The sequence below is a fragment of the Lepidothrix coronata genome, unplaced genomic scaffold (genome assembly GCF_001604755.1).
Source record: "Lepidothrix coronata isolate B3197 unplaced genomic scaffold, Lepidothrix_coronata-1.0 Scaffold4, whole genome shotgun sequence".
Lineage (NCBI taxonomy): Eukaryota > Metazoa > Chordata > Aves > Passeriformes > Pipridae > Lepidothrix > Lepidothrix coronata.
This window is the reverse complement of record NW_016690184.1, coordinates 8,883,242-8,955,330: the sequence shown is the minus strand read 5'-3', so window position 1 is coordinate 8,955,330 and position 72,089 is coordinate 8,883,242. Positions and strand designations below refer to the sequence as shown.

At 39.4% G+C, this 72,089-nt stretch overlaps 2 protein-coding genes across 6 annotated transcripts; both read right to left on the bottom strand.

Moving 5' to 3' along the window:
- Positions 1–12,949: 12,949 nt before the first annotated feature.
- LOC108503063 (cytochrome b5 reductase 4) lies at positions 12,950–49,113 on the bottom strand. Of its 5 annotated transcripts, none has more exons than XM_017826639.1 (16): positions 49,012–49,113; positions 47,746–47,899; positions 44,831–44,931; positions 42,708–42,792; positions 38,622–38,663; positions 36,223–36,277; positions 34,808–34,865; positions 34,611–34,704; positions 34,003–34,035; positions 33,122–33,244; positions 23,035–23,175; positions 21,716–21,868; positions 20,955–21,105; positions 16,015–16,101; positions 14,474–14,638; positions 12,950–13,544 (listed from the first exon to the last, which is right to left on the bottom strand). In XM_017826639.1, exons 1-16 carry the CDS (start codon positions 49,084–49,086, stop codon positions 13,490–13,492), a joined length of 1,572 nt encoding a protein of 523 aa, XP_017682128.1. In that variant the 5' UTR covers positions 49,087–49,113; the 3' UTR covers positions 12,950–13,489. The 5 variants fall into 5 exon arrangements, with proteins under 5 accessions (XP_017682128.1, XP_017682150.1, XP_017682160.1 ...); XM_017826661.1 differs by lacking the exon at positions 49,012–49,113 and adding an exon at positions 48,810–48,922; XM_017826671.1 differs by lacking the exon at positions 49,012–49,113 and adding an exon at positions 48,771–48,835.
- Positions 49,114–49,605: 492 nt separating this feature from the next.
- On the bottom strand, positions 49,606–52,668 carry RIPPLY2 (ripply transcriptional repressor 2). The gene is made up of 3 exons (XM_017824013.1): positions 52,450–52,668; positions 52,246–52,310; positions 49,606–50,522 (listed from the first exon to the last, which is right to left on the bottom strand). The coding sequence occupies exons 1-3, from the start codon at positions 52,666–52,668 to the stop codon at positions 50,357–50,359; spliced, it is 450 nt and encodes a 149-aa protein (XP_017679502.1). The 3' UTR covers positions 49,606–50,356.
- Positions 52,669–72,089: the final 19,421 nt, after the last annotated feature.

Sequence of the window (72,089 nt, the reverse complement as noted above, 5' to 3'; positions counted from 1 at the left end):
TTACTTTCAGAACACTAGCAGAGACTCTGCTTTAGAAGACGATGTGCACAGAGACTGTTTTCTGCAGATAGTGAAGGAATCACAGAATCAGAATCACAGAATATGCCTGGTTGGAAGGATCACACAAGGATCATCAAGTCCAACTCCTGGCCCTGCACAGGACTATTCCCAAATGTCACACCATGTGCCTGAAAATATCATCCAAATGCTTCTTGAACTCTGTCAGGCTTGGTGCTGTGACCACTTCCCTCAGGAGCCTGTTCCAGTGCCCAACCACCCTCTGGGTAAAGAACTTTTTCCTAATATCCAACCTAAACCTCCCCTGATTCAACTTCAGGCCATTCCCTGGTCACCACAGAGAAGAGATCAGTGCCTGCCCCTCCTCTTCCCCTCACAAGAAGTTTTAGACTGCAATGAGGTGTCCTCTCAGTCTTCTCTTCTCCAGGCCTTGCCTGCTTGACTTCCAACATTTGGGAATTGCCTACTCCTGTGCCCTTAGGAGGTGATGTTTGAGAATTGACCAGCACTGTTGGACCCCAGCACCTGCAAAAACATTTTCCCAGGGGACCTTACTTACTAATTCCCTGAGCAGCCTGAAGTTTGCTCTCCTCACTTGAGGTTTGCTCTCCAGAGTTGAGGTTTTGCTGGCACTTTTCCTCCTGTCAGCAGAGATTTTAAACTTGATCCCTTCATGGTCACTGTGGCCAAGACAGACACCAATCTCCACTTCACTCATGAGATCTGCTCTGTTGACAAGCAGCAGATCAAGGAGGGCATCTTTATGAGTCAGCTCCCTTAGGACCTGTTCCATAAAGTTGTAATCCAGGTTTTTTAGGAATCTTCTGGCCCAGGTCATACCAGCTGTGTAATGCTCCCAGTTAATTTCTGGCAAGTGGAAATCCCCCATAAAGACAAGGACAGGTGACTTGGAAGTGTCCTTTAGTTCCTCAAAGAATAATTCATCAGCGTCATCATCCTGGCTGGGAGGTCTATAGCAGACTCTCATGATGACATCTGCATTATTTGTTTACTCTTTGACTCTTATCAACTGTGAGCTCCATATTCTAACCATCCTTTTACATGCAGTGTCACCCCTCCACCGCTTCTTCCCTGCTTATCCCTCCTGAACAGCCTGTAACCATCCAACAGGGAACTTCAATCACAGGTCTCATTCCACCAGGTTTCACTTATGCTAATGATGTCAAAACTCTGAGACTGACCCAAAACTTCAAGCTTCTCTTGTTTGTTCCTCATGCTGTGTGCATTGGTGTAGAAGCACTTCAGGTGTGGTACATTGTAGTCAATACCTCTTGAGGCAGATTGAGGGATCCCATGAGTTTTCTCAAGTTTTGGCACACTATCCCATCACTCACCACTGGCAAGCCTGGTTTTGCCCCTTTCCGCCTTCCAAGTTAGTTTAAAGCTCTGTCAAAGCCACACTAGCTCCTGTGCTAGAACTCTTTTCTCCCTCTGAAGTAGATGCATCCTGTCAGGTGTCAGTAGACCAGGTGTTGAGTAGATCATCCCATGGTCAAAAAATCCCAAATTTTTCCTATTACGCCAACCCCAGAGCCAGTCATTGACCTGATGGATCTGCCTATTCTTATCAATATTATTCCTTACTGGAAGGATCAAGGAGATTACTACCTGTGCTCCTGATCCCTCCACCAATTATCCCCGGGCTCTGAAGTCTCTTTAGATTGCCCTCAGACTTCTCTTTGCTATTTTGTTAGTGCCAGTTTGAATAATCAATAGTGGATTCTAATCAAAGGGCCTTACTAGACTGAAGAGTTTTTCAGTAATGTCCTTTACCCAAGCACCTGGGAGACAGCAGACTTCCCTGTGAATTGGATCTGTTCTGGATATTGGGCCCTCCATTCCCCTTAGAAGGGAGTCTCCTATTATAACTACCATTCTCTTCCTGCTGTCAGAGGAGATCTTGATGTGGGGTACAGGTGGTATTGTTTTAGGAGGCCCCACTACCCCAGAAGGACCTTCGGCCACCTAATCAATTGTCTGACCTTCTAGTTCGAGAGCCTCATACTGGTTGTAGAAGGTACCAGTCCTACCTCTCAAAGTCTGAGATGGAGGAAGAACCTTCCTCCTTGTACATGCAGTGACCTGCTTCCAGCCTTCTGGGACAATATGTCTTCAAGGCCTGACCTTGGGCTCATTGAAACGAAAGGAAAAAAGAAGGTAACACTTTGCACCTTGGGATCACCCCTGGATTTCTGCAGGCACATTACAGAATTTCATGCTGGTTTCATTTTCTTTTTCAAACCCTTCTTAAGACATCACATTCTCATCTCTAAATACTCTTGTGAACATGTCAGTAAAATAACACCTGCCAGTCAAAACATTTACAAGCACAATTGTTTTCTCTGGTTATTTAGCTTGGCATTTTTCAAGCTATGCTCTGAGGCACTCTGAAATTTCGGGTTGTGTCAAGTTCATGTCCTCCTTAACACCTGTGTTTCTCTATTATGCTGCCATTTCTTCTCTTCAGCAATTGTTGAGGTGAGGAAGAGAGAAGGAATAAAGTGTTTGCTGCCCTCCACCTCCACCAACATATGAAATTATCTCAAGCTAGTAATAAGACAGTGGGCCCTATTTTCAAGTCCACATTTTTGTAAGTGACAGATACTGAAGAGCCCAAGTCAACTTCCAATAAAGCATTGCAACTCTCATTGTTGTTTCATTCCAGTTTTAAGTACCACCCAGGCTAGGCAGTACATTCACTCCCAGCACAGACATCTATACAGACAATTATGTTTCTCCAAAAAATGATCGCCCAAAATCAGCGTGCTCAGCAGGAAATGAGGTAGCTGATGATCCCACAGGTGCACATAAAGCCAACCCCTCTCAAAAAGGCATTAAATGATGGAATACCATGTCCGCCAAGGTGTCATTGCCAAGGTGCCTCACCTGAATGTGGTTCTCCACATGTAAGCCAGCACAGTCTCAGGGCAGAAGCCACACTTGGACTGTTTTAAGGTCACTGTTGCCCCACAGCTCAGTGGCCAGGACTGCTATGAGAAGTAGGGCATGTTAATCCTGTTCCTGCACGAGAAGAAGGGACTGAAAGTCTCCGACATTTATGGATGCTGCCCTGCTCAATAGTGGCTAATAGGTTTCTTATCCCAAAGGATAAGCATTTTTCAAACTAAGCAGTTTAACAAGTATTAGGATAGACACTATCACAGCGTCAGCCAGCAGTGGGGGTTTTTTCAGTGCCTAGGAGTACACATTCTAGTTGCTGGTGCCACCATTGCTAAAACTGTTTTCAGCACTTTGCAACACGCAAATCTGTGTTGGAAAGAAGAGTTCACTCACTAAACCTTATGACCAGGAGAATCTTTTAGTTCCAAAGGGATAGATGATTAGTGGATGTAGAAGTAGGCTAAGCCAGTTGTACCCTGCATGTTTTTACATTCTTGGCATCCTGGCAAAGCTCCTCAGCAATTGCTGGGCAAGAGATGGCCAGCAGTTTTCTATTTTGTGAGGAACAAATAGCCAATTTGATGAGAGAAATATAAGAAGACTGAAGCGTCTTTATTAAACCAAGTTCTCAATATAGTTGAGTCTCTTAAATCTGAGGTAAGAGCAGAAGGTCAGGACTGAGAATGAAAGAGGACCGTCCTGCTGATGCTGTGGCCTCAAAAAGGACCAGCAAGGTCAGAAAACCCCATCAGAGTGGGGATGAGCCCTGCTTCCTAGACTTGACATTCATTGAACTGAACGTGCATAGAGCCTAAACAACAAGGGGTCTTTCTGCAGTTGCAGGATCAGTTATCTCCAATGTATAATGGAAAGGAAGTAACCCCTGTGCCTGAGTGATGGATTTATCCTGCTCACCTGTCAAGCAGCACACATTAATAGATACTCCCAGATAACCCCACTTCTCTGGGTCTTGATCAGGCAGTTACTTTTTCAAGTGTTCAAGGTTGTGTGAGGATCCCAATACACAATTCACAAGCATTGTTGCCGTGCTTAGAATTAGATTAAGAGCTTTACCAAAAAGAGATTCCACTGCACTAAAAAATTTATATAATCATTATTTATTGAGTAAATATTTTAAAAATTTATATAATCATCATTTACTGAGTAAAACTTCACTGTCTCTGGTTTTCACTGTACATAGCCTAAAAGGATATAAATTCTGAATTTGCCTCATACTCTCTTGAGCACATAAAATTTATTTGCAAACACTGTGATACCAGTCTGTTTGAAAGGGGAAATAAAAGTAAACATGCTTTCACTTAGGAAGCCGCCTCGACTGCCAAAAGCACTGTATGCCATTAGCGATACAACTCTGTGTGGAATACAGACAAAAACTGTATTCTGTACCTCTTTCTGTAGGATTTTACCCACCTGAGACATACTCTGGTCTTGTTATTGTCCTGTTTTATTAAGCATGACATTGTTCTGTTGGCTTTATTCCCAGGGAGTGGAATCTGAACTAAGTGTTGTAGCAAACCACCCGTGGCAGGGTCCAACAGTCCAGCTATTTTTTCTCTCGTGCTCAGCAACAGTTTCATTACTATGGTAACTATCCAGTTGTTGCAGGATTACGGTACCAAATCACTTTAGGTAATTATTTTTTAATTCCTCAAATCCAAGGGAACTCCTGCTTATTCTGCTATATCTATATCTGTTTTGGGGAGCATAGATATTCACTGATGACTGAATCTCTATATAGCCATGTCTGTAAATGGAAAAAAGCCCCCCTGCAACTGGCAAGATGCCCACACCCTATGCTGTCAAAGGGATCTCTGCTATATGCAGAGAAGAAAGACTACACGCATTTTTCAGGTTCATGGCATAAGCTGGTTTTCAGAGCTGGACTACAGAAACTAATATAGAGAATCAAAGCCAGGCACCTCAAAGAAAAAAAAGGTTCTGATGCATTCCGCTTGCATGTCAGATCAGGATACCTCACTGCCTTGTTCTAATACATTGTTTGGCTTTTTAATAGATTAAACTGTTTTAGCAAAATCTAAGCCATCCATCAGTCTTAGTTTACGGCTTTTGGTATAACAACTATGGTTCAATGACACCACAGAACCAACCACTATGACGCAGCACAGACAAAACCAGAAGCATTAAAGCTGCTGCACGATTTTGCCGGGGGACATGTTGGGATATCGAAGTAGAGTTCACTGTAAGTTCTCTTAATAGCAACTGATGGGCTGAGGAAGCTGAAAACGGTGTCTTTAGTACTAGTAGTCGACAAAAGGTTAATAATTGATGAAAACGTATTTCAAGCAGTTATTTTTAATCATCCTTAGCTTGCAGTATAAAAATTTAATTAACTTTTCTGCTAACTTGAAGAATATACAAAACTAGAATTTCTAGTTGAAAATATAAGCAGTTATGCACAGGATTCATGGGTTTTCTTGATTTCTGGCAAAGGATAAAAAAGGAAAGGAGCCACACTCAATTTTTCTTTACAGTCACTTCAAAGTAGTCATAGTAATAATAAACAGGAAGAGACTATATAAAAGTTTGGCCTCTAGTTACAAGCTTTGTTGCCAGATCTTTATTAGTTATGAATGTTTAAGAAATTATTTTCCAAAGCAATTATTTGCTGGGCTGGGAGAAGTTCTCTAGTAGCTATAGATACACTGAGACATTTTATTACTAAATTATTCTTATTTTACTAAAAGAATGCCAGGGAATGCTACACAGATTTAAGTGCTCACCAAGATAAGTTACACCTTCATTACAAGGCCTTATCAAGAGAGATTGGCAAATCTCTCCCTTACATAGGAAAGACACCATGTTCTTATGTCCTCAACATGTGCTAAAGGGTTGTGTTTTTTTTAATCTTAACAAGATGTGGTTTGCTGGGAGATGCTGTTTCTTGTCTTAGACAAACTTAAACAGGGAAAAAAAAGGAGGGCACACCAGCTTTATGTCTGAAACAGAAAGAAGAGACTTACAGCTGAAATTTGTGATGGTTGATCTGAGTTTAATTTGATTCTGTTTGATTTTGTTTGATTCTGTTTATCAGTTTCTCAGCTTAAGGGGAGAGGAAAGAGAGCAGCATGGAGCAGAGGAGCATGATGCCAAGGAGAATGGTGAGCATAGTGTTAGGCACAGGGGGCAGATACACACACATAAGTCATAATTGCTGTGGAGTATATAAGCTATGTTCATGCATATGAGGTGGTTTGAGACCTTAAATTGAAGGGAGTAACGTAGAGAGACATTTTGAGGCAACAGCACTGATGAGGCAACCTAAACTAGAGATTAGTCTCACTGGACAAAGAGACGTATAAACAAGTCTGAAAAACAATTCACCAAACATCCTATATAAGCAGAAACTGGTATGTTATCGATACAGAATTCCCTTCCTTGCCCTTGTTCAATGACCATCTGCAGTTCTGCATAGTGCTGCTGTCCTACAAAAAGAGGAGAAGAAAGGTAAACAAATTTCTTCCAAAACTGGACTGATACGACTCAGAAACCATGGTGCACTGCCCAGACAGTCCAGTCTGCCTCCTCTCCTGCACAGCACGTAAAACACTTTCAGCAATTCTGGCCTACCCCAACAGGACTCAGCCAGAGAAATCCTACTACTGAAATTCCCTAGATTTTGTTACTTAATATTAGGTAAACAGTATAAAGTTTGCAAAAACATTTTTGCAGGGTCCATCTTTACTATATTCACAAAGTCCAAAGCTAGTAGAGCACCAGTCCTATAGTGCCAGTATCCCTCACATTAAGTGCCTGAACAGAGACAAAGCAGCCTACACCAAGCTTCGTGGTTTCCAGGATGCAAGCTTGGGAGGGCTGGTCAAGTCCCTGGTTGTTTCTCAAGAAGAGGACATGGGAATAATTCAGCATGTAAACTCTGAAGCTTTGCTGGTAAGTTTTCTATAGTTTGTTAAAAAACAACAGGGAAGATATTAAATTATTAAAATTGTTTCTCTGGTTTCAATATATGCAGAGGAATCTCTGCATATTAGTATGACTTACCCAGGAAATTTGTTATTTAAGATTTCACTATTCAGTATTCTTTACAGGAAAATAATTTCACAGGAATCTCTGCACCAAAAAAGAACATTGTTCATTTGACTAATGCACCAAAGTCCTGTTATTAAACTTATTTTTCCTGGAAGGAATGATGTAGAATCTTGAGGGGATAGTAGATGGATTTAAGATGGTTATTTAAACACTTTTTGGACTTAAAACATGCCTGCCACAACGAATCTACTCTGCTTTTATTCACGCATCTTATTGAATGGCTAAGGGGAGGTGACAGATGAAGACTACCTTACCTAAAACTCGTGGTGACTGTGGTATTTAGGAGCACAAACAGTCTGAGCTATCAGAGGCTTTGGATGCAATTTTCAGCAGTGGTTCATCCTGCTGTGAATGTAGAAGATGGCTCTTCCTTAAGACACACATGACAATGACACATGCTCACACTGGTGGGCACCGAGGCACTCAGCTGCTCTTTCTGCCTCTAAGACTTAGTTTTCATGCCCCTGTATTTAGGTACCTACCTTCAGGTTCCTAATTTTTAGAAGTCTGCCGCCAAAAATTTAACACAGTTACATTGTATATACACACTCCTTTCTCTCCCCTCCCTGTAGTCTAGGAGCATTTAGATCTGAATGGATCATTCAAAACATAAAGGCTTTTTTTCATTTTATAGTTAACAGAAGCAACTAGATTATTACCTTCCTGGACACAATTTCTTTCTTTTCATCACCCAAACAGCCTACATTTAGAGCTGTCACTCAGATCTCCTGTATTGCCACTTTGGAGCATGCATCAGAGCAGAACCTCCCTGGAACACTTTTCTTGCAATGATCACCATTCAGGGTGTAGTTTTCACAATTTTAACTGAAATAGATGACTCTTCTCTAAAATGGTTTGTCTTCTCTTCATCTCTTTTGGAGATGATTCTCAAAGTTTGACTTTGTATTCCGCACTGACCCTTGTTTGATCAAGAGGGACACAGTTCAGAGCAGAGATCAACAAGACCAAAGGAGAAGCAAGATGACTCCCTTCTCCCCATCCTAATCTGGTCAATTGGTTTAGCAACCTTTCTTTCTCCTTTTTGGAAATGAGCCAGACACCACTTTTGACTTAGTGAGGAGAAAGATCCTATCATACTGTGCTTTAGCTAACACACCTGTCTTTAAATATACATTGCTAAAAGTTTCTCTTGCATGACTAACAGTTTAGTCAATTTGAGCAGCATGCAGTTAGTTATCCCTCTATCACATTATCTCTTCTTCCCGCACCCCATTTTCTGCCATGTGAATATGTACCTATCTTTGTATCTTCTGTAAGTGTCCTAGTTAGAACAGCTGGGACCAGTTCATCACTGGATGGGTGTAACCCAAAACTGTGTATTCTATAGCCCTCCATGCCATTTCCAAGAAACTGTTATCAATAGACCATTTACACCCTCTGCCCAGAGCAGCCTGACTCCTCAGGCTATAAACTGGGTGTTAAGAGGCCTTCGAGACGCTCCTCACACCCACTGTGGAACTCCCCGCCCTGAGGGAGTGTCATAGTTCCTGCTTGAACTGGAGGATATATAACCTTGGGGTCTTGGGACTTTTTTAACCACTCGTGGGATCCAGAGGAAGACTGCAGACCACCACTCTCGACTGGACTGCAACCACTACTCTCGACTGGATTGCAGTCACCACTCTTGACCAGACTGCAACAGCACTCTCACCAACAGGTTTTCCCCTCTCCTTTTACTTTGAACTCAGGGGGCCCAATGAACACCACTCTGTTCATGCCCCAGGGTGCCGGGTTATACATTTGGGTTTTGTGGGTTAAAACCAATTGTTTGTCTGTATAATCGTACTTATTGTATTATTTTATTAAATTGTTATTCTGACTTAAAATCTCTCTTTTGAGTTGGGTTCATTTCCCCTGCTGGTTTACCTTTAAACCAGCACAGTAAGTGATTCAAACTTCTTTTTTAAATCTACAATGACTAGATCTTCCTTGCCTCTTCTCACTGCATTTGAAATGCATTCCGTATTTCAAATAGGAGAAAATATTTCCAACAGGACCCTGTTTTCTACCTCCAGATGCAAATACAGGTAGGATTGCCAGACCGTACATTTCAATTAGAAACATTTGCAAGTTGGTGACAAAAACCAGACATTCCTGTTTGACCTCTACAAGCCCAATCATCAATAACAGAATCTATAAATCCCCTGGGAAGCTACAAAACACACAATACAAGTGCATTTCTCATGGTTAAATGCAGAAAGATATGCAAGCTGGGAGGAAGATTCTGCCATTTTAAAGGCTTAAGGCCATCATCTGCATCCTAGAGTCCTCTCCACTCCCTTCTGGGGCATCCAGCACCTGCTACTGGCAGATGCCAGATGCTCAGACTTAGCAGTCAACACAGACTCAACATTTTCTACACCTACTAGAATTTCTTACCTGTGTTGCCACAGCAACTCAGCATGTCCAGTTTGTGTGAAGACATTAGTCTGTTTCCATAGGAACTAAGCACCCAGGCCTGCCCTGAAACTTCTGCTGGCAAAACATGAAATTTGTCCAATAACAGGAAAATCAAAGAATGAAAGGCAGGTAGTTAACTGAGAGAATCTGTATTGCATACGATTATGTGGCAAAACAGCCAGGGAATATTTACTCTGGCCCATGACTAAATTTGGATTCTGACTAGAGTGTTAATCCACTGATCACACACTCCAAGACAGATCTGTAAAAACATGAATTGAGGTTTTTTTCCTTCGGTGATTGGCAATTTTAATATTTATATCTGCTCAAGAATTTGAAAGGGTGGAGATACAGAGAATTTGGAGTTTTTTTCAATCTAAATTTCTCCAGACTAGCCTAGAAAATGACATAACCCCTCCTACAAGTAGATTTAAATGTCTGTAGAAAGGAATAAAATGAAGCAGGATTATTCTTGCTGATGATTGTGTGAAAACAGTTATTTTAATAAGACCACTTAAAGTAATATCAGGAAAATCACAAAACTATTAATCCTTTAGGAATATGTATATATTTAATAAAAATATACAGGAAAAACCTGAAGACAGTTAAAAAAAATTAAAACCTACACCTGCTTTCACAGCACTTTATTACTATTGTCACAGAAAGACTCCAAAGGATACAGTCAAAGGATGTAAAATGCAAAGGATTTTTCCAGACACTTGGAAAAACCTCTACTTCAGTTCCAGTCAGATATTGTTGCGTTACATCACCAGTGATCAAAGACCTAAAATAGCGAGATAGGAGATTTAGGCAGTGAACTGGGCTTCAGATGTATAGCAAACATCTCAGCAGAAAGTCCACTTTGGAACTTGGAAAAGGGTGTCCCTCCACTTAACTCCACTACAGATATCAAATTATTGCTGCTCGCAATTACTGTCTTGGATGTGATCTGGATTTCAATTGTTGCAAAAAGATACTTAAACAGGTATTTTCTCAATTGAAAAAATAGAATTCCACGCTAAAGGAGGTTGTCCTGAAGCAGTCTAGAAGGAATCCCCATAGAGATATCATCCTTGACAAAGTCAGAGCAATGAGGACTGTGTGTAGGATCAAAAATATTCTCCTTTTCCCACACCATGCAGCTGGAAGAACCATCTTACGGATCTATCTGCAAGAGAAGAATGAGACATTGTAATTTAATGTGCAGATTTTGTGGGTATAACTTCCACACATCTGTGACAAGGTGGGTGTTGCACAGGTCTGTAACGCAGGAATTTTCCTAAAAAAAGGTTAGTATGATAAAAGATACACCTACATGGTGGTTTCCGTGGCTTCTCCCAAATATCAATTTTGCTTAGGAAAAAAATGCATGCGAGGAGACAATGAACACTGTTCTGTTCTTGTCCCAGGGGACTGGGTTATACATCTGTCTTTGTGGATTAAAATCAGTTTTTCTCTGTATCATTGCATCTATCGTAATTTACTCAGGATCATCAGCCTTTTTCTCACCCCCTGTGTAATTGTGTCCTCGCAGCACACTGGTCCAAGTGACAACTTCATGTTTATTCATGGATGATATCGTGCAGGAATCTCCAGCCTGTTCCCTTAACCAGGCCAGATTTAGATATTCCATTTCTATTACAAACAGAAACACTTCTGAATTCAGTGCTTGTTAGTGACTGACAGTGAACGAATCAGAAGCTAACTAGGAGCAGCAGTCATTCAAAAGTTTTCAAAGGTAAAACATTTGCATATTGAGACCTCCAAGGATGTATCTTTTGCATGTCAGTCATCTTTTGCTCTTCATCAGTAACATCATCATCTCAGTATCATTCAGGTTTTGAGTAGGAATATTTTTAGGAAAAAATAATAAAAGTCAAAAGTGTTTTCTTTTTCCAGCATATCACTGATGCTTCTGCTCTGAGGAAGAGAAACCTGTTCAGAACTTTATAGTAGAAATATCCACAAATATGGCATTGCAAAATTATAACTGAAAACATTCAGATCCTTCTAGATGACTAAATTATGACAATACCACCATCTCTTCTGAAATAACGTTGGTGTTTTCTGTCACTGAGACCCCATGAAACCCCCACAACATGTAAATCAGGTTTAACCCCTTAAAAACAGTCCAGTTCAGCTGCAGCCATCAGCATCTTGCCACGGCTTTTTAATCTTCCCTTGGTCACAAAACTGGTAACTTGATCACAATCCAGTCACCAGAGACCCCAGTGGCGCTTCCTCAGCCCCTTCTGTGGGCACTGGGATTTGGGGAGTCTCTAATGCCATTTCAGTGCTGGGTTGCTGAGGTACCACCTCAAATGCTGTGTCCAGTTCTGAGCCCTCACTGCAAGAGAGACGTTGAGGGGTTGCAGAGCATCCAGAGAAGGGAACAGAGCTGGGAAAGGGGCTGGGGCAGCTGAGTGAGCTGGGAGGGCTCAGCTCGGAGAAAAGGAGGCTCAGGGGGGACCTCGTTCTCTGCAACTCTCTGACGGGAAAGGGGGAGGCAGGTGGGGCTCAGGCTCTGCTCCCAGGGAACAAGGGACAGGATGAGAGGAAAACTGCTTCAAGTTGTCAGGTTGGATATCGGGAAAATATCTTCACTGAAAGGGCTGTCAGGCATTAGAAGGGGCTGCCCAGGGAGGTGGTGGAGTCCTTATCCCTGGAGGTGTCCAAGGAACGACTGGACGTGGCACTCAGTGCTCTGGGTTGGCTGACAAGGTGGGCACTGGTCACAGGTTGGACTCGAAGATCTTGGAGGTCTTTTCCAACCTTAATGATTCTGTGAACTTGTTACCTATAGGCAACGACTGACAAGATCCTTTTCTAACTTCAAGTCCAATAAACATGGGGCACTGAAGCGATGACAGTTCAGTTTAGCATAGCCAGTCACTGTCAGATAGCTATTTAACCTTTTTAAAGGGTTTCATTAAAACATTTTTCTTGAATGCTGAAGTATTAATGCCACAGCTACAAGTCTGGCTGCTTAGGAGGAAGAAATACCCATTCAACACAACAGGAAGACAAAGAGTACTGGATGTCATACAAAACAATGCCCACAGATATTACTGACAACATCTAGAAGGGGAAGAGCTGCTTTACTGCTTTTTTCTCCAAACTGCAATTAGACAGCGGATTATTTTCTCACAATAATACACTTTTAATAATGGAGTAAAAACCACACTGATTTAAATAAAATAACCTCATGTAATACTAGTGCAACCTGTCAAATATTTTTATATATTTCTATGGTCCTGACTCTGGTACCTGTGGGCTATAAGCTGTTTTTACCCTCAGAATGTCTGATGACGAGGGTTGCCCAATAGCAGTGAGGTTACATGGGAAGTTTTGTGGGAGACCAAGACTCTGTGTCTCTGTTTTGAGTTCTCAGATGGTGTACCAAGCTTGTGGAAATCCTTCTGTATGACATTGTAAACTGAAAATACAAAAAAAGTTACAGAAATGCATAAAGTAATGTAAAATTATTATTTTTTTATTATTTGATGTAAATTTTATATTTTACCAAAGGTACTTTTATTCTTTGTTTACAAAGCCAAAAATGTATCTGGATCACTTGCAAGTCAAATAGAGACATCAGATGAAAAAGAACATTTTTCAATGACCAGTTACCTGAGTTACAGTGCAATATTTAATTTCAGACAGTATTGCTCTTAAGACATTTTACAGTAAGAAATAATAAGCTTTATCAAGTCAAAACCTAAATCAGCGCTTTTCATAAATTCAAGAATTCTCATAAACCAACAACATGAAATATCTTATGTAATGTATAGTATAATTTTTTGCTTGCCTCTATAATAAATTAATACCCTGGATGACTTAAGTATTGAAAAAATATTTACAAAAAGAAGATAAAACACAGTATAAATTTTTTTTCAAAGGTATAATTCTTCCGAGAAACAGTTTGGTACCAAGAATGAAATTTCAAGTCTTACAAAATTGCTTCTCACTTTTTTAAATTCATGAAGGTAAATAAATAACACTGAATTATACAAACAAACATTGATATCCTCATATGGGTTTATGCAGTAAAAGCATGTATCTCTTCTTGGGAGTATCCAAGATTCTTCAGATACCTGAAAGTCACAAATCAAGTTGGCAATATTAATATTTGGAACCTAAAACCCACTGCAGACATAGATCAGTCAGCACCATCTTGTTTTTATCCAAACATGCACCATGACATTTACCCCCGCAAATATATTTAAGAAACAATGCCCAGGAGCTGAGATATACTACATTAACTTTTTGCATCCTGAAAACAATTTCTAAAAATAAATACAGACATAATTTGAATTATCTCAGATTTCTCAAGAGGTAGCATTATTATTGGCCCATTCCACCCTCCATTAAATCCACCTTAACTTCACTAGGACTTCAGAAATGCAAGTGATGCAACCATATTGGTTCAATATTTTGAAGGTGGGCAAGAGAAAGTTAGTGGATAAATTTATCTCTAAATATGCATATAGAATAAGAAAAGTATTAGGTACAGCCATAAACAAATGCATTAATTAAAAAAAATAAGCAAGAGAAATGTTTGTATAGAACAATTGTTTTGAACTTTACTTCCCTAACTTAATTTGGCAAGCTAACACCAACACAGAAAGCTTATTTCCTATTACTGCAACTTTTCTATGAACATCAAATTAAAAGCAGCATTTAAAACCTTGGGGAAAACCAGTCACTGTGAAAGAGATGTTCTTACAAAGTTTTGGACGACTTACTAGAACTCATGAAAATTACATATTTCTGATACTTACTTAGCTACACACTAAATATAAACACATTCCTCAAGTATGATATCAGGTGATTTTTTTAAATTCCTTTTTTTTATAATTTCTTTCTTTTTGTTTACATCTTAAAACATTTTTAAAGTTTCCTTGCAAAGCAGAAAATGTAAGGCCATTTTTGAAAGTCTACCAAATCAGAAACACTATACCTAACTAGGTGATCAAATTTTTTAAAATTCTTTGCTTTCTAGTTCATCATTCAAAATACTCACTGTACTCCTTGTTCTGTAAAAGGTGTTGGACCACAGATGCAGATAAGCACTTTGGAGTCTTTTCTGCTTCTTTTCACAAACTCAGAGAGAAGAGATGAAGAAATCTTCCCCTGTTTACCCACCCAGTCCTTTGTTGGTTGTGAAAGAATGAACTGAACCTCAAACCTGGTAAGCAGAAGAATATTTCATAAATATTGCCTCTGATTAGAAATCTGCTACACAAAATGCTATTGATAAGATACTGATGACTTTACATAGTGTCATTACGTGACACTATGATTACTTTCCTGTTCTGCTCAGCTCCCCACTGCAGTATCAGATCTGAGCGATATTTAAGTTGTTCCTATCGATCAAGTCAGTCAAATCGCCTCTAATATTGCATATTTAATTATTTAACCAAATCTTTCAGTGTTAAAAATTCCAGCTGCATATTTCACCTTTCAAAAAAAAAGCTGAAAACCAACCAACCAACCAAAAAACCCCCAAAACAACAACAATGAAACCAGCTGGGACCAATTAAGATACTAAAGCACAGATTTTACTGTGAAAATGCCAGCACAATTTAATTAATGAGAAACTATTATAAGTGGTTTCAAAAACTCACTAACAGAATAGTAATTCAGTAAAAAAACAAGCACTTGTATATCTGAGGCTCTCACTGAAAGGGAGAAAGGGTTTTTACTGTAAATTTGCACAATGTCTAGACTATGGAGCTTTGAAAGTGCCAGACATCACAAGGGTATGAAGTATTGATTTTTCACTTCAGTGTTGTGAAGGAACAAGTGGTTTCAACCAAGAAACAATTCAACTAACAATTAGGTAAGCATAAACAAAACATACTTTTATCATGTAAAATCTAAGCAATGACAATTTATCTAGTGATAACAGCAAGGAAACTGAAATTAAAAGGTAATCTGATAATCCTGTTTTTCCTGACAAAACTATGGCCTGCTGAATTAAATTGACATTACATGGGTACTAGTGCATTTTAATCCACAATTAAAATGTAATTGAGAGAAAAATGCAATAATTAGTAAGGAAAAATGAAAGTAACAAACGTATTTAAACTTTGAATTTCTACATAAATATTTTCCCAACAAGTGACACCAAAAAGACTTTTCAAGATTTCTCTAAATTCATAGTGGGGTACACTATCCTCTATAACTTCTATGCCCCTTTTGCATATCTGTGTTTTCTATTGTTAAGGCTAAAGCAAATTTTCTTCACCATCAAAAACTTCTCAGTCTTAAAAAATCACTTCATCTAACATGTAACTAACCAATAACCATCTACTAAACACTGTCCAATGAAATCCCTGGCTTCCTCTGGGAACCTACAGAACATAATGACATAACCTCTGCTATGCATCTGTGACCAATACAACTCCTTCCACTCCCTAACTCTCATTATATCCTTAGCTAAGAACTTACGGAATCAGAATCTGTCCTTGTGCCAAAGCTGTACAGTTAGTCTAAGTCCCAAGACTTGTTCTCCTATAGACTAAGATGGTACAGGTTGTTCTCCATAAGACTTTTAAATACCTTTCATCTTTAAGAGCTAATTGCTCTAGTTCATTTCTCCAAAGTATGTCATCTTCTGTTTTGTTGAAGAAGATCAGCTTCGCTGTCCTTAAAAAAAAAAAAAAGAAAATTTAACTGCAGACTGTTTCTGTATTTGAAACATGTTAAACAATCAGAACTTATTGTATCATACAGAAACCTTTTACTTACATTTTTTATTTCTTTGGTTTTTTGCAACTCTTCAATCCTCAAACCTTTTTGTCACTAACCCAATATAATTTCTTGCTTGCTGTAACTGAAAGTCTGTTGGACTAGTGGCCTTTCTTCTAAATGCCACAACCCTGCCTGCATTTGCACCCTCTAGTTCAGGAATTCCTGTCCTAAGAAAAATAAAGTCTCTTAAAGTTACTAAGACCTGTCTGAAATTACAATAAAACTTGTCAAGTTTTATCTAGTGGTTTCTCATTGTTTGAGCACTACAATTAATAGCTGGTATATGAACTCTGTACACCTTCTTAATATTACACACATCAGCTTGTAGAGGTGAAACTGGAATTAGGAAGGTATGTCAATATTAATTTTATAAAGATGAAATGTTAACACAGAGAAGAAAATTAATGCATAACTTCAAGAGCTAACTACAGCTCTGTACCAGGTCCAACCCTTAGCCCTGCATAGGACCATCCCCAAGAGTCACACCATGTGCCTCACAGTATCATCTAAATGCTTCTTGAACTCTGTCAGGCTTGGTGCTGTGACCACTTCCCCAGTACCCAACCACCTTGTGGGTGAAGAACCTTTTCCTAATATCCAACGTAAATTTTTCCTGACACAACTTCAGGACATTCCCTTGGGTCCTGTCACTGGTCACCACAGAGAAGAGATCAGTGCCTGCCCTTCCTCTTCTGCTCACAAGGAAGTTCTAGACTGCAATGAGGTCTCCCCTCAGTCTCCTCTTCTCGGGACTGAACAGACCAAGTGACCTCAGCCGCTCCTCATACAGCTTCCCCTCAAGGCCCTTCCCCATCTTCACTGCCCTCCACTGGATGCTCTATAAGAGCTTAATATCTTTCTTATATTGGGGTGCCCAAAACTGCACACAATATTCAAGGTGAGGCTGCACCAACACGTAAGACAGATGACGTACTGTTAAATGCAAGCGGTTCCTGAATTAATCCCAGAGGGCTTGTTTTTTCTACTCAGGCACAGCTCTGCACAGAGAGAGCACGTTGCTGTGCTGTCAGAAGCAGTAAGTTTGGTGCCCTACTTGCAGGAAGCCAGAGCACTGGTGTTACAGAGCAATTTAAATTTAGTAGTAGAATGGCTAAGGCTTCGTAAGAGAGTAGGCCTAGAAAGCAACACTCCAAAGTAGTATGTTAGCAACCTTGTTTGTGAGCAGGGAATGTGCTGAAGAAGTGGAAACAATAATCAAAGGATTTAGTCAAGCATGTATATAATGATTTGTTACCTTAGATGCAGTAAGGGTCTGTTAAACAGTTTCTAGGAGTAAGACAACCTAAACAGATTTATGATTAGAGTAGATGATTATCAATTGATATCAGTATGAAGTATGAGCTTGTTTGTAACTGAATGTAACTGTTTTGCTGTGGAAACTGCACAAGTATAAAAGCTGAATTGAGAATGAGGGTCTTTGGAATCCTGACTTGGGACGCTAGTCCGCAGGTTCCCGGGCCCTGAATAAAGCACCGCATAAACCGGCACTCTGTTGGTTTGTGTCTTTGTTTACGGGCAACACTGGGATGCATGCAGAACCACAAGCGTACCTGTCAGCTAAGCTTGCTGGTCTTGCACATCACACAGTCCTGCAATTCCAGCTCCACAACATGGCACTCCACTACCCAGTGTACCATTTACAAGCCAAGCTTGATTCTAAGAGACTAGTGCTAGACACAGTATGTTTACATGATCCTGCACAGGAACTATTAATTCCTATCACCTCCTGCTCTATACTTTGCAGAGAGCAATCTTTCACACATACTTTCACACATCTTTCACATATGCTAGGGCTTCTGCAGAGAGTTCATGACCTCCAGCTGTTCTTCAACTGCAGGTTAGAAGCCTATGTTCTCCCAGTTTGAAGAAACCACATTTTTCTGATTTCTAACCTTTTTCCCCCTTTGCAAGCACTTCAAGATACCAGTAAAACTCTTATAAGCTACATTAGATGCCATCTTGTATTTGAGAAACATTTCATTTTCTGCCGTCAAAATACAAAAACTCATAAACATATAAAATACACATCACCTATAGTGTACTGAGAGAAACAAGTTCCAGATGCATTACAACTCAAAGTGAGATACAGTGAACAAGCTTTGGGAACACTTGCCTGGTATAAAACAAAACAGCCCCCAAATCAGCTACACTGTATCCTCGCTGGGGCCCTCTGAAAACCCAGAAAACAAAGCTCACTACAAGAAAGAATGCAGTGCTCTAAATGCTAATGGCATGGTGCACCACAGCATCGAGTGTTACACAGGTGAGGAAAAAGTCAATAGAAAGTGCATAGGAAAATCATGCATTTTGTTCATTGGGTACAAAGGTACAAATTGGTTGAGACACCCTTACTGATACTTCCCAGTGTAGACAAATATATCTGCTGCAGTGCTGCTCAGTACTCGGCACTATCAAGAGAACAGAAAACCCAGCTAAAACGAAGAGACATGATCCTCACCAGTAAAGAAAAGCTGGTTGAGACAATGCTGACAAAAGTTAAGATAACAAATTAGAAAGTTCATCAGCTCTTTGGAAGGAAATAGGGTGAATCTGGCATACTGGAAGCTACTTCAAGGGATGTAGATTTTAATAAAGTAAAAAAAATTGGTATGTGAGGTCCTATGGAAAGCTGTACAGAGAGGAGTTAGAGACCCTTATAGGATTTTAGGAAAAAGAGGAGGTAGAAAGTTACAAAATCACCTTCCAAACAAGAATGATGATGAAAGTGGGATACTATATTAAAAGTGAATATGAGGACAGAGTGGTAATTTAGGAATGAAAAGCTGGAGACAAGGGAAGATGCAACTATCAAGGAGAATCAATAAATGACTACAAGCCTCCTATACTCGATAAGAGCATTAGCCCTCCATCTAGTGTTTAGTGCCTTTTTAAAGAAATGTACCTATTAACTGATAACTGATTGCAGTTATATATCAGTAAAAAAGGAGCAAAAAAACCCTCATCTTAAAAAGAAAGCGTAGAGGACCACTATTCTTTTTTAATTAATACTTTGGCCAAATACAGTTTGGCCTGTAAGAGAAGAAACAAGTCATTATGACTTCAGGATCATTATCCTTCACAAAAGGATAATGCAGGCAAGAAGAGAACAAATTGTTTTCCCCATTTACCATAGGCAAGAAATAGCAGACTTAAAAGATAATAGGGAAACTTTGACTAGACAGTAAGAATGAAAATCCATTGATCCTAGCCCATTGCATAACAGCAAATGCTGCTTAGGGAGGCTGCAGATTCTCCAGCACTCACGCTGCAGCCCCAGAAGTTCAGCAGCACTCGCACAGCACTCCAGACAGAGGCTGCTTTGGCACCAACAGGTGACAAGTCAATCACTGCATAGATTATTCCTCAGCTTTCTGCAATTCATGTTCCTGCAAGTGCAATCCAAGCTTAGGACAACAGTTACTTTGTCAAATAAGATAATTCTATGGAAATCATACTTATGTTGTTTACATGTACATGTATCTCATGCATATAAACATACATATATTAAAGACATTCTTGTAATATTTTCCCAAAAAAGAAAATGATGGTTAAAGAGCACATATAAGGCCAAGAAACTAAATTGCCTAGAACAGTCAGAAAACCAAATGTTTAAGTGTCTGCATATAACCAGAACCTGTACCAGATCAAGTCATTCACCTAACAAGCCTCCACAGCAAGAAGGAAAAATTTGTTTACTTTGAATTGACTAGTAAAGGAAACAGATGCTGCTGCATCCTAAACTAACATTGAAGTTCCATAAGAAGTCATGCTGAAAAGTGTTAAAAATGTGCTTCCCAAGCATTTTGTCAGATGATAGATTTACCCTTTGGATTGGCAAGGCCAGCCAGCCACTTGCTATTTGCTACTGACAGTACAGGACGCTTTGGAAGAGCTAGACAGTACACAATCTCTCTGCTCACAAAACAGGATTATATGTCATTGCTGAAGTATAAACAATATAAGAATAGTGTCTCGATTTAGGGTTTGTTTGTTTTTTTAGAAACAAACTTCTGCAGTACATCTCATCCTTTTTAGCTTTAGTATGAAGATTAGTGTCCAATTAATATCTCTATGCTGTTTCAAAAGCAGAAGTACTAGTTCTGGGGTTCCAAAGGACATAACAACCTGTTCCCTTACCAAGTAAAAGTAATGCTTTCTTCTGTAGATTTTACAAGCAGAGTATAGAATGCATATGCAATACACACCTTTCTATGCATTTGAATACACTTAATGCTCTGCTTATAGAAGTGGCACTTTTTTTAAAACTGGAGCTCATCCAGTAACAATGTGTTACTGTCGCTTAGCAGGTGAAAACAATATGCTAGCTTTTCAAATATATCAGAGAGAGGTTATAAGTAAACAGTTTTAGCCCTTCTCAATCCAAAAAACAATATCTACATTGAAATATTTCAATACTAAAAAGAGACACTGAAATGGAAAGCTAGTTAAAAAAACCTCCTCCAAGTTTTTACCCAGTGAGCTCATTTGTACCACAACTAAAATCCAAAATGCAGATCAGCCCATTATGTTGAGGGTAGCCAATAACCAAATATGTGCAAATTGCCTAAGCTTCTGACACTCTTCCCTTAAGCATGCCAGTTCTTGGCATAAGTTGAAGACAAATGCTTTCATACCATTTTATTTTGTTAGTTGTTTTATTAACACTGAGGCTTGCCCATTATGTTTCTTCCTTCTAACTTGGGTTAAATCACAAGAATCGTACATACCTGAGACAACTAACTTCAGTCAGAGCAAAATTCAGCAGTTTAACCATTGGTGTGAAGCCTGTGCCTCCTGCCAATAAAATGAGATCTTCTGAAGCTTGAACTTGTGACTTCTTGAAGTTGCCTTCAGGATTGCTGACAGAAACATAGTCTCCTTTATTAAAAAAAAAAAAAAAGAAAAAAGAAAAAGATAAACATTAATTAGATGAAAACAAGCTAATCAGTATTCTGATTTTTTAAAGGCTATTTCATATTGCCTTCATCTTTGTAGTATTAAGGTTCATTTCAGAAAGGTACTATACACTTCACATAAGAATCACTCTTGTTAAAAGAAGAGATATACAATTAAAAAGTTTTGTCTTGATGGATTTTACAAGATATGAGTACACAAACATTTCCGAAGTCAGTATTAAAAATCTGCCTCTGTATCTGAAATGAAAAAGGAAGTGCATCTTAAGTCCCATAAAACAGACCTAGCTTTCTTTATGTGAAAGTACAAAAACTTGTTCTCAGAGCATCAGACATCAAAGTGATCAACTCTAATGTGTGACAGTTCACACGGATCAGTCAGGAGAGCTTTATGTAATGGACAACTCCTAGTTACAGTGAGGATAAGCCTGTACATTTAGGGAATGGAAAACAAGGTTTAAGAAAAGTTGTAAGTATGTCCCAATATATAAGTAGGTAAATGATAAGAACATCGAAATACTCACAGTGAATCTTTAAAGATAAGGCAAACACAAAAAACTCCACCATATACTTACCAATTTGTAGGTGGTCAAGTGCCTGTGTGAACAGCCCACAGGAATAAATTTTAATCATTAAATATATATGCACACCATCATGGTGAGATGTTTCTTGGAAATCCAATGGCAAAAAAGGCAATACAGGTGTGTATGGTTTTACTGCCTCTGTCCCTAGAGAGTAGACCAAAAGATAGTTGAAATAATATGAAAAGCACTCTAAATCCAGCTACTACAAACAAATACCAAAATAAACAATGAGTAAATAAATAATCTGTATATCCCATAAAAATAACACCATCTCATACTTGCTTTTATGCAAGTATATTACTTTCCACTGCACCAGAATTGGAAGCCTTCTACTCCCAATTAAAAATTTCAGGTCACTGCACAACATGTTATTTCTGTGCTATCTAGCAATTCAGAACACCAGATTAAAAGATCTTCAGTCATCCCCGAAGAACCTGAAAATCTAAACAATTTCATTTATTTTCATTTATTTCAAGAACTTGATTTTTTCTAAATTTAAACAGCAGAGTTCTAGTACTGCACAGTTATATTTTCTTGCAGTATAATTTCAAAAATCCATTGTATAATGATAGAAAGAAAGATCACAAGAGTTGGACACCAGCAAAGCATTAGGCAGGGAGGAGGAGGAGGAGGACAAAACAGTTCTCAATTAAAGGATATTTAATAATTCTTCTGAGAAATCTCTCTACCATGCATATTGCAATCCAAGTATAGTGACCAGTATAACCATTAATATACACATTTTAAAAAGTACTTTTAAAAAAAAAAACCAGATATTTCTTTGGCCTTCCATTTCCTTAAGTCCATCTTTTACAAAATTTTGAAGAATAGCACATAAACATGCTTTTCAAGATACATTCGTCTCACAGCCTTGTGTTATCATTAATATTGTGCAACTGGAGTATAAAGTAGTGCTACCATGACTACTATAAATCCCTCAGAAGAAGGGGAAAAAAAGGAAAAATTGCAACAATACCCTCCTCATTTCAAAAAATTAAAAGGAACTGACTAATGATACATAACATATACGATAAGTTTTCCCCCTTCAAAGATGAACAGCACTACTTCAGTAGAGAGAATGTTCTAAAGAGAGAGTTGAAAGTAGAGACAATAAGGTCAACAGTAAATGCCAGCCACCTCAACAGTTAGCTTTCCATCAATATTAATCCAGTTAGTTCATTATTAAGCACTGATTGTGATTCTGGAAGCAGAGACTTTCTAACTACGACAAGGGAATTTGTGGCCGTGGACTTGGCATTCTCTCAAGACTACGAAAAGGAATCCATTACTACATTCTCAATTTTTCTTACCTGTAATAATTTGTTTGAGGTAAACATGTTGTCCAATGGGAATACGGAGATGTGTGCCCTTTGGCAACATAAAGCAGAAGAGCTTGGTGTCATGGGTAACTTCTGTCTTAGAAACCAACTTGCATTTTCTGTAGAACAGTTCTACAAACATGATTTTACTTGTTAGTTAAGTCTCAATCTGTCTTTTTTTTCTTATATATCTTTCAGTAAGAGATAGAGAAATATACGTATTTCAGTATATACAATTATAAAAACACTATAGATGCTTCTTGTATAATTACTTAAAATTATTTTTACAGTTTTGGACTAAGGACTCATTTATAGCCTTACTTTGGCCCTCTGAGTTATCAGCAATGACTGGGAAGAAGTAGAAAAGCATCAGAAACTAGCAGAAAACAGAACCCCTTGTACTACACTGTACCTGCACTGAATTCACCTTGTAACTACAGCAAGAGTACATGTATGCAGACCAAAACCAGTTGGCGTAACACAAATGAAATATAAGCCAGCAGAGCACCACAGTCCTTAGCAACAGACTATCCAAACCCACCCAGCATCTCAGATATTTATTGGCCTGACCACCCCATTCTGTTGCACTTTGACTGTTATTAGCACAAGAAGAATTTCTGATACAGCTTTGCACAATTTTTCAGGTACACAATTCCAATGCTTAAATGCTTATACATGAAATAAAATGAAATGAACATCTGTGCCTACATAGGCAAGAAACACTTCAGCATTATCAGTAAATATTTTAGACATGAATTGGTGCCTTTTGGCTAACTAGGAATTATGCACTCCAGTTATATGTTCACATGCTCACTTAAATCAACTACAAGGTCTTACGTACAGCATAAATTTTTGTTAACACAGCTGTTTTGGGGGCGAGGACATTGGTTTCAAATACAGTACTTTTCAACCTGTGCATCAACTAAATGTCTGGCAAAAGGTAACTGAAAAAAGAAAGCATTTAAAATAAATAAATAAAAGCACTATGTAAGGTTTGCATTTCAGACTGCCTCTCTTACAACAGGGGTAATAACCCATCATTTATGCTGGAAACAACCTCTGTGGCAAAGCACTCAGTGTAAGGCTGGCCAGCCCTGCACCCATTTTAACTAAGCAGCCATCCTGAGCTCTGTAATCTGCATCATTACAGCACTTCAGGGTCTAAGGGAGGATTTGAAAGCACAACAAAGTAGAGGGCTATGTCCTGTTGATTACAGCCAGAGACTGCAGAACATTAAGCTGGGATGAAGCAGCAAGGAAGAAGTACTTCAAAGAACAAAGGGCATGGATGCTTTCCTTCTGGAAATAAAAAATGCTTACAAAGGTTAATTTCACAACAAATGCTAAATAGAGGAAAGTATTTCTCAGCTCTCAACTATAATATAGAGGAGGCCTACAGGGAAGCCGGAGAGGGATTCTTTGTCAGGAACTGATGAAACAATAGGACAAGGAATAATAGATACAAACTGAAGGAGAGGAAATTTAGGTTAGATATTAGGAAGGCAGAGGCAAGAGTAGAAAGTACCAGCTACTATAGGAGATCAGGTTCGAGGCCATCTAAGAAACCTGAAGGTGCACAAGTCCATGGAACCTGACGAGATGCATCCGTGGATTCTGAGGGAACTCGCAGAGGAAGTGGCTAGCCACTGCCCATCCATGTGGCACTCTGGTAAAGTTCCCACTGACTGGAAAATGCGAAGCGTAACCACTGTGTCTGGCAAGATCACAGAGCAGATACTCCTGGAAGTTATGCATGGAAAATAAGGAGGTAACTTGTGACACTAAACATGGCTTCACTACAGGCACAGATGTTCATTTTATTTTATGTACATGGCCTAAATCCTGATGTCCTTCAAAATTCTTTCTTGAGTCAACACAATGACTCTTCTTAAGTGCCTGACAGAAGGCTTATGCAATTTTCCAGTGAAGTCTCCCTTAAATACAAGACAAAATGTAAAGGAAATTCTAGGCATTGCTGCAGCTCCAGCAACCACTGCCATTGCTTCCTTGCTCTTACTTCCAAGAGCACCAGAGAGAAGCTCAAGTCAGTAAGCCTGGCTGATCTTTATGCTTAACTAGGGCTACAATTCACAAACAGACACTGATCACTGGACTTAAAAAAAACAACACCAAAACCAACCATCAACCAAAAAAGGTTAGAGGGGTTTGCAGTAAGCTAGCCTGTCCATTCTCCTTCCCCAGTGTTCCTCAAGAGTCATTTAAGGACCACTTTGAGTACTTCAGTAATTGCATGTAATGAATTATCATTTTCCAAGTAATTTATCTGTACTGCAGTTTCCTTAGTCCAGGATTATTACCCCAAACATTTTGCTCTTTCCAGATATTCTGGATTAAAAACACAGCTAAAGAGTTTGCTGGAGACTAGTTACAGAGTGCTCTGTGACAGTGCAGTCAATTGCTGCCTGAAGGAACAGCTATCACTATCAACATTCCCTTCTTCAGTAAGTGCAGGATCACAACTTGTCAATTCAACCACAACAGAAACCAAATAATTTTAAACAGGGGACAGCTTTCAAACCAACAATAGTTATCCACCAATTATTTAAAAGTTAAGGATTTAAACAGTATGTTCTAGCTCAGCCATGCTTCTTTCTAAGTGACTTTATTTCCAAGGGTATAAATAAACTCTGCTAGAACAGTCAAGCATCTAAATACATGCAGTTATGCCTGAAATATACACTCAGATTACTAAATCTCAGCTGCACATGCACTTTGGCAATGGACTAAATTAGCAGCAAATTCCTTACGTACCAGTATTGCCACAGTGGATGACCATGGCATTTTTATGCATATACTTGTTTTCTTAAATTATTCAAATATCTACTAATGAGTTTATCCACTAAAAATGCCTGCACAGACACAATGTAAAGCCTCTGATATGGAATAAATCTTCTTGATTAAGATTTTCTCACACCTTTCATTTAACATCCTACAAATTCCTTATTTTGAATGAGCAAACATTTCAGATGAATCAAAAGAATGCCTAAAGCCCTGAAAAAATTGAAGTCAATAATTCCATTTCATACCAATCTTGAAGTAAAGCAACTCTCCAGCTATATAAATATTATTAAAAGTTTTTTTGAAATTAGAAAAATAATACACAGTAAGATTGCAAAGTACAGTACACAGATAAATATGCCAAGATTGCTGTCAGTTCTGTAGACTTAAGAATTGCTTAAAGGAATGTGTGAAGTTGGTAATATAGCTGTAGTGGGTTGACCATGGCTGGACACCAGCTACCCACTAAAGCCGCTCTCTCACTCCCCTCTGCAACTGGACAGAGGAGAGGAAAAAACCAGCCAAGGATTCATGAGTTAAGAGCTGGGAAAGGTCAGTTACTGATCACCATCACGGGCAAAACAGACTCAAAGCTGGGATACTAATTAAATTTATTACTACACAGGATCAGAGAAAAAGAGTGAAAAGTAAAATAGTCTTAAAAACACCTTGCCCCCACCCCTCCTTCCTTCCATGTTCTCCCTCCTCCCCCCCAGCGGTGCAGGGGGACGGGGAATGGGGGTTACAGTCAGTTGTTGTTTCTGCCGCTGCCCAGGGAGAGGTGTCCTTCCCCTGCCCCTGTGGGGTCCCTCCAATGGGAGTCAGTCCTTGATGGACCTCTCCAGCGTGAGTCCATCCCTCGGGCAGCAGTTCTTCCCAAACTGCTGTCCTGTGGGTCACTTCTCTATGGGGTGCAGTCCTTCACAAATGAGCTGTACCAGCGTGGGTCCCCCACAGGGGCCACAAGTGCTACCTGGGAAAAACTCGTGCCAGCGTGGGCTCCTTTCTCCATGGGCTGCAGGTCCCTGGCAGGACCCTGATCCATCTTGGGCCTCCCACAGGGTCACAGTCTCCTTCATGCATCCACCTCCTCCAGCATGGGCTTCTCCATGGGCTGCAGGTGGGTCTCTGCACCCTGATGGTCCTCCATGGGCTGCAGAGGCACAGCTGCTCCACCATGGTCTGCATCATGGGCTGCAGGGGCCTCATCTCCAGCACCTGGAGCACCTCCTCCCCCTCCTTCTGCAGTGGTGTCTGCACTGTTGTTCCCATGTTCTCACTCAGCTCTTCCCTGGCTGGAATTTTTTACTGTGCGATAACTTTCTTTTCATAAATATGTTATCATGGAGGTGTTACTGTCACTCTTGATTGGCTTGGCCTTGGCCAGCAGCAGGAAGCCCATCCTGGAGCCGGCTGGCATTGGCTCCACCAGACAGGGGAAACTTCTAGCAGCTTCTAACAGAAGGCACCCCTCTAGTCCCCCTGCTACCAAAACTCAGCCACAGAAGGCCACTACAATAGCCCATAATACTGATCATCTAATACGCTTACAGATATTTGGGAGTGGAGAGAGAGAAACTAAAAAAATGATTCATCAACTGTTTCCTGAAAATTTTTTGACCTTTACAACCTGACTAATTCCAGCCTTTTCCATATAAATAACCTTTGCCTCCCTGTTTTTCTTTTTATTTTGCCATACAGAACTTTTGTCCTGATTCACTCAATCTCACCTTTAAAAACAGAGACCTGCCTAGGTCTAAGTAAACTTCTAGTTTAGTTTGTAGCCTTTGCCGTATTAACTAAAATTAGTTCATTATCAGTGTGTTGTGGTTTAACCCTAACTCTATCCCTGCCAAAACTAGAACACAGTGGTTTCAATAAAATCTGGAGTCACAAGCAAAAACAAGTGGCAATGCAGAAAAAGCCTTTCAACAAGAGAATACCAACCCCTAGTAGCAAGATGAAGCTGAACACTTGCTTTCATCAGCCCATGAAGCCAAGTTAACTGCCAGATGCAAAGACACATGATTTGGTACTATGCATAAACAAAAGGTATTCTTCTCTCAATTTTGTAGCACAATGAAGCGTCCAGAAGCAAACCGTAATTTTCAAAGTGGAGAAAGTAACTACTGACGAGGTTAGCTTTGATCAAGCTTTCTGCAGACATCAAGTGCCAGCATCACAGCGCCTGATCTCAGAGAAGCACTCCCGCAGCTCCCTCCTAGCAAAGCTTTGCCACAAAAATCCAATATTATCACAGGGCAGAGACATCATCCTTCAAACTGAACCTCTTCCTCTGCTGGAATCAAGAAATGCAGCACATTGATTCATAGGCATATAAATTTAATTTTACTAACAAAACTGCTGCACAGATAATGATACCTTTTGGAGAGTATTAGCCTTTTGCCTACTGTGTTCTTCCTTGTCATGAAAGGGAGTTTAATTTAAGCATTTCTCCTTGAATTATGCTTTTTGCTTTTCTTCAATGATAAAACTTCAAAGACAATTCTTATTTCTTACTTGTAAGTCATAATGCTAGGAATGCTAAAGCAGCAATATTAGCCTGTTCGCTTGGAATAGAGTTTCAAACAATAAAAACCGAATCCCTCCACTGCCCCTCCCTCTCAAGCAGAGGATTTCCACCCCACTCCCAGCAAGTATGTATCACTCAACAGTGTCCATCAGCCAGTTGAACGTTAATCCTTGCTTTGTTCAGATTATTTCATTACAGAGCCTCAAGTACTATTAGTGCCAACATAATGGAGATTAGACCACACAGCTGAAGGAAGGTGGCTGCCCACCACTCCTGGCAGCAGTCTAGTCTTGGAGTTAAGACAACAGTGAACCCTTACTGCTAACCATCAATTTGTCAGTATTCTCAAATGCTTCAGTTAATTACTAGATTTCACAAGCCAGTTCCTATTATCCAAAAAGGCCAGCCATTCTCTTCCCAGATGGTCTCTCTCCCCTCCCAAAATAAGGTTTCCACTGAATCAACATCTGCTAAACCTTCCCTAATTATGCAGCAAATAGCACCCTGTCGCAACACAAGTCTTGCTGATATACATTAACTGCTGCATCAGCATTCTTTTTCCTTCTGGTACTTCCAACAAAAAAAGGTTTATGATCTTTTACTTAACGTGGACTAAAACCACTCCATCATGGCTAGGCTTCGCGAACGAAGATTTGGGAAGGCTCTATGCACATTTGCTACAGGCACGCTGGTGGCTTATGAGGCCAATACGTGACAGACATATCCGATTGCAAAAGGCACAGCAGAAAGACTCCTTAGATGGTGTATTCTGCAATACACGGTTCTTTCTGCGTTGCCTTTTTTCCTCGAGAGTGATCCTGCGTGTGTTCTCGAAGGAGACAGCTGCGTTATAGATGGTGTGTCTCCAGGCCTCCCGATTTGAAGCCAGAGTAGACCAGTTATGGTGATCAATATGGCCAAGGTTGAGATGTTGTTTCAGGGAGTCCTTGTATCTTTTCTTCGGGGCTCCTCTCAAGCAGCTGCCAGTGGCAAGTTCACCATAGAGCAGGATCTTAGGGAGGCGGTGGTCCTTCATCCTTGAGACGTGCCCTGCCCATCGCAGCTGCGTTCTCAGTAACATGGCCTCAATACTTGTCCATGAAACAAAGAAATTACATCCTATTTCAGCCCTCAGAGGTAACAGCACCTTGCTTCTTTACTGAACACCCTATGCATCTGCCAATAGTTGCACCCTCTTTAAGAAAGCATGTTCCAAAACAAGGATTTGATTAAAAGTTCAGAATCATTTTCAGAATTATTCTCCATGAGGAAACCCCCCACACACACACATCCAAAGTCACCCATACTAACATAATTTTTCACTTTCATATGGCTGCTGCTTTTGTATGCATGCCCCCTCACGAGTCGGCTTTCATATCTTATTTCCGAGAAAAGGCACCTAAAAGAAAATCGTGTCAATACCTATGAGAAAACCTGCACTCTATTACTGTGCTGAGTGCTAATTTGGTCTTTTGGGGTTTGGTTTGCGGTTTTGTATCTTGGTTGCTCTTTTTGGTTTTGTTTCTTGGTTGTTCTTCTTGGTTTTGTTTTTTCTGTTTGTTTGGTTTTTAAATGAGAAAGTCTTATCTTACTTTTTTAAATACTGCTTTTAAATTTCACAAGATGCCAGCAGGGTGACCACTAGTTTTTGTTAATGCTTTTAATGACCAGTTTCATGATAGCTAGCAAAGAGTAATAACGCCAACTTTCCTACATTGACAAGCTAATTATATTGAATTGTGTTTTCTACTGGGAGTATAAATAATTATTCCTCCAGAAAAGCAAGCACTTCCTTCTTAAGGAGCAGAAGTGGTATTGAATATTTTTCTGAATCTCCTGATACATCCTAAGATAGAGTGTAGTTCACTGAAATTGCATTAATTTTTCTTAAAAAATTCCTCTCACCTTTGAGGAAATTCAACAATTTTGTTCTTTCCTTCCAATTAACTAAGACACACTGGCCAAAATGTTAGTATAAACTCAGTGGAAATTTGAGACTACATAGGCAATTTACCTGAGAGCAGGACTTTCCCAGCTTAAGGGGAAAAAAGGAGAGGTTTATGCTAATTGTTTCTTCATAACATAAAGTTATCATAAGCTTCCAGTACCATCTTTGCATTATGTCATTGTCCCTGAAGAAAAGCTTCATCGCTTTTTTGTAGAATTTAGACTTAACTGTTTCAAAAATAAAGATTAAATAATTTTGAAGCGTAGGGGTTTATGCACGGAGGTCACCTATCCCTCCTTTACAAACTCATTCATGAATGCTGTCATGTGAACAAGTTATAACAACATAAAATCAAGGAAAGTTTTCAAGTGTTAATCCTGTTTTTCAGCCCTTCTTCCTGTGCTTTGAATACAAAGGAAATGTTTGAAATGGTCAATACAATGGAAATACTAGAGAAAAACTCAAAGATAAGAAAACCCTGAGGAATTAAATATCAGTGCTCCCATAAGCACTTACTATTCACAGCCTCAGAACAACCTTACCACCAAACTGGAAGCGTGCAAACATTGCAGGTAAAATCACTACTTTTCTTATAAAGTTTAAGCTACCAAAAAACCTACAAATACACAAAACTCAAATAAAATAAACAAAAAACATGTATAACAAGATAATATAACCACTTTCAATTCTATTCCCAGATTTTCAGAAGTGGAAGTTATCAGTTACACTGCCTTCAAACAAGACCCACATCCATCAAAAATAAAAGGTAATGCTGAGAATAAGCAGAGGAAGATACATAAATCCAAGTGAAAAAGAATCTGAGTATTTAAGGCAACATATCTGTGCTACCCTATATATAGTGCCATACAGAAATACCAGATAAAAAGTTTTTTGTAAAATTTTTTTTTAGTTATTATTTACTTATTCTGTGCTCACACTGAACAAGGTATGAGTTTCTTCAGTCATAACATTATTTTGCTTCCACAGAAGCAGAAGCAAATACGAAAATTCTGCAATTTAGTGTAAGGGAGCACAATTCTAAGCAGAAAAGGAGACTGTCTACTTAACATTGAACTGAATAAATAGAAGCTACAACATGTAGATTTTATGGCTGAGCTGAAAGCACAGGATTGGAATGAAGGAAAGACATGTAGGCCACAACATTCTTCATCTATACACCTTCTGGTATGCTCAATTTTAAATTTGGAGGTTTTAAAATTAAAAAACTGCAGGAAAAAATTTTCTGGAGTAGGTATTAAAAAGTCATAGATATCACTTTATTTGGTAGATTCATCACCTTTTTAATCAGGGAAGTGAGGAAACTTAGGTTCAGCAAGCCCTTTAACTTTTCTGAAGATTCAATTTAAGCTGATGTGAACTCACTCACTGATACCTAATAAAGTATATTATAAATTATATAAAAAATCTTATACCTTATAATGCAGTCCTCTGCATTACAGGACAAATACTATGTTGGAGATTGACTTCTAGGAAAAAAGTGCAAAATAAATAATCTAGACAGCATTGGTTATAAATGCTCAATATGCACTTTTGTCAATTGCATCCAATCATCCAGACCTTCCTCATTTGCAAAGCCACCCTATTCTGTGGCTCTTGTTCTTTCAGATTATTTTCTCTTTTTTTTCGAAAAGCAATAAGGCAGGAGAAAATGAGCAATGGACAGTGGACAATATATTAGATCAGTCTGTAAGCCCTTAAATACAGAGGATTATATTGAAAAATCTAATGCTAAAGGGGATGACTTAACAGTTTCTGAAACTCTCATAAGGAAAATTATATTCTACATAAGCTAAAGGTTGCTAGAGATGTGCTTTTATGCAGTCTTCCTATTTGTAACACAGTAATCTCTTGATGTTGAAGGCCTACATAGCATAACTGAGAGGCAGTAGGAGGTGTACAACATGGTGATCAACACGTAATTAGCTCTTAAAAAGGTACAGCTTTGCTTTCACACATAAATCGAGCAGACTAATATCAAACAGTCCATTTCTGAGCATTATTAGATAGAGGGCCAAGAAGGCTTTTGAGAAGCTGGGTAATTTGCAATAATATCAAGAGCATGCTTATACTACACAATGTAATTGTGCAGAAATTTTTAATTTAGGTGAGAAGAACCAAAACCACACTGATCATCGTAATATATTTTGGTGCTGCTTCAAGTTCATACTATTCTGTTACCACAAACTAAACTCATATATAACATCTACTGCTTCTTGCAGACACATCAGCTTATTCAGAGCTGGCTTTAATACCTACAGGTGGCTTGAAGTCAATAGATCAACTTACAAAGATGTAGTGGGATGGAACAACATTACGCTGAAAGATGTTACTATATCTATAGAAAAAACTGGAAGTGAAGGAAAACCTTCACTACAGTTACTTCCAAAAGGATTGATACAAATCGATGCACTGTCCCTCAGGGTCTTTTCACACGGACAGAAAGGACATTAAGTGCACAGGTAGCCATTAGGTGGAACAACACTCAAGCAGTCTTCACCTTACATTATTAGGTTCTTCCAGTCTTTCCACAAGCCTGAAAGACCTTCAACTCCTATGTGGGACAAAACGAACCACCAAACCAAAGCAAGGTAAAAAAACACCTTTAAGCTGAATCCTTTCAAGGAGAACTCCTGAGTAGCTTTCAACAAGATCAGACATCAATCATGAATGAATTGAAGGTACAACTACAGCAATAGAAAATCCTGAAAGAAACCAAATGACTAACAAGCTCCAAGAAGTCAGAAAACAACTGGTAACTTGGCCATGAAATTGCTTACCTCTGTCTGTGCGTTTGATAAATGTATTATGACACCCCCAGGGCTGTCCCAGCATTTTCCAATGAATGTTATCCTTTTTCTTTAAGATAATTTCTACTTTTCCTATTTTTTCAGCAATATTTACTAGAAGAGAAAAGGTTTCACATTGTTACTTTTAGTTACACTTCGTAAAAAAAAAATCATTCCTCGGTTACAACTAAATTTTAGAAGAATTTAGAAGAAATTTCTCAAGACACATGTAGTTAATCCACTAAATTAGAATATCAAATTAAATATACTTCTACCTATCACTCTATAATGTTTTAGAGTGCAATTAAAACAACAAGCACTAATTTAATATGCATAATTAATATACTTTATTTGCTAAATAGATTGTGGAACTAGGACAGCTTCACAGCCCATCTGGTCAAGAAAAATGCTCATGAACACAGAGCCCTCATGTACTGGAAATTGGTAACTACCACTACTTAATACTTTCTTTTCAAGGCCATTTGAATGAATAATTAAATACAAGAAAATCCCAGTCTCAGCAAAGAACATTTTACAAATACACAACAGAACTAACTTCTAACTATTTTAACATTTAATCATATTCAGAGGGATCAGAGCACTATCAGCTTACTACTTTCACAGGGCCAAATGCCATCATTTAAAAAAAATATTATTCAGTGTTATGGCATGGTTTGATTGACTGTGCCAGGACCTGGTGGTAAGTAAAACTGTGAAGTATCCGAAGAGTCAGAAAAATAAAGTTCCACATTCTGATATTAGAATCATAGAATATCGTGACTTGGAAGGGACCCACAAGGATCACTGAAGTTCATCTCCTGACTGGACTATCCTAGAAGAGATACAGAAGCGCTGCAAGAGACAGAAATTACCAGCCACTTCTTCTGAAACTGCATGATCCAAGTCTGAAATAAAGACAAACAAATTCTGTGTCAAGCAATAATAAAATTATATTCCAGTCAACATATATACATATATAGACACACACTTTTGTATAAGTCTAGGAATATTGAGTGAACTAATGAGCCTAGAAACCTATGCATCTTTATTTGGCCTTGAAATTTTACTCATGACTTCTACAGGCCTCATACATAAAGGCACCATTTTTCCCATTACTTTTAACAACGGCTCATATAAAGCTACTAATCTTCATTTATGTAAATTATTGCACTTGTCCTTTTGAATAAGACCATTTTAATAACCATAAAAAACACACTTGAAGAAAAATTTTACGCAACTTTAAAATTGATTTCTTACTTCACTTTAGTCCACATGTAAAACATTTAGTACATACTTAACAAATGAAGATGTGAGTTGATACACAATGTAATTAATTCACATCAAGGTACTTTAATCATCTTAAATGAAAAAGGAATAAAATATTAAGTAGTACATGTAAAATGTGTATGGTCTAATGAAAGGGTTTGAATAAAGTAGAATGAAACTTCAGTATTTTCAACTGCAAAATTACAATACCTACCAACTTCTACAAGATATGAGTAGTCATCCATGATGATCTCTCCCCTTAATCGTTTATCTTGACAGTCAACTATGACCAACTCTTCATTCATATCCTTTCACAGTCAAGGGGGAAAAAAAACACAACAATTTTTATGAAGTTCTTCCAGAATTCAAGCTAGATCACAACTGGATTTTGTAATCCTCCTTTTCACTTACCTTCTGCTTAGTATATATGACAACGGTGATCAAACTATCTGTTTGGAACCAATCATAACTGTAAAACAAAAAATAAAAAAAAAAATATATAATTTCTTTGGGCATATCAAAACATTTAAATTCAAGTCTTCAAGAAGAGTGTCTTTCATGAATTTACAAGCCAAATACATGACTTACTATTTTTGAAGAGGAAAGTCCAAAGCCAGTAATTTTGAAAACATTACTAAAGTAACAGTCTAATTATGCATCCTGCTAGTTAGTAAATGGAAGTTAAAATTATATGTCATTAGTTTTACTTAAAAAGCATATGCACCCTCTTTGCAGTATATGAACCTTTCTTAGGAGATGATTAAAATCCTGACTCCAGACAAAAGCATTAAATAAGCAGAGTGGCTTCCAAGAGTTAAAGATCTGATGCACATACCACAAAACCATCTCCCTTCATCTCCCTGAATCTAGATTTTATATTCATTCCTATGTTCCCATGCTGTCCAAATCTTGTAATAAATCCACGTAAAGTAAAAAAAAGGAAAGCCTTCAGATGCTAATTATTTGTATGGCTTTACACTTGCCAGGAAGTAACTTCTATCTACTGTTTAGACTACTGGACCAGAAAAGCAGGCAGAGAGGGAGGATGATCCCTCCGGCAAACATTCCTGACAGCCAACACATTCTAGGTTGCACATCTTCCAGTCACATCCAGAATATGCCAGACACACGTGGGAAGAAAGGCAGCAAGGTTTGGGGAGCACTTCAGAAGATAAACCACATTCCAGTTGTTTACAAGCCACAACATTTTCTGATTGCATGTAACTAGCCCAGAGATCACACACTCAGGAGATTTTCATGTCAAGTGAGAAACTGAACCTTGTTGACTCAAGGCATCGTGGAGTAAAATGACACCTCAGTGACAACAGTAGGCATATCACAAAGAGATTTTGGGGCCTGCTTCGCTTTGCATATTGTAGAAACTTGAATACAGCTATCACATTTTACTATATTCCAGCTTGAAATGAAGCACATTTTCAAGGCATGGCTATATGTACATCTATGGACAAATTAACTAAAGTCAAAAAAAGTAATCAGCCCAGCTGGAATCATTTTCTAGAAGTTTCCTCAAGAAGCAAACCTAAGGAGTCTGCAAATATGTGTCATACACTTTTATACAATGCAAGGAGGTGCAAGTGTTAGAAATCAACTGAGCAGGCCAAGAATAATCATTGGCCTATATGATCTTTGGCAAGTTGTTTAAACATAAACCTCAACTTTCCTACTTCTGAGAGGATGGTAATGACATATACTCATTTAGCTGAAACACTGAGAGCTAACCATGGAAGAAGTTGCCTGCATGTACTAAGAATTGCACAGAATTTTTAAACAGAATGCTCAACAGCCAATGAAAGACAAAGGCTTACCTTGGAGTTAAGTCTTTAGCGGCAGAAGCTAGTACTTTCTTCTCAGGAAGCATACCTACAAAGAGCAGACAGTCAGTAAAATGGCTGCTGGGATGCTTGCTTAATAGAAATACTTATCAGGTATATCTGGGGTTTGGTTTTATTTTTTTTTAATTGAATGTTCTAAATATCCCTGAACAGTATTTAATGGCTTTATTTCCACAGACAGCCAAAAATAACCATGTACTTTTTAAATTTAGTTTTTATTCAGCATTTTCTCTTGGAGAGCAGGGTCCTAGAAAATGAAATTCTACTTCAGAAATTAAGAGTTCCACACACCACAGTACCTGTGTCTGCAGCCCTTCTGGTACATGTGGCTTGATCTCAGTTTCACCTGTAACTACCCTGTGCTTTTACACTTTGTGATAATGAAGCACAAGGTTATCTGAACAATTCCCTTTAACAGAACTATTTGTTTATACAATTCAGATGAGTAAATTCAATTTGGGATGTCTGATCTAACCTAGTTCACAAGTAAAACTTCATGTCAGTCAGTTAAGCAAAGATATCAACCTTAATCTTTCAACTTAGCACTTTCCTAGGAATTTTCACAGAATTCAGCTACTCTATTACACTTCACAAAACAGTCTGAAAAGGCCTTTGCTAGGAGGCAACGTCTTTCAAAACGTCTTTCAAAAACCGTCAACTGTACTAATCTTTGGCATGATAGAAACTGAAAATATTTGGCAAACACTTGAGCACAGAGACAGATAAAAGCAACTGCAACCCTTCATCAGTTTTAACACAAAGAAGTTAAATAGAATAATGATGGAGGAAGCTGCAGACTGAACAGCTGGTAAGTGCTGGTTCCAAGCCCATTCAAAGGCAAACCTTGCAAACTTGAAATGGCTATGCATTAAATAATTAGCACCTGAATTCTCAGTTACCCAGATTACTATCTTCTAATTGCCAGTAAGTTTTGTAGTATGACTACAACCTTAAACACGGTGATTGAGTGGCTTCACCATGTGGGAAGTAGATAAAAATAGAGAGCCACTCCGGTCCAATCTGTTGAAAATATTTGATCATCCAGATGGGAGAATTAACCCAAAGCAATTAAAACGCAGTCAAATTACTTATTCTTTGATCCTTAATTAGTCCTGAGTACACACCATCTGCAGCTGCCAAGGAAGCTAAATGGCAGAGCAGTCAGATCATTGCAAAAGAAAACCAATCACCTAATGATAAAAGCCTTCTCAAAGGCTAAGCCTTTCTTGAGGACATACATCATATGCTTAGGTTGGCCCCCACAGATAACAGGAATTCGTGGTCATACACACTCCAGTTTGCTTTTGCAGGTCAACAGAAATATATAAGCAGCCACAATAAAATAGAACATTCTGGCAAACAAAGTTACTTATGAATTATTCTGAAATACTGTAAGATGCTACATGAAAACAAGAATTAACAATTCAATAAAAAGACAATGATTCAGGTGATCAATTAAGCAAAGTGCTGTACTGGTCATGGTGATCATAAAGGAAAGCTGGTGGTGAAGCCAAAGGCTGATGGCAGGTATGAATTGAAAGAGTTTAAGGTAACCAGATGAACAGCAGAAATTCAACTCCGCATCTCAAGGGAGCAAACTTCAGTTTGTTCTAGGAATTGCTTTGCACAGTCCCATGGGACAGCAAGTGTAGTGATAAAGGTTCCCATATTATCCTCATAGCCACACTGGAAACAGCTGGGTTTGACAGGAGGATTACAACCTCGATAGAAAATTAGTAGAACTGACAGTCACAAAAGGTGTGATCAGCACGCAAAGTCCCACTAGGGGCTGGTTACTGTTGCCATTCCCTAGGGAACAGGGAATGCTGATACTGTTTCATACTGTCATTAGCCACCTACAGGGGGAACACTGTCCTACACTCAGGAAGTACATGAGCAATAACAACCCGTGGAAAGCAGCCAAACCATGCAAGGTTATGGCTACCATTCAAAGGACACAAACAGACTGAAGCAATGGACTGACAAAAGCTCCATGAAGCTCATAAGAAAATGCACAATTTTGCACCTTGAAAGAATAAAAAGAAATTGATGCAACAAAAAAAATGGGGGACCTGACAGGAAACAGGATAGAAAAGACCTTTGCAGAAAATCTTCCAAGCACTTTGCAGACAAGCTGAACTTACTTGTTCATCTCTTACCTCCCTTACCTACTCTACCGCAGTCTTACAATACTTCCAGACATGGAATTCACAATACCTGATTAGGATTTTGCCTTTTGAAATTTCCACGGTTCACTGGAGCCTCAGCATTTGATTCAAATACAGAGAGAAGTCTGGATAAACACTGCTCATTCAATAATATTCAAATAAGTTTAAGATTCATTCCCTATTTTGCTCCAGGTGAATACTTACCATTGAGCTGCTTCTTCCCTTCAGACAGAGTAGAAGAAATCTCTAAAAGCATTAAGAAAAAGCAACAAGCATGACAGTTAAGAAGTTACAGCACAGTACTTGCACACATCATGCTGAAGAAATTAGCCAAACTAAGAATCTCCAAATAAACCTTCCAAAACATTAATGGATTGACCAGGACACTTCAGATATCAGGAAGTGACAAATAAATGCAGCACTGATTACCATTCCAAAAGATTATGTCTAACTGAAAAACCAGTATGTTACAAATGCCAGAAGCTGCACAGCACTGAAAGACAAACATCAAAGATTTTTGTTTGTTCAAAACAAACATCACAGATTATGTTGTACAACTATAAACTTCACACCTACAAGTTTACTGAATCTGTTAAGAATTCCAATGACACTTGCCTCATGACATCACATAGTAGAATGTGAATCTGACCATCCCAACCCTTGGAAATGTAAACCCAATCCTTGGCAGAAACACAGGAAAAAGAATATCTTTCTATAAGCTTTTTCTGCCAAATGATTTTATTTGTCAAGGCAGTATCTGAATTCTTCATTAAATCTACAGTATGTGACAACTATTAAAAAAAACCTCAAAAAAACACTAGCAGAAAAAGAAAGTACCAAATGGATGAATCACAGTGTCAATTTATATACGAGGTGCTCAACTCTATCAGAAAGGCACCCCACCCCCATATCCTTTGGTTCACAGCAAATCTGTGGGGAAACTAGCCCTCTAGATACACCTAGGCCCCTTTCTGACCTTCTCTACATTGCACATCTCATAATGTCCCAATATGAAGGTCCATTTCATATTCTTTCCTATGACAGCCAGGTTTGGGGAAGGGAGAGAAACAAATCTGTTCTTCCTGCTCCCTTTTACAAAAACCAAAGTGGGAATGTTTCTCATATGTTCTTCTAAATCCTTCCCAGTGCTCTGCGTCACACCAGCCAGTGTTAGAGGAAAAATGCTAGACAGAAGTTAAGGAAGGTTCCTAGAATAAAGCATCAAGCATACAGCATTGCAAAATTAATTGAGAGATGATCAAGAATTGCCTTCATTAGCGGCTTTCATGTTGTGCCATTATAAAGTAAAGAAAACTCTCCACAAATTCTTGGTTTGAGGCAATATTTGTCTGTAAATTCTGCTATACACTACTTTAAGCTTTCTGCCAGGATAGCAAGTCATTCACAAAAACTTGTTTCTAATGAAAGGTAATTTTTTGCATTCAGAAGTCTACTCTCATTTCACTACATTATAACAGTGCACTGAAACTGGTATTACAATTTTAAGGACTGCATGAGGCATGTTGAAGGCAGAGCCGTACCTCTCTTCCTTGGATGACACCACAGCTCTCAGTCTAATTTCACTGAATTAACAATAATACAACATGTATTCTGATTCCCAAGCTAAGTAATCACTGAAGCAATACAGGGACGTATACTGACGTGTCTATGCAAAACATTAGCAATATTAAAAAATACCAGACAACAAACTGTGCTAATGTTTACAGCTGAGTACCCTGAAGAGAAGGCAAGCAGTTTAATTCTGCACAGGTTTGCTGAGAGAGATTCTGAAATCATCTCTTACATACCTGGGTACTGTGCTGGCCTTCTCAGCATGTACAAACACTACATGCTTCAGTGCACAGATCCACTGTAACACTACAGAAGCAACACTTTAGAATTTCCTGTCAGTCACTACCATAGCATAAAGCAGCATTCCCAAAATACAAGTCGGCAAAATCACTATCACCAGTATCTTCAAAAAACTCTTCTTCTTGAAAAAAGTTCAATTGTGCAAAGACAAGCTTCAGTTTTCTCAAGCAGTTCAGTGAGCAAATCATCACAACATCTTCCAAAAAAACCCACCACAACATAGGAAACAAAACCTAAGCTGAACGACAAATCTTCCAGCAACACTCCAACAAAACTACATCTACCTTCCTAGTTCTGTATTGGGACTGCACCAAGCATCAAATACCAACGTTTGCCCTATTAGCAAACACTCACCCTCTGTCACAAAAAGAAAGCAATGCAATCCTTAATTTGAAGTTTTGTGTTCCCTCTATACTTAATTTAATCCTATATTCAAAAATATGCACCTTAACTTTGTAACTTATTCAAATGCAAACTTTGCAGAATATGGTCTTCTGGAAGGATGTGAGAGTAGAATTATTGCTGGCTAATAGTGAAGTTAGCCAATCACATTTTTTGATAATTCAACAGAGGAAGAGGAATAAAATAAACTTTGAGAATTTTACTGTGAAGAATTTCAGAAAGTCCGGGAGAGTATCCAGGAAAGGTAATGAAACTGGTGATGGATTTAGAGAGTAAGTCATATGAGGAGCAGCTGAGGAAGCTGGGGTTGTTTAGTCTGGAGAAAAGGAGGCTAAAGGGTGACATTATCACTCTCTACAACTACCCAAAAGGAGGCTGTAGCCAGGTGGGAGTTTGCCTCTTCTCCCAGGCAACTCATGACAGGGCAAGAGGAAATGGCCTCAAGCTGCACCAGGGGAGGTTCTGGTTGGACATCAGGAAGAATTTCGTCATGGAAAGGGCTGTTAAGCATTCGAATGAATTGCCAAGGGAAGGGGTGCAGTTACCATCCCTGGAAGTGTTCAAGAAATGACTGGATGTGGCACTCAGTGCCATGGTCTAGTTGACAAGGTGGTGATCGGTCAAAGATTGGACTCGACCTTGGAGGTCTTTTCCAATCTAAGTGATTCTGTGCTTCTGTAATCAGTTTCTTAATTAATGAAATTACATTTTCTCAAATGGCTAAAAGACATACAGGCAATAGAACTGGTTTTATACAGTTGGCAACCTTTATCCTGTAAATTTTACTACAGCAAAATGGATAGAAAAGTCCTATTAAAGAGCAAAGTAGAAAAAAGGAACAGCAGAAAATGGACTGTCATAGCTGGCAGGGGAAAAGCCGTGTTTATGTTTTAATGACTGGCTATCACAAGAATTCCTTCCAGTTGCAGAAAAGTTAGATTAATGAAATCAGAAAAAATCAGGTTTACTTTTAAATTTCTAACTCAGCTGACAAAGTAGCAGTAATGTATGTGTAATGCCTCAACTCCATGAGACATTTATGCTGTCCAGGCTTCTCCATACTTTGTAGCATTTAGCTCAAAAGTTTAACACTGGAATTAGCTACTCAGCACCACGGAGATGGAAAATACTATTGCCCTTCATATACAGATTAAACTCAACCTAACTGCTAAGGGGATGTGACCTAAGCACTAAGCAAGTATGCAGTGCACTTTGTCAGAAGCTGAAGAGCTACAAGATGGCTGAATTTGTGAACTAAAGGATGCCACAGAATTGGAGAAAAATAGTTGCAACCATTAATTCTTCTGTGTTTTCACAGCAGCTTTGCTAAGGGTCAGTATTGAGTAACAGTGTCTGCTTCCCAGATAGTAGGAAGTTTTTGGCTGTGGCCTACAAACCAAAAGAAAAACTGCAAATTAAAGTCTCTGGAAACTATCACCAGCATTTTAAGACAATATACTACATTTCTTGTTGTCCTGGCTCAGAAGAGTTTGTTGTATCAGCAAAAGTTTCTCTAATTAAATTCAAACTAAAGGACTCAATGAAGTGTTCTGGAAAGGATAACTGCCCATAAAGTGTATTCAAATATGCCAATATATATGCAACTTGCCAGACATACGTCTACTGCTGAAATCATGAGATTGAAAATACTGACTGTTATTTCAAGATGAGAGCTGCCTATGACAGTTTGTCCCCAGGAATCAGAAGAAGAAAGAGAGACCTTGAGGGAGAGGAAAAAGTTTCTTTCTATACATACACACACATAAGACATAAATCTGTTTTCTAATGACTAAAAGAAGAAACTTAGAAGTACATTACTTTAAAAAGTCTTCATTCATAAAAACATTTCATCCTCAGTTGTCTGCTGCAAAAAACCCCAAATATATGCAACAGCCTTCACTCTATGCAAGAATAGAGACTCTCCTTATAAATATGATGATTTAGAATTTCTCATAATTTCCAGATAAATTTGGAATAAAGCATCACAGAAAATATTTCATTCTTAAAAAGTCTCACCTTTTGGAGCAGCAATAGGCTTGACAGCCATTCTCCCAACAAGACATTCCTTCAGCATCGATTCGTAATTGACCCAACGATGCACCTATGTTAACAAAATATTTTTTCACAAAATTGGTAAATCTGACTATGTTGTTCTATGCACTGAAATAGAAAAGTTCATTTTTGTACAGTGACTAATATAATTAATTTAGCAGATTATTTTTAAACACATTTAAACTCATTATTGCATCATTCAGTACTTATTTTTACTCCTATTACAGATAGCAAGTGTAAAAAAGTAGGACCGTGAAAATGTCACAATTTATTTATTTATGCTTTGCAGTATCAGAACATCATTACCTTGAGCTACAGAATATACTTCAGAAGAGCATTTTTATGATGTATGCTATGCAATTACAGAATAAAAACCTTGTCTTTACCACAAGGGTTATTAGTCTTGTTTAGACAAGTGAAGGGAAAAGGGATGACGGAAACAAACATAAAGAATAGTAGTTTAGACACAAAAACTCTTCTTACTAAGTTGGTGTATTTCTGTTTGTTTCTGTCTTACTATCACTGAATCATTTAGATATTACCTATTTTAGAAAGTCAAATAAAGTGAAGAAAAAGCAGTAGCTTTACAGACCAGAACTGGAGAACTTGCAGAGGAAATGGATGGCAGAAAAGCCAATTCTGATAGGGCATCCAGGATAACATCACAAGAAGAAAAAAGGAAACAAAGTGTTGCATGACAAATTTGAATGGTATGTAGACTTAAATTAACTTCAAACTGAACAACCTAAGGAGGTGAGATAAAGAATCCCATCCACAAGTTACAGTTTCCTCATACACAAATAACAGAAAGAAATAAAGGATTATGAATGACAATTAATTTTCACAAAAATTTGAGAAAGACTAGCAACCTACCAAACTCTTTAAAAGATCAATATCCAACAGGCACAGAATGCTAAAGCAGAGAGGAAACCAGAAATGCCTCTGGGAACAGGAAAGACATCAGCCAGAAACAATAAAAGCGAAAAGCATATTTTAAGGGTCTGAACACTGTTTTCCATTCCCACGACAAAACAAACTAAAAAAACAAAAAAAAAAAAATGCAGCAAGCATGTATATGCAGTTAGTAACAGCTAGAGGAGCTTTCCCAAATATTCCTGATGTCAAGACTCCTGTTTACGAGTACATCATACAATGACCCAGCCACATAATTCCAGGTCACAACTTGATACTGGATGAACTTTTAGGAGAAAAACTCCATATATATGGAAATCAAAGAATTATGCCCAAATCTAACACTTCATTTGTGAAAGGACTAACCAAGGATAAACTCAAAGCTAAAACATTATCACATCTTTACATTGTTAAAAACATTTTGCAAATAAAGGCATTACATACTCTGACACACAACATGTAAGGAGGTAACAGATTTCCTTTCAGGAACAGATGAGGCTTTCTTTCTGCTCTTTCTCAGTTTATTAGATAAACCTAGTGAGTCAAGGAGACTCAAAGAATGTCTGTTTCTAAAAAATATCAACTCAGTGAATCAGCTTTTAGAACAACACCAAGTTTGCAAGCGATTCCTTGCAGAAAGCACACCCATGCTGCAGATCCTTTATTTTCTGAGTGCTTTCAAAATATTTAAAGAAACAGTAAACAAAGAAGAGACCAACTGTCATCTTGTGATTTGTTCACAACCACTTAATAGCAGCTCCATCATTTTTTCTGATAATGCAGTTTCCAAGTGAATAGACAATTCTACAAGCCTTTTTTGAAAAGTGAAAGCTCTGAAGAAAAAAGGTCTCTCAAATTACAGCAATTAGTCATTGTAGCAATTTATTAAGAAGGTGGTATCTCAAGTTCTTGCTAGTTTTATTGCTACTTCTGCTAAAAAAAATGGTCTAATTGAAGCATCATTCCAACAACATAAAGTGGTATTTTCATTAGTGTCTTTTGGTACAAAGCTTAAACTCTTTCAGCACATGTGTCATTCTGAGCAGTAACCCACTGCCTTTCCTTAGGACTGAAAAAGTTAAAATCACCATTTCCACTGGAATGCCCTAAAAATAATCAGAAAACATGCATTCTTCACAATACAGTAAGTGTCATTTGCTGCCAGTTGTTCTCACCTGATCAAAGAGATCTGTACCATCAGTTCCTGCTGCTTTCATTAGTTCATCCTCACCACCAGGATGATATTCCATGTATGGTGTGACATTATATACAAATCCTGAAAAAAGTGGAATATAAAAACATGAGCAACATTTCTGTGATGCCTCTTATCTCCAAAACCAGTGAAAAGGTTAGCACACATTAAAGAGTAAAGGCAAACACTAGACATTTTTGGAACAAATAGCGTGACTTTGCAAAAACAGAAGCATAAGCTACACAATTGTGTAGGGCACAAGAGGTATCTTATTATACAGAGATGCCAATCCTACAATGCTGTACCACTTTTCCCAGTGAATGTCTGAAGATATCTACTGGGTCAAGACTTCAACCTAGAAGTTGAAAATGATGTATCCTAGCTAGGGGGTAAAAGAACCTGAGGCTGGTTTTAACAAAGACATAAAACTGAGCCAGCTAGTGTATGGAATTATTTTCACTCTCCCTTCCAATTAAGTTATGCCTGAATTCTTGTCATAGTTGTTTCCCTACCACCCATCATCTATGGAATAAAATGCCTAAAGGAATAAACTGTCTTCCATAAGGAAAAACTGTCACCATCAGCAAGAAAACTTCCATTCTTCAGATTCAGCAATATAAGAAATTAACATAGCTTATGCTCATTAAAGGCTTGCACCTCTGGTACAAAATCTGTCCCAGTAAAAGGGGTCAGCACTCTTTCTACACTTCCAGAGAGATAAAACAATGTTTCTTCACAGGTCTGAAATGATGAACTCTAATTACTGTTGCTATGCAACCAGGATAATTAGAGCCTGAAAAATTCAGCTATAAACAGATTTAAACAGATTTAATCATTTAAACATTATTATTACAGGCCTACCTAGCAGAATAGTTTAACATATTTAACACTATCAAAACAGGAAGCTACCAAAAGTAGAATTATGCCAGTACTTTCAGAGGGAGCTTTTAAGATATTAAGAAGTGCACGTTAATTACATCAGAAGGAGAACAGGCACTCAGCACTGAGCCGGGGGAGACATACTTGGGACAATCCTAGTTGAAAAGAACAACCATCCCAATCAAAAAAGGAAGGATCTTTGCATATTTTGTTGACCTGCTCTTCTGATGGCTGTATTCACTGTGCCATCTTGTGTGCAGCACCGATTACTGCACACAATAAAACATAAGTATCAACAGAGGTAAGACCTCCCGAATATTAGTCAAATTGATCATCAAACTAGCAGAAGCAAAAGAAATCTCATTTCTATACTCTTCATGCTTTTTTTAACTCCCCTGCCATCCCTCTTCATATATAAATTTGGGGCACATAACAGTTTTCTTTGATGATTATCACATTAGATTTTTGATCAAAGTTAACTCTGTTCTTGTTTTACTTCACATTCTTCTCATGAATTTCTGCTCTTTAGAGACACAGTCTAACTATGACTGCAGAGACCTCATTTAGCTTTTACACAATTATGTTATTTTACTACTTGTCCACATATGAGGTCTACAGATAATCTACCAGGATTCTCAGTTATGATGTTTTTATATTAGTCGTCTGAGAACAAAGGAAAAGTAGAGATGGAAAAATTCAAAGAAAGATACAGAAGCAGCTTGACAGAGTTCTTGTGAAAACCAACCTTAGAGATGCATTCAAGGAAGAATATGAGACTAAAAACAAAACAAAAGCATTTTAAGCAGTAATTCTGTCTGCAGTAGTACATGTCCCTCTTTCAGAGAGAAAAATTAACAGATCTCCTTACTAAACAAGCTTTCTTTAGCTCTCCTACCACTATAGTTTTGCTAGCACGTGCAAGAGCAGCACAGACCATTAACAATCCTATTATTTTGTCCAAAGGACAGTACTGAATGACATTTTACCCTTACTTTCATGCTTATCCCCTTTGACACCCAACAAAAACAGTCACCCTCCGAGAGAAATTCTTAACTGCCTTTTGCTGAAGTTAAGACATGACATTATATCAAATATCAATGCTGTTCCTTACCAGATCAAAGTTACCACTAAAAGAACCACTCTTCCTACAGAAATGTCACATTAGCTATGCTGATCCCCTTACCTGTGCTGTTATTTCCTAACAAATTTAAGACAGTGTTAATGTATTTTAGCCTCTAGATAATTAAACTGGAGAGCAAAGATTTTACTCCTTTCTGTAGGACAATTAGGAACTCCATTTGCAGCCCTGAAAATACTCTTCTAGCCACAGCTATTGCTCCAGGCCATCTTTTATCCACTTTTAACTTATAACACTTTCCACTTTTGAGCTAATATTTAATTAAAATAATACCATAAACAGAATAGCATAGTTACACAGATATTTGTTACGCTAGGTAGATTACAACTGCCTTACATGGCAACTGTCATTTGCATTGCTAAGTTTTATGAAGCAGTGTGTGGGCCTTGCACAATTATTTTCCAAAGACCACTCTACCGGTTTAGGCAACATTTTTAATATTTATATATATTTGGATGCTTTAAAGCAATCATTAAAACCAATCAACTGCAAAAGATAATAAACTGTCCAAGACTGAGGAATGTAACTACATGCCAACATTTTCAACGCCTTATTCTTGCTAAGCCCTTTTTATTTGATGCAATGCCTACAATCTTGTGTTTTATCACTTTCATTTGCAGATATAAAATAGGTATAAAATATGCCCACTTGAAACACTTCTTATGAAAGGTTTGAAAGCAAAGAATATCTTTGTGATAAAAAATCCCCAAGTCAAAGAGAGTTGTGTCCAATTATGTCAAGATTACACCTGGTCTAAACACTGAAGGTACATAGTTTGGTTTTGAGTATGGCTGTTGTTGTTTGGGTTTTGTTGCTTCTTCTTTAAGTACAGAAAAGGGAAGCTAGGCAACAAATGCAGAAGCAATATCACAACAACCAACCTCTTATACATATCCAGCAGTCCTCCCTTTTGTTGTGCTTGGCGAGCTCATCTTCGGTCACTTCAATCAGCCTCCCTTTCAGACCAGTCAAGTCCTTCCCACTTTTAGTTAATCGAATCCAATCCATAAGACTCCTTCCTGGTTTTAAAGGTACCTGAAAAATAACAAATGTACAAACATCATTAAACTCTAAAGGAAGAAAAAGCCATTAAATACACTCTTCTAAGCTCCTTAGGAGTACTCAGACAAAAAGGAAATAACCTAACTCATATTATTCATTAATATTTGGGAGCCCTACTCAGTAGTAAGGGTGCTTAAGGAAGTGTTCTGGGTAGTAACCCATATACAGAAATTATTGAACATCAAACATACAGACTCTTCCCAAAGCAAACTGAAGTCTGCCTGTGGCAGTAAAAATTTTTTATCAGCATCACTTTGAGATATGGCCTGTAAACCTACAAGCAACAAAGAAGGGAAATTTGAAAATCATCATAAGGTATGACAAGGTTGGAAAGTTCACTTTCACAGCATTCATAAAGACTTTCCCCAAGCCCTAAAGCCACTGGAAAACTCACCCAGAGAAAGCTGGGACTGAAGTCTAGTAGCTTACCAGAGGCCATGGCCTGCCCTGAAAAGCAGAGCAAGATCTTCAGGATGTTTAACACGTGCCTTTTCAACACCACCACAGATTGTGAACCCCTTTGATCCAAACTTTAACAGCAGAAAAACGTTTAAAGAACCCTGGACTTACAAAACTACAGGAAAAACAGAAGCAAAAAAAACCTACAGCATACACAGACCCACACCGCTTAATGCTACTTCAGTCTAAGTACAAGTCTGTTGTCCAAGTGAGGTCTGCAGACAACAAGTGTTCTCAAACCCCCCCCAAGGATGAAGACACAACATATTCAGCATAAGCTGCACGCAGGAATTCCAGGCTGAAAGTCTCCATCTCTGCACAGGGCGAACAGCCCGGGCCGGCAGCGCAGGAAGCGTTACCACCACCGCCTTCAAACGAGAAGTACCAAGTGTTTTCCAGCTACATGGCTGAGCTGGCCTCTCACCCGGGGCCCTGCCGCGGTCCCTCGGCGGCTGCTGGAGTTCGAGACCGCTCCAGGGGAGTGTCCGGCGGCAGCCGGGAACCGACCGGCAGCCAACACAGCCCCGCCGGGCGGGGCCAGGCCATGCAGGCGGCACCAACGCAGGGAAAGCGCCGGGGCCCTTCACCACCCCCAAAGAGACTGTCGGCGGCCAAGTTGCCCCTACCTTGCTGCGGCCGCCCGCTGCCGCCCGCTGCTGGGAGCTGGGAGCGGGGAAAGCCGGCGGCGGCACGTTCAGCATCCTGCCGGCCCAGGCCGCGGCCGGGCTCCCGCGGGCGGGCGGAGCTCCGGCACAGCGCGCAGGCTCCGCCGCGCCGGGCGGGGCCGGGGCCGGTCGGTGGTCAGGGATGGCCGGGCCGCGATCGGGGCCGGCAGCGCCGGCTCGGGGTCGGATCGGTGGGAACCTCCCGGGGCTGGACATTTCTGCGGGGAGCGAGCGGCGTGTACCGAGTACACCGCCGGGGGTTGCCTCCCTTCGCTCGAAGGTTGGCTTTACGTCCAGGTCTCCCAGCGCCAAGTGCTCGAGCTGGAAGGTTGTCGTGACTGACACAGCTGCTGCTGCCCACGCCCTGGAGGGTTAAATGCTGAGCCCGGCTGTGTATGAGGGCCCGATTCGTTCCTGCACCGGGTCCCTTGGGAGCAGATGTGATGGGGCAGCCACTCCAGCGATGTTGTTGGCACACTGAGCCAGCCCCGCTTGCAGCGACACACGCAGCACTCGGGCAAGAGTATATCCAGGTATGTACAAAAGCTCTACCTGACAGAGGCACTGGTGTTAAAGTTAAAATTTTGGATTTTTGTTGGTATTGTTCTTTTAGGGCCTTTGGCCTTCATGATGACTGGTACCAAACTTTGCTTCAATTATTAAAACCAAACTCACAATAAGAACTCACATTAGGCCTTTTTCTCATTTCTTGTTGTCAACTTTACAAACAAATGCAGTGGGAAACTATCATGTATAACAATACAGTACATGTACATGAGGGTATCGGTAACTTAAGCCAAACACCTTCTTCAAAAATCAAAACCTAGAGTAGAATTTGGACTCTTCTCTCCATTTAGAAAACAGCTATATTATTTCTCTTCTCCATGTTTGGAACTCTGTTGTAACAGCAAGCACATTAGAATACTTAATCCAATGATTCCTTGATACACTTCCATATGGAGCCTACTAAATCACCATGAAAAGCTTTCCTTGTGTCCTCAGACTTTGACAAAGTCAAATAACCATAGAGCCCTTTAAAGCACGGCATCTGTTCTCTGCTCCTAAAATTGGTGTTCAGGTTATGGTCAACAAAACATAGAATGTCAGATAAAAATACTAATCAATACATTCCCTGCCTAGACCAGGACAGGAATAGAACAAAGGAAAAAGCTCAGTTAAATTATAAGACATCTCAGTTTTATTAAGAATAACTTACATAGAAATAAATTATATTTAAAAATACTATAATACATATTTATATTAAGTTTAAATTAAGTCTTAGAAGTGGCATTGGCCTTCCCTGCAATCAGCAATCTGATTCTGTTCTTGATTCTTGTTCCAGTTCATCTTCGTCATCTTCACTATCTGAATCTTCATAAAAGGAAATTGTAGCTTGAACTGGAAAGTTTTTCAGAAGTGCTTCAGCTTCCTGATACAAGTAATCATAGCATCTTGATTTGGGCCAAAATAGTCTGAAACAAGTATACAATAGATTTGCTTATTGTTATTACATACTTTATGTGGTGGCTGGCAGAAACCAAAGTGAAATTCTGTTAAGACAAGCATCCTACAGAGCTTTTCCTCACGTGGTCAATTACTAAATCACTTTCTACATATGATTAGGAAAAAAAAAAACAAAAAACATTCCCTGGATTCTGTATTTTCATCTGAAGACATAAAGGTGCACTTGAAGTGCTAGATTTGCAGCAAAACTACCCTAAAGCCCAAGATCCAACGTATGTGAAATTTCACACTCCAGTACCTCATTAACAGTATTACCAGGGATCTGATTCAAGTATTACTGCCCCAACTGGAACTATTCCTAGAGAATATAATAGGTGTCAAACAGAATCCAAAATATATTTGGATTAAATTAAGAGTTTCCTTAATGAAGGTCTCCAGCCTAGATAGTTGTTTACAATAGTGTGAAACAAATCCCAAACTGAAAGATATTTCCAAGAAACTCTCTACTGAAGAATGCCCCGTGGATCTAGATTTTAAAGTAGTTTGTGTTGTATCTAGAAACTACCAAAAATTGGTGATATCATAGTTGACAAGGGCTATCAGCTAGTGATAATATATTGCAATTAATATACTCCACAGTTCGTGTTCCTTTTCAACTAACATCCTCTTTTACTTGCAGTTTGCAAATAGCTAGAAGAAACAGACCATGGAAGTCCGATGAGCCAAGAGACTAGCACACTGCAACATAACGAAATGCTGACTACAGATTGTTTATAATAGAAATGCTTAAAGATACAGAACTAGACAGCTTTCTAGCAATCACAAGAAATACTTTCTAGGCTACTGTTTAACAGAACACTGCTTTTCTTTTCAGCACAAAGTAACTGACACCAGCTTTGTAACCTGTTCATTCCCTGCAGCAGAATTCACTCATACCTAAGTATTGGACTAGTCACAGTGAAGTAAGCCTGTGCAAATGCTTATCTGTGCATCAGTATTTGAAGGATCAGCACCTAGATTTGGGAGAAAGCTGCATCTTGTCTGGAAGAACTATCTGTGCAATTACTTTAAGCCTCTCTTGACACCTATTAGTATTTCTGAATGTAGACTCTCCTGCAGATTCAACTGTAGTTATTTTCATCATTTCCTTTTCAAAACTTACAGTGCAGATACTATCATTACCTTCATCATTAAAGCAGTAGTTACACAAGTATTTTCCTTCGCAATGGTTGCTTAGCCAGTCTATACCCTCTGTGCCTGCCACTCTCTCCCGTGCCTGTACCTACTTCCTTGGTTTGTGAGGGCGCTGAATGTCTGCACAGCAACAGCCTAGGAACTACACCCCCGTTCCTTTTTTAATCCTGGGCCTAGGAATGAGTAGCTGGCTTCAGCCAACTCCGCCACCACAAAAAACGCCCACATAACTGCGTAGCATGTCAAGTCCCACACCACAGAAGCACATCAACACCTCAAAGATGTTAAATTCACAAATGCTGGCAATCACTAGCCCAACGACCGGTCAGTGCAAAAGCACATAGATGGCCAATTCACTCCCCAGGGACTTTAATATCTACAAAAATATATGGGTGGAAACAAAAGGGGCGGGAGATCGAGCGGTGCGGCACTGCGCTGCCGAGCAAAGGACTCTCCTCCTGGCCGCGCAGCGCCAGCGGGCCCCGTGTGCCCAGAGCTCCCCCGCGGGGACCGGCGGCGGCCCGAACAGCCCCTTACCTGACGGGGTGTGTGTACTGCGCCACTTTTCGGGAGGCGTCCGCCAGCCCGCCGGGGCCGTGAGGCTGAGGAGGAGAGAGCAGAGGTCAGCCCTTCGGCACGGCACCAGGCCCCCCCCGAGCATCCCCACCCCGCCGGGACTTCCCCGTCGTTCCTGCGGCGATGCCGGCGGCAGAGGCTCCGCCGCGCCCCCACCACACTCACCGCTGCGGGGCCGGGGTCGCTCCGCGGGGCCGCCTCGCCCGGCGCGGGCAACCATGGTCTCCAGAAGGGCGCCGGGCTGCAGGGCAAGGGCAGGGCCGTCAGGGCAGGGCCGGGCCGCCCCCCGCACCGGGGGGAGGAGGAGAGGCGCGAGTACCCCTGTGGGGGCAGCGCCGCCGAGAGCGGGCGGGGGCAGGCGCACCCCACGCTGCCACCCTCCATCCTCCGCCTGTCCGCGGCGGCTCGCCTGGCCCTGCCGGCTGCGGGCCCGGAGGCTTTTATAGCCGGTGGCGGCGGGCGCTGCGCGGCGCGGAGCCCCCACCTCCCCCGGCTCATCTGCCAGCGCCATCCACAAAAAGGCTCCGCGCGAAGGCGCCGCCGTGTAAACACGGGGCGCGGGCGCGTGCATGCCCCAAATGGCCCGGGAAGGGGAAGCGGGGGGTGGGGGATTTGGCGGGTCGGTGTTAATCGCACTCGAACAGACACATGGCAGCTGCCAGGGGGCGGGAGGAGGCAGCCCCTGTGGGAACGGAGCGGGGGCGGCACCGGGGGCGTGCTCGGCCGCTCTGCGCCCCGGCGGAGCGGCCCGGCCGCCGCCAGCGCGGCCCTTTGTTGTTCAGCCCGTGTTTGTTTTTGCCCTGGAGCAGCGAGGCGCGGCGTGTGGGCAGGGAGGGCACTGCGGCTCGCCCGGGTGAGGGCAGCGCCAGCCGCTCACCGCGGGAGCGGGCACGGACAAAGGGATCTCATCCCGGGGTGGCGGGGATATCTTTTGGAGGGGTCCTTCCTTAATAACGCGTCACCCGCAGGTACGGTCCCTGACGCGTTCCCCCTAAGACTACATTGTTTTCTTAGCATGGTGGCTCTTTACATACATACATATATACACATATACATATGTATAGGGTATTTTTACGGAGGGAATGTTCTTTCCTTTATTCTTTTTCACGTGGTCCCAATGTTTCATTCCGCTGCCAGCATCAGACGCTGTCACTACATGTGCCAGGTTTTATGCCAAGCTCCTAAGATTTCCATGTTCCCTGGTACCAAGGGAGCTTATTTTTGTTTCTATTTTTATTTATTATTTTTGTTTCCCCTTTTCTTTCTGAGATTGCAATCAGTGATGCATGTGACGGGCAACAGAAACAACAGAGTTATGTAAGAGCTGGTAAACAGTAATAATATGAGCCCTGAGGAAGCTAGGAGGGTTGGTGGGATGGAGCTGCCCTAGATGATGAAGGAGAGCTTAAAATCCAGGTAATTTATTGTACCATTTAAGACTGAGGCACCACAAAGACCGAGGCACTCTTTGGAACAATATTTTGCCTTTTTGAGTGTAGCCATAAGGAGTGTGTGTACCTTAGCACTGCCCAAGCATAGCTGCCAGGTGACTTGTGCCTTCTCCACAACATCGTCTGCACAATCCATTTCACTTAGTAGTAGCAGCAGTACCAGTTGTAAAAAAGTTACATATTAGAAGCTGTATGAGAAATGTAATCAGGGTAATCTTTCAAATCTTTAAGTCAAAACCAGATGTAAACTGAATTGCCTTTCTGAAGAAAAGCAGCCACTTACTTTGAAAGAGAAATAGTTGGAAGAGTGCATGTATTCAAGCTTGTGCATGCTGTGATATACTCCAGCTTCATCACTGGACATATTCTGTCACTTTGGAGGTTTCTGCCACTTGACTGCTTGGAAAAATTGATAATTATGACTTTCAGAGTTATTAAAGGAAAATGTATTTTCTGTTAAAAAGTCCAGTTTAGTAGGACGTGTGATGTTTGTAGCTGTTTGCATTTTTCCCTGCCTTGTTTTCTCTGTGGCATAGAGTCAGATTAATTAAATTCAGATTAAACCAATGGCTCAAAAACCAGTAAATATTCCTCTTACAGTTAAGAAATGGAGAATAGTGCAAAGTAGCTTGTGCATTACACTGAATGTGATCATAAGCAAAATTGTTTCTATTTTTCCTCTTTTTCCATATAGCTACTGCAAAGCCTTGTCAGATGAGGTAAACCATAAAACAAATGTTTAAATGCTGTCTGATGGTAGATTCTTCTTTGGCCTAAACAAAGTGATGCAATAATTTTTATATTTTATATTTCTCTTTTGAGAAATGTAAGAGAGGCTGTATAAGGAAAAAAAAAGAAGCAAGGTTCAATGTCTAGAGAAGGAAAGCAGAAACATCCTCTATCACAAAGGACTAAGAGAACACATCAGTTTTATCTGTTTGATAAAGCATAAAAATTAGCTTCAATATCTACAGTAAAAGCAACAAAAGACAGGGTGTCTTTGGCCAATGACTCTTAATTGTCTCAGGACTCTTTTTAGTACCTGCCTGACATGAGAAAATGTCCTAAGGAGAAAGTGTGATTTACCCATTAGAGGGCAAATTGAAACGGAGGTGTTGAAAGGATAAGGAGAAAATAATGACTAACAGCTGTTGTTCCCCTGCATATTTTCACACTGTCTTCTTGGCTTTACAGTTCAGTAATGCAGTCCTGTTTATTGAGAGAAATAGAAAAGTCTGTCATTGAATTAATAACTTGTTCTCATTGACACCATAAAAAAAAACAACCCCAAATCTTAACATTTTGCTATCTTCTCCCTGACCTTGACATACAGGCTAGAAACTGATAAATCAGGGATAGAAGATGCTTTGTCTCTTACAGTTTGTGCACAAATCAACAGTAACAGTGTATTGGTAAGTTACTATCTGAGCCACAGTTTCATCATGCTAAAATCTCTGTGAGGAGATTGGCTACCTACAGCTGCTGAGCAAATAGACAAATGGGAGTGCTGGGACACATTTAAAACTGGTTCTTTGCATATAGTAGTGGAATGCATAGTGCTGAATTCAACGTGAAGTCTGATAGAGGTAGTCCCCTCATGCATGTTCTTGACTCTTCTAACTAAAGCGATATTTCCCATTCTGTGCCTTAGTTCCTGCTTTTTTGAATTTCAGCTTTTTAAGAAAACTCCAGGTCCTGAGTTGAAGGTTGTTGTTGGTTGCACCTATGTAACCAGGCTGCCTCTAGTAAAGCAAGGCTGGGAGTCAGCTGGGAGTCATTCCTTTATACCGGAATGAAAACTGAAATATTATGTTATATAGTTTTATTTACTCTCTTGTGGAATAATAAAAATATCTGGGCATTCCGCCAGTTATCAGCTTCTTGAAAATTTCTCTCAAGAGCATATATTTTTGAAAATTTCCTTATACCACTTTCCAAGCAGGTGATAGCTGGTCATTTATGGGGTTCAATCCTGTTTAGCCACAGTTGAATTTTTATAGGGATGCAATTGAAGAATTTCAAATGCAGTACAAAAAATTCTTGTACAGTCACTCTGGATTTACAGCAGTAGAACTAAAACCCAGTTTTGTTTTGTCAGAATTATACCAAGCAGTATTTATCCAGGATGAAAGTAATTTACTTGATTATGTTTAGGTTGATTAAAAGTGCTTTTGTAGCTTTCTGCAGTATGACATCTTGAAACGTAGTGCACTGTTAATAGGATACACAGAAGAGCAAACAGAAGTCTTTGGAGATTTCAGTGTGCTACTATAAACAAAGAAGGTGTTCACAAATGGCTTAGAGCTAAATTTGACAAGACAGTGCTAATCACACTTGGACATGGGAATATCTGGACAGAGGACACTCAGATGGCTTTATATTCACCTCTCTGAAAGCAGAGCAAGCTCTCACTAATAAAGCAGGGAAATTATTGCATGAAATTATTGTATGAAAATGATTGCATCAGTTGATATAGGGAGAGGATTGGCTTGATCTTTTTAGGACTTCGTTTTAGTGGAGAAAAGCAAGGTCAAACGTGGAACTGCTCCTCTGCTTACTGAGACTGAACTGAGAAAACGGATTAACTGAAAAAATTTGATCTTGCCTATGTTATAGCCTAGCTTCATCTTGATGCTTTCACTTTTGGCAACACTTCAGGACCAATTTTTGGAAAATAAGTCTAAGCCTGATATTTGCATATTGATATTGGCTGCGCATGCATATGTCATTTGTTTACAGGTTTGGTCTGTTAGCTCATAAATGGATCATTTTTTTGCCACTAAAAGCAAATTTTGCATGGGAACTTTATGTGGATAGCTTTGGTAGATGTTCATCTGTGTGCAATTACGAACACTTTACTGAAAACTTTGCAATGGTGTATTATGAAGCCTCAAGCATTTCTTAGTTGTAATATGACATGTATGGCATTTTTTGTGCTATAATTTTAAAGTAAAACATCAGTCTGTAAAGAACAAAGATCAACACAGATATCTTTGCCAACTTTTATCCTTACCATTATTTGGTCTTGATACAGTATTTTCAATAGATCTAATGTACCTGAAACTCGGTTTCATTCAACATTTCCACAAAATGATTTTTTTTGTTAGTAAATAATATGAGACCCAAACTAGATCTGAAGAAATAAAATAAATACAAATTAACTTTTCTTATTAAAAAAAATAAAAAATAAAAATAAAGGAACAGAACTTAATCAGCAAATTGGTCTATTCACATTACCAATGATACCAATGGCTATAAGACTATTGCTTGGCTGATAAAGACTGTGCTCATCCTATTGCTGTTGTGTATTTTTTCCATCCTATTTATACACAAAAATGTAGCACATATTCAAAGAGTGTTATTCCACTTAAGCCCGAGTGCCATGTGGTTCCTACAGAGGGGTGTGTTTGGAGGCCTGAAGATGGAATGCTCTTTCATGGACACATCCATTTCACTTTGCCTCGTTTCTCCGGATTTTGACTGGGTTGTAATAGCATTACACATCCTTCTTTCATTTTACAGAGAAAATTATTCTTCCCTTTCCTCTGTTAAACTGAAATACTGGAAGGAAGACTTTGTGAAAAGGAGGGATGCAGTTCCAGAAAAGCACATCTTTTCATGCACTCTTTGCTGTTGGCAGCCTAGCTCCTGGTAACAGCGCTAGAGGATTCGGGGTGAATGGCCGCACTTGAAAGAGCACAGCTCTTACACTCTGCTCTGTCAACAAGACTGAAAACTTCCAACTTTCCTAGATTTACCCCAGTCCTGATGCTGTTATAAACTTTGTGGTTGGGTGATTGTTGGTATCTGCTGGGAATTGAGCAACGGGTTTGTGTTTGTGGCACACACACAGCGACTTGAGACCTCCACGTGTCCATGTGGCAAGGTGTGACTGCACACAGCAGCTTGGGCTTCCTCATTTCCCTCCCCCATTGCACTCCACTCCCAGGCCCAGGCTGGCAAATGGTAAGGGATCCACATTGGAAAGCAACACATCAAGGGACTGAGAATGTGTAATGGAATCAGCCACCAGTTACAGGGATCTTTCAAAAAAATTAGAGTATCACTTGCTATTGAGTTATGGGCACTTTAAATTCCATGCAGATAAACAGAGACATCAGTGCTGAACACCAACCTTGTTAAGCTCTTTTAATAGAATGGGAGTCAGTGAAACACTGATACATCACTGATGTCAGCACTCAGCAGAAGTGTCTGGCTGCCTCAGCATAATGCAGCATAATGTCACAGTGTTTGCTGCAGTTAGAGCACACAGTGCTGCGGTGTGGCACTGGCAGGATTTGTCCTCTTGCCTCTGGAAGTAAGTGAGAGGCAGCCAAATGAAATGAAGTCAAGAGCTATTGACAGAAGAGATGAAGAAATTAAGATAATCACTGGAATGTCCTGATCTCATTCCTCTGGTAATACAGTCCCTAGCAATGTCATTTGTCCTCTCACAATGTTCCATTCAATTAACTGTTTCTTCAGATTTATTGCTTTCCTGGCTACGAAGGTAGTAATGGAAGCAGAGTGGTTGGTTTTCAATTTCCCTTGTCTCTCCAAGCTATCAGCACAGCATCAACTTTCCAAAAGGATACATGCCACTAATCTGGTGATGTATATAATGCAGTATTTAACCTCTGTCAGGAAGGAATGAATGGCAAGAAACAGAGCTGTACCTCCGACAAACAAGCACCTGAGAAAGGTGATGTAAGTCCTAAAGATAAGCAGTGCCAGCCCTGAGGAGTACACACGGTGTCTTGTACTGCACTGCAGGGATGTCAGAGCTCTCACACTGGCGCCCAGAGATAAGCGCTGACAGAGACCCCCTAAGCCTGCAGTTCTCCCCCAGCTTCTTGTGACTGATGTTACAAGGCTGCCAATTCCATTATGTCAGAATTTCAGCACTTCTTCATGGCATGCTCACATCTCAGGGTTCCTTAGTGGTAGCACTGAGCACGAGGAATAGGCTGGTAGAGGCTGCTAGTCTGCCTGTTTACATGAAGATGCAGATAAATGGCAGAGGTACCAAGAGTAAGTATTGGTGTCACTTATTTTTAAGGCTGCTTATCAGTGCCCTTAAAAATCACAATTTCCATTGCTTATAATTTTCCAAGTTTTACTTGGGCTAAATTTTCTTGTCATAGGAGAATTAGTTCAGGGGGGAAAGTACAATCAAAATGAGACAGCTCAAATCATTGAGCCATTTTCAAGGATCATAGAATGGTTTGGGTTGAAAGGGACCTTAAATATCTAGTTTCAACCCCCCTGCCATAGGCAGTGATGCCACTTACTAGATCAGTTTGCTCAGGGCCCCATCCAACCTGGCCTTGAACACTTTCAGGGATGGGGGAGAAATGGTAGAAACATCATATTGCAACATAAAAAAGTTCTGGTCCTTTTTTGAGGGAGGAGTAGTCTCCAGTAGATAGGGGGAAGGGCAGCTTCAGGGTGTAGAAAGAGCAGACCATGTTTGAGCAAGCAGACTGGACCAAGTCCCCAGTAGGCAGTAGAGAACAGGAAGAGGGAAGGAGTAGGACAAGTCACCAAGGAGTAAGTTTGCAGAAGCAAAGCAAGAGTGACTGACAGAGGAGCTGGCAAAAGAAAGCATTGAGTATGTGAAGGACAATTTGGACTGGAAAAGAGTAAATTGGTGATGTCAGATAGCAATAGGTTCTGTGAAGAGGGAAAGATGGATGGAAGGAGAGACTGGGAGAGAGAAATAACATTAAACAGGGTAAGAAAACAGGTGAAGGACTGAGGACAGGAAGAGTTCCAGGTGCCTACAAATGGAGGAAAGACTAGGAAAACAGTCGGAAGGCTTGAGACAGGTTCTTCCTAGTGAAGGATATTGGGCCTGGATGTCTTGGGCCTGGATGTCTTGGTCCCAGAGGTAGTCTGAAGAGAGGAGGTTAGAATTTGGGACTGATTAATAAGAAGTGAGATGAAAAGCCAAATTGGGAAGATACATGACTAAAATATTAGTAAATTTGAGGGAAAGGGAGAGAGGAATGGAGTTGGAAAAAAAGAGGTATAGGAGTTGTAGCCCCAATGTATACCTTCCCAAAGCCTATATGGACCTCTGGAGACCCTACTCTGGCAAAGCCTGAGAAACCTGCTGGCAAAGTCCCATCACCTTCTAGATATGAGGCTCGTGACTGCACTTGAAATTAATGAGGATCATGCCTTAAATGCAGTACTATATAATTCAAAGCTATGGAAAAATGAGATCCTCATTATCTCAAACTGACCAGCTGGGTTTAAAGAGCCTTTTTGATATTAGTTACCTAGGTATAAAATGGTAGCAGTAGTCCCTAGAGGGTCCATGAAGTCTGTTAGTTAATGCCTTCAGCCACCATGGTTACTGGCACTGCAGAATCTTAGAATCATAGAATGGTTTGGGATAGAAGGGACCTTAAAGATCACTTAGGTCCAACCCCCCTGCCATCAGAGCAGCATTTTGAAATACTGTCTGCAAGTTTTTGCTAGGCAAGAAACCATCAGAGGGTGCAGACTGTGCAGAGAAAACTGATATCTTGAAAAGCCATTCAATACATTCTCATCAACTATTCTGGGCACCGGGAGAGGGAAGGGACTTGGGAAAAACAGAAGATGGTGGAGCCATTGACTGCCATAATGTGTATACAGGTGCAAACTGAATTTAAGTTGCATAGACAACCAAAGTTCTGGCACTTTTCTAACTTTCTGGTGCTCTCTATCGCAGTCCTAATAATGTTGTTTTGACACACGGTTGTCTGAGACAAATGCACCTCTGGTATATTTTATCTGGAGATTTTGCCTAAGATCCTCCCCTTTTTAATTTCCCTCAAGAGCTTTTGTGCATGTCTTTATAGACCCAACCTTCATGTTCAAGATATCACTATCAAAATATAGATACATCAAAATATTCATTATATTTTATATTGAGTGGAAAACTATGAGGTACAATGTTTGGATTTGATGCGGATGCTCAGGTATGGTACACAGGTAAAAATTTCAAAGTAGATGATAGCAAATTTTGCCTGATAGGAATGAACTTGTCATTTTTAAAGAACTTGAACACTATCACAATGTTTTTAAAGCTGCATCCTCGATATTGGAATCACCTTCTTCTGCTTAAAATTTTATTGATTTCTTTCCTCTTTAACCTATAGCCACATTCTCATGATCACACATTGCATTCCTGCACTCACAGTATGAAATTCACAGTATGAAAGACAGGATGGCAAATAAGTGTGATATCACATTATTAAAAATTTTTCCTGTCTTATCTTTTAAATTTTCTCCTGACAGATTTTTTTCATTAGTACACTTTAAGAATTCCACATATCCCACTTTCCAAGTTACTGATGTGGCTTTACTCTGTGAAACAGAAGTCTCTGAATAATTAGCATTTTGTTAGTCAGCCAAGTATCTCTCTTGCCTCTAGGCATTACTGCAGCATGAGTGAAAAAAAAATAGTCTGAATTTTTCCATTACATTTACCTCCCATCTTCTTCAGCTGGTTCTTTCTCCAAAATAACTGTCCATACTATATAATTTTTTGTTGTTGTTATTGAAATACTTTGTGGCTATAATAGACATTGTAAATTCTTGCTGTTTGTATTTTCTTACCTTCACAGAATTTATGTTTACCTCTAGCTATATTTATATTTATATTGTGAAAATATATTTTATATAAAACATATATTATATAGAAGAATATAGATATTTTTACCATCCCAGAATATACATATACTTATATCTGTATACCATGACTATATATGGAATTTATATATATATATATACATGAAATACATATTAAAGTAATTCTTACCCAAATATATATGACCTAGTTGGAAAGTGACAAATAGCAAATCTAAACCTTGTCAGATGTATTTTCCTAAATACAAATTTTGAAAAATATATATTTTTTAAAATGGTGCTGCTATTAAGAGGAAATGTAAAACATTAAGAATTTTAAGAGTGTTTTCCAGCTAAAATGCAAAGCTAATAATGGAAATTATTACCTTGGGAGTTCATTATCTCAGCACTGCAAGAGATCTTTCATATGGTCTGTGACATTAGCATTTGGCAAATAATCCAAAATAAAAAATTGTTTGACGTGTGCACCAAGTGCCTTTCTGTCTAAAATGAATATTTTAAATACATTGAAGCATGTATATTTAATGCTGGGTTTGTTTGTGTATTTATTTACCGACTTACATAGAAAGGATTCAGAGGACATGAATATGGAGTGCTAGGCATAATTTTCACAAATATTAAGTGAATGTTCTGTTAAAGCAACTTTTATATATATCCATTCTTAAGCACCTTGTTCAGATATTTTTCTTTGAATGTGTACATATGTTAGAGTATATATTTATATATGTATTCATATATAATTTTCATTATATATGAAAACCAGGGCTATGTACTAACTGCAGGATAGCTGAGGGCTTCATTTACTGATGCATTTTTTGCTTTTATCAGAAAAAAACCCTCATGTTGACTGGCAGCACTCTGGAAATATAGAAGGGATTCAGTGGCCTCTAAAGGAAATGCAGTTTTAAATCCTGCCCTGTCTTCCTCTGAAACCTGCAGTGACTTTACTTTGAACTGCAAGGGAGTGATATCAACTCTCAGCTGATGTCGCAGTGCCAATAAACATGTTCCATTTGGAGGAAGGGAAGGAAAGCCTGTCTTGACACTGCAAGACCTGTATCTGCTCAACCAGACAAAAATATTGGCTTCTGAGGATCCATCCTTTCACTGCAGTTCTTCAAAGAACTGTAGATCTGAGTTTGTTCATGAGTTTGCTTATATCATCAGCAAGGAAATAGTGGAAGAGCCATGCTTGTTTTTTCCCCACACTGAAGCCAAGAAAAAAAACTGTTTGAAGAAAAACTGATGGTATTTTTCTAAAGAGGTTACTATTTTTCTTCCCTTTCCTGCTGCAGCTTCTGTTCTCTTTCATTGCTCTCTTTCCATGGTAGGAGAGCAGGTGCAAGGCAGACGCTTTGGCAGTAGAGATGTTCTAGTACTATAATTATAATCAACATTTCTGTGTAAAATACCCAAGGGTTTTTGCATGCACAACACATATAGGAAGTTCCACATGGAGTTTTCAGTTGCTTGCTCTTAGTCATAAATGCTAACATGTTTAATCTTCTGGAGAATTCCATTTTTTGAGGGGATGGGGAGGGAGTGGTGGGTAAGGGGTGAAATGAGAGGTAATGTCTCTGGAAAGTACTGGCTTGACCAGGCTTAATCCTCCCTTGTGTTCAAGATGCCCTTGGTGTAGTGGAATGAGAGGAACCATTGTGAATACTCTGCAAAAGCTTGGATTTATGAATGGCATCAGCCTCAGCCTCCCCAGCACACCCTTAGGTACGTATGTAAGGCTGACAGTGGAAAAGGACCAGAGGCATGAGCAGCACTAGGCTTTGTCATTTTTATGGGCTTTACATGGGCATGGGATTCCCTATCACAAGCCAAGTAGCAGGACAAATCTGTAATGGAACTCAGGGCCAGAAAGCAGTGGCAGCGTAAGCTTTCTGGGAGCACTCTCTGGAGGAGGTGGACAGGGGATTTGTGTCCTGCTCTGTGCTATGCATGCAAACCACAGTGACAGTTGGGGTAATGCCTTTCTGAGGCAGACACAAGAAATTAGCTTGGCTTAACAGCACACCTCAGTGAGCACTGGAACCAAGGATATAATTTTCAATAAATCATTTATTTCAAAAGGTTTGTCTTTGTGTATGCAAATGTGCACGTTTCTTTATTTCTGTAATATAACTGTGTACAGGCTGAGAAATACTTGAATTTTGTTTGTTTATTTTAAAACATACATCTCCATTTTTAATAAATTATGCACAAACCTGTTTTGTAGTTCCTTCTAACCAAACTGTTCTGTATCAATGAAGTCCAGCAAGATGGACAGACTCACCACAGCTCTCTGCTCTCTTGTTGAACTGGACTGCTATGATTAAGTGTCCCATGAGGACATTACTCACATTCCTATTTATCAGTTAAGATTTCTGTTTCCCAGACTTCTCGAGTATTGTGTTTAAGAGTCTGTGTTTCCATAAACCAGAATTCCAGTAAATATAACATAGACAAACGTAGAATGTGTGAAAACTCCAGCTTTCAGTGTAGAGGGGAAGGGATCTGCTAGCATTCAGGGTAAAAAAAAAAAGACTGTAGGAGTGCTTTAAAATGGAGGATTGAGGACAAGGTGACAGATGTAGGAGAGCATGCCAGTTGGAGTGACTCATTATTGAAAGGGCAAAGCTGAAAACGCTCTGTGTGCCTGAGACAAGATGACAAAATCCAAACATCTTGTAGATGCCTACTAAGTAGGCTAGAAGATAATCAGTGTGATACTGTAATACAGTGGAGTTCAAATATATCTGAATAACAGAGAAGACTACACCATTAGAGGAGCAGTAGTTACAAGAAAGCAGAGTTTCACAATGGTAACAGAATGAATATGTGCTGTAAAATCAATTTGGGTTGAAATTTCTTAGCCAAGAGTTAAAAAGCAGTTGTCCTGCACTCAGAGGTCAGCCTGGCCTATCTAGAGGACAGCATACCCCATTCCAAGGCAGGGCACAAAGCAGGGGGAACCAGCAACACTCTGCACGTGCCTGTCCTTCTCTGATGATGACAAGTGCGGAAGTCTGCCTGGCAGCCTCTGATAAAATGCTTACCTGTTTAATGGCTAAAGTTAAGCCTGATAAATCCACCTGATGATCGAGGCTGTGCTTCTAGTGACTCACAAGGGTGGTGACAACGGCTGCAAAACACCCTCAGATTAAAGGCTGCAAGGGTCAGATAAGTGCAAGGGGAGACTTCAGCTGTCTGCAGGGGGATTAGGAAGAGTTCAGAGCACGCTATTATTCAGAGACAACAGTTTTAGATTGTTTCAGTTCTTGGCCCAACTAGTCAGATGATCTACAAGGAGAAAAGCCATTCTAGATTTAATCCTGAGCAGTTTGAAGGAGGTATTTCCACATATAACTGTGGAGGAATGTATCCATGACTCTAAGGTATTCAAATCTAGTATCCCTACAAAAATGGAAAAGACACCAACATCCTGAGTTCAAGGAGTGCTGCTCACAAATGGTGAAGTTAGTAAAAAATACATTACATGGATTATAAAAAAAGTAAGATGAAGGTTTTATATGTGAGGGAGTAAGCATGGCTTGTAGAGATTGAAGTTACACTTCACCAATGTACTAAGCATTGTTTAAGGTATAAGAAACTCATTAATTAAATTTAGAAACTCATTGCCACAGGTTGCCATAGAGAAGTTTTAAAAACTATCAGACATAGATAAGGCAGATACATTCCAGTCTTCTCAGCATCTAGTGTCAGAGACTAAACTGGACAGGCACCCTGCCTATCTGAGAGTTGCTTTTCTCACACTCTAACCAAAGTCATTTAAAAATTGGAGGAAAAAACAAGGTACTATTTTCTCCCCATCAGATAACAACTTTTAATTATTGCAAACTGGGCTGAATTCCAAGTGAAAATTTCAAGATGAACAGCTCCAGCTAAGTTATCATATCCCAGGGGTTCTGATTACTAAATGGAAAATAAACATGAATACCAAGTCTTTCTTAACTGAATGAAGAACAGCAGTTCTCTGTCTGGTTATTTTAATGAAGACAAACATCTTTAATTCATATGAAATATATCTCTTTCAATGTGCAATTCAATTATTTCCACTTCCACATTCTTCTTTTATAGTGAGAATTTGGTGAGAAAAACTGTTAATAGAATAGGGTCATTTTCAGACTGATGCTTCCCCTTGTCACAGTTGGTTACTTGAAAAACACAGAAAATGGCGTTGTACTTATCTACCTTTTTCTGGTGTCTCGGTATGTTCTGTGACTTGTCTTGAGACACCGTGGGCCAAGAACGATAAATTTAATTAAGCTCTTTAAGAAACAGTGCTCTGACTCAGTAAACATTAACACTTCCCCTTATGCCTGAACAAATACAAAGATCTGGTCTCAGCTTGGGAATAGTTCAGAGTGCTAATACAAACAACACAACTTCAGCTATTTTTACACATGGTTCTGAAAGGTTTTCTAGCATATGTTGATCACACTTCTCACTTAGGAAGGTAACTTTACTCTGTTACTCTGTGTCTTATGAGTGGAACCTTTCCTGTGAATACGGGAAATGATTTCTTTAGGATAAGGAAGAGGGGGATCTGTGCTGAGAAGCCTCTAGATAATCCTCTCATAACTAAAAAAAGGGAAAAAAATAGGTGAATAAAACTCAACTGCCCAAATAACTAGAACTTATATCTGCAGTTATGCTCCACTGACAAGAAGGTCAGATTTTTATAGCCCCCCTGCCCCCCCCCGGAGGGGCTAGAGTTACTTTTTTTTTTCAAGTTTGTATCCACTTAATTTACATCTTACACAAATATGTAAAAGTCACATGTAAGCAGATGTATGCATAGTTATATTTCAGTTTATATATTGATCAATAAGGGCCAATGCTGGCACACCAGCATCGACTGCATCTCTGTGCCAGATCAGCCACTTGCTCACTCTGCTCCAGCAGACCTTTCTTTCCATCTGAGAGGCTGTGTCACGCTTCACTCTTCAGAATTCCCTTCATTTGTGTTGTGCTTTAAACTACTGATTGGTGTTTCAGGTGGCAGGTGGGGATGCACAGGAACAGTATAGGAATTGTCCATCCTCATGCTGTTGAAAAGCCATATGATCTCACAGGTTTAATGCTCCTGGGTCTCTTGGGGAAGAAGGGCTGTGCTCACGGTGTACTCAGAGAGGAACAGCATCACATACGTTAACTCGTTCACAAAAAGAGGATTTGGAAGCAACAACGTGGTAAAGTAGTGAAGTGGCAGCACAGCTGAGGTCCTGCAGGCCTGTGAGATGCTTCCCTAGGGGTTTTAGGGAAGGCATCTTTGGAGCACTGTGGGAATGAGTGCATTGCACAGTGGCTCAGCGATGCATCAGAAATGCAGTAATTTTCATTTTTTAATTAAGCCATGTTTTAACTCAGCAGTGCAAATATGGTAAAATGGGATTTTTGTTGTTGTTTCTTATGCCTTTTATTACAGTGGAGAAAGAGAAAGCTTAAGAGGTTTCTAAATTTTCAGTATTTTTGTAAAAGGAAACAAAAGCACTTGCATCTATTTGCACTGGAAGACACACAGCCTTGGCCTTGTTACTTGCGTTGATACTTTTTATTATTTCTATTTCATCTAAACTGATGTCAAAAAATGCAGATTCACCTGTTGAGCTTTTCTACTTGTCATTTTGTGTTCTACTGCTAGGTGACAAATTTCCTTTTGCAAAATCTGAGAACAGGGAAATGCTTACATCCAAGATTATTTTTAATTTTAAATATATGATAGGACTTACTATTTAAATAAGTCTTTGAAGTTTTATGAGCACTGAAGGCTCATATTGAATTGACCCAACTGATGTTCCATTTGGTCGTCAAATTATCCAGTCCTTACCCTTTTCCTGACTCTAAGCTACACCTTGTTTAAAAATACACACATGTTTAGCAATCAGCGTTTTTTGACCTATGTGAATTTTGTGTCTTTTAGGTTCTGCGGGAAAGAGCCAACTAGTTTAAAGGATCCCTATTATTTCACTATCTTTGTTTGCAACTGTGTTTTATTTCCTCTTCAGAGCTCCACTCTCATTCATCATGTTTCTTTTGTTCCATTTTATTATCAGGCTGTTGTCTAAGAGAACACGAGCAAAACACTGAACACCCCTTTGTTAGTTAGTTGTCCTTATCGTTATCATCAGGATCAGTTCCCTTTACATTTTCACATCTGACCAGCCTTCCTGAAACTCAAAATTATATTACAATTAGAAATGTTGTGGACGTAATGTGCACAGGAACTTCCTATTCATATCCACAGAGTTGTGTATCTTGAACTAAGCAGAAAAACAAATCACTGCATTTGGAGTGCTAAATGCAGGGATAAGGCAGGGTAGACCATGATCTGCTGTGGGATATGTCCATTTTATCTGCCATATTTCTCAGCTGAAATGGGGTTATTGATCCTCATAAACCATATGGGAGATCTCAGCTGTGTTCTGCACCAGGATATATCTGTTTGACTGTTATCTCAGGCTGAAAGAACTAAAACTTTGGTTTTCAACTACCCCAGAAAATGCACTAATCAAGCCATCCTGATGGGGGAGAACGTCCCCTGAGGACAATCTGTTGTACAGAAAAGTATTTCAGGATTCACTGGCCATAAGATAGTGGAAATCATCTCCTGAATCTAGAGAGCTGAACAGGTCACAAGAAAACAGCAGGAGCCCAAGCCCTCTCAGCACATCAACTACATCAGCTGGGGAAATGGGTGTAAGGAGGGGGATGCATGGAAAAATACCTGGTAGGGGCTAGGACGGAAAGCGGCCAGACAGGGAGCAGAGGTGTTGAGCTGGCAGGAGGAGGGCACAGCCATTGAGTGTGACTGCCTTAACACTGAAACCTCTGCCTGCAGTCCATGTGAGGAGGTTCCTGTCAGATGCACAACCGTAATTTATTGGCATGGTTATCCTGATTATTAGCAACATCTATTGGCATCATTATCCTGGGGGTAGGAAAGTTGCACTATTCTAAAGATCCTCATTCACAGATTAGGTAGTGAAAACGTACTTTGTAACTCAAACATATATGTCTTTTTTTCCCTTTGCTTTCAAGACTTCCTTGTGCAGAAGCATTTCCAACAATATCTTTTTTCCTCCTGGAGTTCCAATTTTAACTACACCTGTTGGCATTCTATCAGTATGAGAATGATCTGCTTTTTCTTTAGAGATCAGCAGAGAAAAGAAGCAGAATGTGTGCTGTCTGGATCTCTTCCCTCATTATCCGTGCCTTTCACTTTTTTCTTCCTTGCTGTAAATCTTGAGAGTGTATTTTGATAACCTCAGCAATCTGCTGAGCAGATCTTGCTGCACCTTCAGTTGACACAATGCACAAAATGAGGTGAGAAAAATACAGAGTTTGCAGGTATGATTACTCGTAAATATAGAGACTGCTTGTCTTTCTGTTGGGCAGCACCTATGGAGAGATTCAAGGTGAGCAGTCATTTAGAGGATGATCTTTATGTTCTCTCCAAATCCATGGAGATTTTGTGTAACATTCTTGTTAATCTGCGTATTTCCATAATGAAAAATAGAAATAGATTGAGTACACTCCTTGTTCCAGGTGCACAAAAAGAATAGTGGGAAATCTGCAGATCATTGTGTTGCACCCAATAACCTGTATATCGTTTGTCATATAAGTTTTCCTTTCTGATAAAGATCCTTTGTGTCTATTAAAAAAAAATCTGTAGAGTTATTGATGTTTTGATTTTTTTCTTTTCCATTTTTTAATTGATTAAGATTAGATGCCAACACTCATGAGCCAAATTTCACTGCCTGTGCTGATGTTGCTTTAACAAGAGGGCAGTGGACGAAAATAGCAGTTGGGATTGAATCAGGCCAAGATTTCTTCATGATGAAACAATATGAAACCCTGGCTAGAAAGCAAATGACATAGGCTGGCCTGAGAATTCATTCAATTCCCAGAGCATCCCTTTGCATTGCCATGAACCATGCTATTCTGAGCAGTGCCGGTGCCCCTCTGGCTGGGGGATCATGCCATTTCAGATCACATGCTTCTACAGGACAGCTTGCACAATGTTATGCAGAAAGCATAGAGCCTAGGATGATTTTTTTTTTCATAATCTCTGAATTTGTATCCCAAGCCTGAAGAACCTTACATAAGATATTTGAGCGCATTGAGCTTAGTGAATAAACTAGCTTTTGGTAAGTAAGGGGTACTAACACTGTTAAAAAAACCCAACTTGAGATTATTTCTCTTACACATTCTGCTAGAACATTCTGCTTTCTAATTATTTTCCTTATCTGAGAAATCAACGTTTTATTCTTTATCCATTTGATACCTTAGGGCTGACTCTATGTTGTATAAACTGAGGAAAGGGATTATACAATGTGGTTCCCTGTGTTCCTAAGTCAAAACGAGTTTTGCCGTCAGTGAGAATGGCATCATATCATATTCCCACGACAGATTGTGATGACAACAGGATTAGAATATGCAGCTTAGTAAAGGAAAGAAATAGTGGAAGGAAACAAAGTCTTAAGAAACAGAGATCCTGTTTTCTTTCAGCTAGTTTTAACAGCAGAAAAATAAAACAATGTCTTGAAAATTTCAATTTGGGGCATAAAATGCCTGACAGGCATTTTATCATCTCACATTTGTCACAATCACTAAAGCATAGAAGTTGGGGTTTGCAGGCTGTTCAAGTACAACTATATGTGTTATGTTTTTATCATTATTTTTCTCTACATTTTTATCATTTTTTATTGTATGAAGGAAAAGAAATAAGAGATCTGAAAAATGGCAACTTAGTAACTGAATGTAACATAGAAGTAAAAAAAAATGTAGATTCCAGATGACTAATTAAATCTCCTCTCTAAATCTGCCCTAGTAAACTTCAGTGGAGTCCACAGCACACAGGGGTATTGGAGCACCTAAGACAACAAAAACTGAAGCTCTGTAATGTCACAAATCAGGAATCATCTTTTCAGCTTCTCAGCTGTACAGAAAGTCTCAGAAATGCCCATTCAGCTTGTCCTACTGCAGACTTATTTACACGGGACACTTGATTAAAAAAGCTTTTTAGTGATAATGTTTAATTTGAGCATGTTCTGTACTTTAATGCTTATTCTATTTTCCTGCTCTACTAGCTTAGACATGTTAGAGATTAACATCTTTTTTTAAACTTACTAAAACCAAATCATTAATTCTGAACCAACTGCCACTGAGGAGTAATTCCCAAGTCATGGTTTCTCATGGACCATCAGTAACTGCACTCAGCCTGTGTACGGCTCCAAAACTGGTGAGACTTCTCAGGTTTTGCAGTTTCTTGAAGGGCTGGCTTGGTTCCTTTGGGATGAACAATTCACCTTTAATTATATGTTTATGATTATATTGCTCTTCAGTTGATTGACATGCTTGACAAATATATGCCAGCATTTAATCAACATATTTTAACATTTCTCATCTGTACTGGGGACATAGCCATTAATGATGAAAAATGGTTTCGTGTTTAGTCTTTCTGCTTAGTATTATGTAACTTCCCTGAGAGAGAATGTAGCAGTGAGAGATTATATATGAATGTTCTAACATACTGAGTTCAGCTCACACATCTGTTAACTCAGAAAGGTGTTGTCAGGTAATTTAAGTCCAAAATAATATAATATAATAGTTAAGTATATCTGAGCTTCTCTCAGCTGGACAAGAATTTGTCTACAAGGTTAGCTCTTGTGGACAATTTGGTTAAAGCATCAGAAGTATTTTACAAAAACAACTGACCGCAGAAAGCCTTTAGGATTTATTTTAATATTTCAGGTAAGGCAGTTGGTGCTTAAGTTCACATCTATAGAGAACCAAACCAAACCAATTCTGGGAACTTTCATATCATGCCATGAATTCTGTTCTTCAGGTTCTCAAGCTTCTGGAACAGGTTGCCCAAAGAGGTGGTAGACACATGTGCTGGTTTCAGCTGGGATAGAGTTAATTTTCTTCACACCACAACAATACTTCATCCCTGGAAACATTCAAGGTCAAGTTGAATGGGGTTCTGAGAAATCTCATCTACTTGAAGATGTCCCTGGTCATTGCAGAGGTTTTGGACTAGATGACCTTTAAAGATCCCTTCCAACCCAGGTTGTTCTCTAATTCTATGAAGCAGCAAGCTTTTTATTGTGTTTTTTTTTTCATTAGTAAAGATAGTCCAGAGAAAAAAAAACTACTGGTTGTCATCATACCATCTGACAAGAAACAACCAAAGATGGTTGTAGCTCGTGGTAAGTGCTGGACTACACAGAGCAATTTTGAACCCCCCAACAGTCTTCTCAGGGTTACTGTGGTCACACTGTGATATCTCCTCAAAATCCACTCAAGTGATCAATTTAAGCTAGCTGGAGGAAGCCTATTTCCACACTGAAGGGAAAGTGATTTAAACAATCCACTGACATTTATGTAGTTTAAAATTCAATACACTAAAAAAGATAATTAGTATTTGGTGCAATCTGAGAGCAACTACAGCCCTACAGCAACAGACGAAAGAATTCCCAAGCCACAGTCATCAATAACATCAATATCAATTAGGATCTCTAGGGGAAGGCCTGATACAGGTATCATAAGTAATAATTGTGGAGAGAAAACAGGACAGGTAATGCAATTACTGCCAAAACACACAGTAACTGCTTTGCAATCTGAATTTTGCTAAATTTTGTAGGGCTGAAATACACCCTGAAGATCAGAATTAAGTGCTGAGGAAAGAAAAACCAT

Bases quoted from the DNA above. Each gene is read 5' to 3' on its own strand.
- LOC108503063 (XM_017826639.1), bottom strand. From the start codon at position 49,086: ATGCTGAACGTGCCGCCGCCGGCTTTCCCCGCTCCCAGCTCCCAGCAG. The intron at 44,932-47,745 runs GTTGGTTGTTGT...CACTTTTTTCAG, and splicing joins CTGCTGGATATGTATAAGAG to GATTTGTATATAATGTCACA. The intron at 33,245-34,002 runs GTAATTTCTGTC...TTTCTCTTCTAG, and splicing joins AGTTTCAGAAGAAGTGGCTG to TAAATATTGCTGAAAAAATA.
- RIPPLY2 (XM_017824013.1), bottom strand. From the start codon at position 52,668: ATGGAGGGTGGCAGCGTGGGGTGCGCCTGCCCCCGCCCGCTCTCGGCG. The intron at 52,311-52,449 runs GTGAGTGTGGTG...TCTCCTCCTCAG, and splicing joins GCGACCCCGGCCCCGCAGCG to CCTCACGGCCCCGGCGGGCT. The intron at 50,523-52,245 runs GTAAGGGGCTGT...TACTTGTTTCAG, and splicing joins CAGTACACACACCCCGTCAG to ACTATTTTGGCCCAAATCAA.